The 72,089-nt window shown below is 37.7% G+C and overlaps 2 protein-coding genes across 7 annotated transcripts; one reads left to right on the top strand and one right to left on the bottom strand.

The window, feature by feature from the left end:
- Nucleotides 1-41,204: 41,204 nt before the first annotated feature.
- On the bottom strand, nucleotides 41,205-55,851 carry LOC121328155 (CD276 antigen homolog). 6 transcript variants are annotated; one of them, XM_041272676.1, is made up of 11 exons: nucleotides 55,677-55,851; nucleotides 55,429-55,472; nucleotides 53,493-53,594; nucleotides 53,177-53,357; nucleotides 52,661-52,737; nucleotides 45,498-45,857; nucleotides 43,941-44,240; nucleotides 42,648-42,758; nucleotides 42,258-42,305; nucleotides 42,023-42,061; nucleotides 41,205-41,349 (listed from the first exon to the last, which is right to left on the bottom strand). In XM_041272676.1, exons 4-11 carry the CDS (start codon nucleotides 53,182-53,184, stop codon nucleotides 41,210-41,212), a joined length of 1,083 nt encoding a protein of 360 aa, XP_041128610.1. In that variant the 5' UTR covers nucleotides 53,185-53,357; nucleotides 53,493-53,594; nucleotides 55,429-55,472; nucleotides 55,677-55,851; the 3' UTR covers nucleotides 41,205-41,209. The 6 variants fall into 6 exon arrangements, with proteins under 6 accessions (XP_041128610.1, XP_041128612.1, XP_041128613.1 ...); XM_041272678.1 differs by lacking the exon at nucleotides 53,493-53,594; XM_041272679.1 differs by lacking the exon at nucleotides 53,493-53,594 and having other exon boundaries at nucleotides 53,177-53,252.
- Nucleotides 55,852-59,943: 4,092 nt separating this feature from the next.
- LOC121328032 (uncharacterized protein C21orf62-like) lies at nucleotides 59,944-65,885 on the top strand. Its single transcript, XM_041272485.1, has 2 exons — nucleotides 59,944-60,109; nucleotides 65,023-65,885. The coding sequence occupies exon 2, from the start codon at nucleotides 65,089-65,091 to the stop codon at nucleotides 65,764-65,766; it is 678 nt and encodes a 225-aa protein (XP_041128419.1). The 5' UTR covers nucleotides 59,944-60,109; nucleotides 65,023-65,088; the 3' UTR covers nucleotides 65,767-65,885.
- Nucleotides 65,886-72,089: the final 6,204 nt, after the last annotated feature.

Genomic DNA, 72,089 nt, shown 5'->3' with positions numbered 1-72,089 from the left:
ATCTGAATCAACAACATTGTGTGTGTGTGTGTGTGTGTGTGTGTGTGTGTGTGTGTGTGTGTGTGTGTGTGTGTGTGTGTGTGACCATGTGTGCATCACAATTGCCTTTCTGCATTTAGAATCTTGCCTTATTAAGGTGTATAATACCATGGTAAAATATATGAGGGTGTAGCAAAGCCAAAAAAAAAAAAAAAATCATAGTGATAGTAAAGTGCAAGCCTGCAAGGTAAAGAGCAATGGTCAAGCTTGGTAAAAGCATAGCTTAAGAATAAGAGAAGCAAGGTAAGCACATTTACTTTACTTTTAACCTGTTTAATATTTCCATTTACCATGTAAATTACAAGAGATTGCATCTGATATAATAATTGAAGTATGAATCAAAACTGATTTCAGTCTTAGCACCTTGGTTATGATTTTCTTTTTAAATGTATTATTATTATTATTATTATTATTATTATTATTATTATTATTATTATTATTATTATTAATTTAATCAGCTGTGAGTTAGGAATCATTGCTTTTTTGGCGTTGAATGTTTATTTATTTATTTATTTGTTTGGATACCCCATGGCACAGCTGAAGATAAAACAAAAAACACAAAAAACAATGATCATCAACAACCATATTCAACAATAAATAAATAAAGGTGCTTATTGAGATGCTAGGATTCAAATTGATTTTGACTCATACTGTAGCTTGTTCACACCTGATTATTCCTTCTGTGCCTGGTATTGTTGATTAATTAACTCGGGGTTACTGTAACAGAGTGAAGTGTTATGTGTGTGAGATGTCACTAAATAATAATGAGGCAGACACAGAGCATTGGGTGTTGACACCTCGCACAGATTTAATAAACACAAGTGCTGACAGAAGCGTACCAGCAATGGTAGCCTAGTGTCAGATTTAATAAAGAAAACAAAGCAAAGCTAAAAATAAAAGTTTGCCACACGAGGCAAGTGCTAGCCTCATTAAAACAGACATCCCAGGAACCTATTACACTACGAAACCCTCCCTATACTGGCTGGAATTCACATCCCCTAAACTAACCTACTATTGTTCCTCCCAAAGTCTCGGCCTTTCACAGGCACCATCTTGCAATTGAGGGGTTCCGTAGTAGTTATCCTGCAGAGTGGACGCTCTCCTCCTGGATGTAAACAAAGCGCCCCTCTGTTTAGCAAGGCAGTGCAGTCACCTCGAGCTGTGGTGCAGATGCTTTTTGAGCTCCGTGCAGCTTCCCTGGGCATTCCCCCCCAGCCAACCAGACCTACCAATTAGCTCGGCACCGGACGAGCCTAAATGCTCAACTGGTTGCCTAGCAATGCAGCTCCTGTTCCCCCTCCCAGCTGCACACGTTTGCACAGGAACCAGCGACAGGGCTCTACCTGTCACAGTTACCAATACTTGTTTTTTAATTCTGGTATTTTTGAGGGGTAGTAGGTTTCCCTGTAGCCTTGTTGTGGAGCTGAGTCAAATTCTAACCCCTATCCTATATCTTTCATTGGGCATACAATCCCCCAGGGCAACTGGACTTTAGAGTGGCCTAATTGAGGCAAGACAATGTTATGATCATCAGTAGATAGTAATCATATTCAACAGTCTCTAAGCTGATCTCTGCTCACTAGTTCTAATCTTGCTCTTCTATCTCCATCCTATAGACAACAGTAACGGTTGGATCAGAAGCTTGTTAGCACTGGTTAACATTTCAAACACTCCGTTTCATTAATCATTGCTTTTATTTTTAACTGCAGATCCAACTACAAGTTGAATGCAAGCAACTGAGGGGGCAACTGAGGAGTTATTGTTCTGAACATGTGCCATGCGGGGCCGGCAGATGTAAAGGATGCATAGGGCCCCTGCTGTTCTGCACAATCCCCCAGTCTGAGCACAAACAGTTTCCATATTTTCCCATCCTGGAAGCTGCCAACACAAAGCTGCTCCTGGATGACTGCATATTAATGCTCTTTAAGGGAAAGACAAAAGAACTGGTTCCATTGCTACTAACCCAGTATATAAGTACTCCTGTCTCTTTTTTGTAAGACCGTGGTTAGAGCATGCATTTCCACAGGAGGTTGGAAGAGGTTGCTGGAACCATGTTTAAAGCCTTGTCTGAGCCTTTGCTGTCAATATCGCTGCAATACTTTTTTTCAACATAATCCCTATTGTTTAGATGTTTTTATTCACACATCATCAGAAACCCGTTTGGGAATAAAACCTATAAGATTTGTCAACTTTGCAAGAGCACATTCTGCAGGAGAAAGAGATTGTGAACATGGGCATTACAGTGTTTCCAGATCATGGTCACAACAATGGTGATGTTCTGATGGAAATACAGGAACATTGTGGGAACAGACAGCTAGCAATGCTGCAGAATAGACAAATAGTTTATATTGCTCATAACCTCTTTCTCCTGAGAAAGCTCCCAAACAAAGCTGCTGTGCTGTGCTGCATAATAGTATTGTACATTAGTGGTAGTGTGTGTTACAATGAATAATACAATGATGGTAGAATTGTATTTAATTTGAGCAAGAGATGGTGTCTTCCTGGTTTATAGTGTTGATCTTAGATCAAACCATATATCTGAATGGTGGTTCTCACTGCAGGACGCTCAGTAATTCCTTGGTAATGCATTTACAGAACTCTCATTTCTGAAGGCAAAGAACAAAATGGAACAGATCAGAATTAAGATGCAGTAGCATGGCTTAGCTCTCTGAATGCTGGATCCATGCTCTAGGTTCATTATCTTAAGCCACCTACACAGATAACAATACATTATCTAAAGCTGGTTTCTAAGAGAAATGTGCACAGCAGTACTGTTACTCAGTGCACTGTAGCCTTAGCATTTCACATTTCTGTGACCAAGTGGCACAACTTCTGAATTGTCCATGGCATTTACACATGCAAAGTGTATCAGTTAGCTATTCTAAAAATGAGCCAATGGGAAAATCAGGAAGTGTTTCACAGCAGTTGAAAAAACACATATCAACAATAGAAATCTAGACGTGGTTCTGGAGGGAAGGAATGCAAGATATCAGATCAACTAGAAAAGTAGCATACCATAAAACAACATTTATTATGTATGTACACTTGCATGAACTTGTAAATTGCATTATTCAAGAAAAAGGTTCTCTGTATCAATTCTCTTTAAAGCTTAAGTGGATAATTTTATTCTGATACAATTTATTATGTTTTTATGTGGTTGTATTGTAAATTGTTTTGGTTTCGTGTTCCATGTTATATGTGTTTATATGTGTGTGTTCTTGTCTGTGTGTGTCCCTGTGTATGTTTCTGGGGGGATTGGTACACTGTTACTACCAGCGTTCACTATTCAGCACTGGATGTCGCTTCACATATGGTTGATCCGCTTCCAATGTGTTCATGTACCCAGAAAATTCTGTCATTCAGCTTTGTATTCTCCATGGGTTTGAAAAGATTAAAATGTAAGCCCTACTGAATACTGGGCGGTTGAGGGGGTGGGGTTAGGGTTGGGGATGTAGGAGGTGGGGAGGAGAGTGGGGGGGGGGGGGGGGGGGATGGAGGTGGGAGCAGATGTGATTGGCGAGTCTTAAATCACAGATCTACGATGATGTAAGATTTCTCCTGTTATTTGAATACAATACATACTAAACCCTATTATTTCAGAAATATATGAAATGTCTTTGTATACTGTAAACAGTATAATAGTAGCCCTAATGTTTAATTATTATTATTATTTAACCTAATATGGACAAAAAAATAAAAAATAAAGATACAACTTGATTTTCTGGTATCAGGTGACTTATTAGTGTATCAGACAGGGAAGTTTCATAGGACCTAACCCAAAAACCATGAAAGCATTTCTTTCAGACCTTACAATTCAATGTATAAAACATCTTTCACCTTTGATTTGTATTCAAATTATTACACTGTCAGCTTATCAATTTGCAATGTCACATGCTCGATGAGGCATTTATATTTGTGTAAAAGCTGCTCTTGAAGGTTGTGCTTGGGAATTACACACGGTTCCTGTTGTATCAACTCTGATTACCCTCTACAGCATGACTTAAATCTGTCGAATTCCACAGTGATTCCTGTAACTCCAATGGGCCACATTTTCAACATTCTTTAACACAGTTTTAAAGAGAAAAACCCATGAGGTGTTACAAAACAAAGGAACAAACAGGCATTGAATTATATTGCTTAGCTGTGTGTTCTAGTTTTCAAAAGTTTAGTTTGGTTACAAAACTATACATTATTTAAAGACTGGAGAAAACACTTTAAAAATATGCACCTGTTGCATATGCTTGGTTGAAAAATACTATTTTTTTTTTGGAAACAAATTATACATTTATTAAAGCTTAGTAATGTGTGATTTGTTTTGTTCTCAGCCCAAAACTGTCTCAATATTTATTTGTCTTAGCTTTAAAATGTGAAATGCAAGTATTTCCTATCTATAACCAAACACATACATTGAATTAATTGTGCAAGCTGGCATATTCTCCCTTATACCACTTGCAAAAAACCTTCCATTTCTTTCTCCTAGAGCACTTCTAGTCGAACTGCCTAAGAAGGCAGAACAATAGCTTTTAGCATGTGTAAACAGCTTGGGCAACATTTCTCCCATGCAATGTGCAGGTGATATCACGACCCCTTCTGAAATGAGAGACTTTAATGTATTATAAAAAATACAGCAAGAGTATACACTGGTTGTGGGAAATGTCAACTAATCTGATTTAAAAAATGACTTTAAAGCGACAGGCAGTAAGAAGCAAAGTGGCTGAGTAAATCAAAGGAATAAAATCAGCCTTTCAAGTTAAAAAATGAGAAATAAACTGTACAGATGTAAACGCTTCGGAAATCAGCCCCACTGTGTCAGCTGAACAGTCTCCATTGCCCCTGATTATAATGGGATGTTCACTACTACTTCACCACTAAAGTTCAGTGCATTGCATTCCTCCAGCATTAGAGGAGTAAGTAAGTAGGCTGCAGACCCTGCAGTCTACAGTGTATATTGTTAATTAGTGCAGTACATCGTTTCTAGAAACCTTCCAAAAAATAATTAAATTAAAAAGAACAAATAAGATTAAAAGTGACGTTTTAATTAACCAGTTATCAAAAGAGTGGAAATGTGTGATTAAGGTGTTTCTGCCATGGGCAATATTGTAAAGAAAAATATCTTCTCTGTGTTTACAGACTTGTTAGAGAATAAGTGACCTCTTCAACAGTTTATGTATATATATATATATATATATATAAGATATATATATATATATATATATAGATATATATATATATATATATATATTTTCAAAACAACAAGTTCATTTTAATAAACCGTTTTGAAAACTGATTTTCAGTAGTCAATAGTTATCATATCAATAGAATTTCAATAGTTTTTTTTTTTTTTTTTCAATATTTCTACATATCTTGCATATACATTTTTTATATATGTGGAAAAAAGAATACAATTAATTTAACATTTGACAAGAAAATCTTCTCAAGAGTATTGTTCAATGTGAGGAACTATTTAAGTATTTACCAAGTGTAGGAACTACTGCCCAATGTACAAAACTGCGGTTATTGTCACAAGTTGGTAAGTGGCTTTATGTTGAGTCGGGATCAACCATTTTTTGTGAAAATAGTACATGTCTGCTTGGTTCAAGTGCATGGTGTATCATGATTCATGTATGGTCTACCTGGTAGCAGACAGCTTGGCATTCAGACTAAAGCAAATTATTCTGGTACTTTTGTCATTACAGTAAATGTTTCCACAATAACATAGCCACATTTAGTCAGCAAGAGGTTCCCTATGAGTGATGTTATTTTGACAAAAGTCCTTATCTCAATATAAATTAATGCCAAAACTTAAAAAAGGAAATATATATATTTACGTGCATTAAAACGGAAACATAATGCTATACAGAATCTATAGTAAATAATATTTTACCATTTATTTTTTAAAGTTAGCAAATAGGCACATGGGCTCTGTTAGAATAAATGTATACTTGACTGTGAACGTTCACTTTAAGTTTCTAAATGACAAGCATTCAATTTGAATCTTTTTCCCAATAGTTTTCTTCAATTGGTGTGCTCCAATGCTGATGGGCATACACAAGCTTTTCTTGATCTCCATAAGCTAGACTTCACTAAACTTTTAATTGATGAGACTTTTATTCTTTCGTTACTCAACTCAATTAAAAGCCTCATATGAAGAACTGTCTAGTGAACCTGTGACTGATGTCTATCCCCATTGCGTTATTAGCTTCCTTGACTCAAGTGAATACCTATTTGTAGGTCAAATGGATCTGTAAGCTTCTAAGCAAAAAAAAAATAAAATGCATCTCCCAATTCTACCATGTGAATTCATTTGGAACACATTTGTTCAAACAAGCTTCAGATGCCCATATAATCATTCCCTTGTCTCTGGTCAGCTGTCACATGCTGTTGTATAAGCAGGGTACTCAGCACTGATCTTATAAAAGTGTCTTTCCTCACACAATGTAGGGCAGGACCGTGGAGAATCACAAAACAAATGGACATTTGGAGGTGGGCACTCTTCTGTTAAGGGAGGAGGAAGCAGCCTTTCAGCTATTCTTGTAAACTTACTTCCGCTCCTATGCTTCCTCCAGAGAGACCCGCGTGGGGGCATGAACCCCTGGCCGACTACAGGCCTCTTATAACCTGCCCAGGAGATAGAACACTCACCCCTGAACCTCAAGGTCACGAGTTTAAACCATTTGACGGAAAACCTCACTGCTGTCCATCTGCCCTGTTCTAGTTGATCTGGGCAAGGTGTACCATTGTACAGAGGAGACTCGCCAATTCTAAACACTTTATTATACAAGCTTTATTATAAATACTTTCTGCATGTCAAAGGTATATTTACCTTCCATTTCCCAGCAAGAAAGATTTTTTGCTAAACCAATTGGTGATTTTAATTAAATATTTCATGATGGCTCCTTGGGTTGAATGTAACTTGCATTCAGGGTATTTTGTTATGGCCTTAAAGTTAGGGATCTGATTTGTATTCAGAGCTGACTCAATTTTTATTAGATTCTGTAATTCAGTAAAGTTAAAGTGGGATACAAAAATAGATATTATAAAATGTAATAGTAATATATTATTATTTATTATTATTATTATTATTATTATTATTATTATTATTATTATTATTATTATTATTATTATTAGTAGTAGTAGTAGTAGTAGTAGTAGTATAGTATTAGTATTATTATTGTCAATAGGGCTCAACATTTCCTAAAGTTTGCTAGTTTTGATTGGCTAAACTGTATGATAATGCATCAGATAAATAACCCAAATAAATCAGCTAAATGTAGAATAATGACCGAGATTACATTTCCTTTAATAAGTAGCTTCCAAGAACAATCAAAGTCCAATGTTTCTGATCCGAGATGAATGCATGATGCTATTTTTAGCGATGTGAAACAATTCCTGCCTGTTGCGGGTCATCTTGCCAGGACACTCTTGTAAGTGAGGCTTTTTTTAAGAATAAACAAATATATAAGTCCAATTAAAATGTCTGACACAGGAAAATGAAGCAGTGTTTGCAACAAAATATTGTCTTGCTTTTATTATTTTGTTTTTATAATTTACTATGTATGATATATCTACGTATCTCTGTGTTGTGCCGATATCATGTACGTTTGGTTGTGTTTAATATTTCTACAACATAATAATAATAATAATAATAATAATAATAATAATAATATAATAATAATAATAATAATAATAACTGGAACTGCCAGGCAGTTTTATAGTTTCCAAGCTCAATACCAGCTGGAAATTGTTGGCAAGCTGTAGCATTGCAGCACAAGTGTCAGCAACAGATCAGTTTTATGGAGCAGTTTCTATTCAAAATACTGCGTTCTAAGCTAATTTTATATTTAACCTTAAGCAGAGGTCAAAGGTCACGATCAAGGTAATTTTTTAATAGAACATATATGGGTTCCTAAATGTATTGAATAGTAACCATAACCCTATGTGCACTCTGTAAGGAATTATAAGCTAGTTTTGGGAAGGGCCAATGGCAATAATAATAATAAAATAATAATAAAAAACATCTTTACAATAACAAGCCAGCTTGGAAGCCTAACGATATATTTTTGTATTATAGGCGGACTTGCTGCCCACAGACTGCTACGCATCTAGAAAAACTGAAATTTACCAAACCTCTGCTGCAACTTCTCCAGCAGCACCTTTGCATATATCACCCCCCCCCCCCCCCCCCCCCCATCCCAAACTCCTTCCCTGGGATATTACAGCAGTCCCCTCATTTCAGCAATTAGATGGCTGATAGGAGTTGGACTACAAGACTGCCAACTCCTTAATGATCTCAGATTAATCCAGCAGAAGCATGGAGGTGGCTTGGGGGCAATGTATTTTCTGGAATGAACGAGGTCTACAATGGAACTCTATGGAATTCAAGAGTATGTTGGATTGAAATATCAGTGGCACCATACTGGAACTAGCTACTTGTTCTACTAAAGAACTGGACTGTTCACAATATACATACAGTAAGTGTTGGCACTTACATTATAACGAAATCAAAGACATAAGTGTTTTTCCTTTAAACATTTTAAGTCAGTGTTCCGTGCAAGGAGGAATAAGCAACTATTCAACTATTCATATATATATATAAAACTTTAAAACTTTAAAAATGTTATCAACATAATCTATATGTGTTGGTAATGATAATGTGAAATATGTAACGTTATTTAAAGATATCTGTAAAGCATTGTCTGCTTTTGAAAGCCCTCTTCCTGGTTGTCATGTCATTCTGTAAAAACTTTACTGATACACTTCATGTGCAGCAGCATTTTTAATTTATAAAGTTGGCTGGTACTGCTGTACATAAATGTTGGTGCATTTAAAAGTAATTTTAAATATATTAAACACATTATGTTGGGAAGGCTTTTGTCGTCCAGGGTGTCCTCGGTTCACTGGTCACCAGCCACCCCTGTAGGCTGGCCAGGCACCTGCAGGCTTGCCTGTAAGCAGCAGAGCTTTGTTGTCCTCGATGCTGTAGCTCTGGGCTGGCTGTATGGCAGGCCTGCAGAGTGAAAAGAAGCTGTCGGCTGATGGCACACGTTTCAGAGGGCAGCGTGTGTTTGTCTTCACCTCTCCCGAGTCAGCACAGGGGTGGTAGCGATGAGCTGAGCCTAAAAAAAATACAACTGGATATTTTGAATTGGGAGAAAAATGGGGTAAAATAAATTGGTGACTACTAAATTTTAAAAAAAAGGCTTAATAGTATTCAAGTCAAGCTCCAGGCAATTACTGTGAAACCATTTGCTGCTTTGGAGTTGGTTGATTAGAATTCCAATTAAATTACTTAAATCTAATACAGTATGTGTGTTTAAAAATACAATATACTATAGAGTTATATTTATTCATTTATTTAGATAGTTGCCATGCACATGTATAATATTAAAACAAAGTATACTGTAAAGTACAAGGTTATTTACTTCTGAATATTGTGTAAAGAGAAATAGCACACATATCATAATGCCTCATCTTGCTGCTGTGTAATTTATAGACAAAGAAGGAGGTTGTGACCTTTTTTATGGCAGGCCAGCCTATGTGTTTGGCAATGCAGGAGTCTGTAGCCTTTTCATCTCGGTGCCACTGAGATACAGCCAATTATATATCACTGTACATGCTCGTGGCATTTACAATACTGGAACAACAGTACAAATTATGTTAGCTATAACACTGATCATTTGTTGAGGAAAAAGAAAAGTTGAAAAGAGATGTACTTTCGCTTACATGACACTACATCTATGCAGTGGAGTTTCTTAAAGCGATAATGATCATCATCATTACCATTGAATAAAAGGTCAACCTTCACTGAACAATATCAGAGTCAGTTCAGCGAAGGAGTTTGTTAGGAGGCTAGTAAAACACATGACTTTAATAGAAAGGGGTCATTCACAATTTCATACACAGTGTGTTTGACTTTTTCTTGGATAAATGCTCAACTTATCTTCTATGTGGAAATATAAAGTGTTGCTGTGTTTAATTTGTGTGTGTGCTCTAAGTTATTGATTTGATCAGATTGAGCGGTAGGTAAAGATAGAATAGAGGTACCCACTACAAGGCTACCAATTGGGTAAAAGAATGTCCATGTGTTACAACAACAGCTTTTTAATATTTTAAGCCATTTTTACAGTATATCACACAATATTCCAGATTCTAATACAAACTGTTAGGAGAGTATACACACACACACACACACACACACACAACGCATGTATAGACACTTGTATTAATATTCAATAGCTGTGTTGAAATTAACCAGGTACATACTTGCACATGCAAACAACTACTAAATTGTTAGAATGTCTTATCTGTTGCGCAGGTAGCAACACTCCCCAGCCCCCAGCTTGCACTCCTTAATTTCACTGACCATTATTTCATTAAATACTACAAAATAACAACTGACAGTAAGAGCTGCATAACCGCTTTCCTCCAGAGAGGAGAAGGAGAGACGGGGAAGGAAGAAGAATCAAGTTTAAGTTTTTTGTTCCTCCTGACTGACTAATGTAAAGCAACAGGCTCTCTTATTAGCAATGTCGGTCAGCCCTGTCATTTTATATATTGGTGTTTTTATGTGTGCGCCCTGCCCCCCCCCCCCCCCCCCCCCTCCATTTGTTGGCTTTGACATCACATTGTTACAGAGCCTCGCTGTTCAGGCCCTGCCTGGCTCCTTCGTTAGCTCTTGTTTAATGAGCAGCTTAATTGAGCTGTCTGCTTGGCCACCTGTCACCCCCGGCCTTATTACCATACTAATGGGCTGACATTGTACTCAACTGACAGGCAACAGGGAGGGGGCTGGCTGCATGTCTGGAATCAAGGATTTTAGCATTTGGGGAACTGAAGGAAAGGTAGCAGTATTGGTGGTGGTGTGTGCGTGTGTGTGTGTGCGTGTGTGTGTGTTTGTGTGTGTTTGTGTGTGTTTGTGTGTGTGTGTGTGCGTGTGTGTGTGTGTGTGTGTGTGTGTGTGTGCGTGGGGGGGGGGGGGGGGGGGGGTGCAGGTATTACTATGTATGTGTGGACAAAATTTGAGAAAATGTCTCCACAAAGATAGTAACTCCTGAAAAACCAACTTTGTGGGTAAATACCCACTTTGTAAACACGTTTTTTAGAACTAATTTTTTTAACTTTTTTTAGAATAATCACACTGTGTGGAGTTTAGTCTGACTGGAGTTAGAAATAGTAAATAAAAATATAGTGAGGGTCAATGAGAAGTCTCCACAAATATAGAAATGCAAACATGTGTGTGTGTGAGAGAGAGAGAGAGAGAGAGAGAGTGTGTGTGTGTGTGTGTGTGTGTGTGTGTGTGTGTGTGTGTGTGTGTGTGTAGGGGTAGGGAAAGAAGGTGAAGGTCTACAACATTAACCCTTCATAGAAATACATGTTTACTCTCAAGGTTCAGCCATGTAAATGTATGCAGTATAGGCATGATGCAACCAAGGGTCTGAACTTGAAATGACAATCCTTTGGTCAGTACAATAGTGCTCTACTGGATCCTCCGTAAATATAAAACACTTATTTTGGGTATTAGTAATAATATTTTTTTTTAAAGTAGAACATTCAGTGACAAACGCTTCCTCTACAAGTGGTTTTCAGTGTCTGCAATGAATCTTACTGAAGGTTCAATAACGTCTCTCAATGCATCAAGAAGGGCTTCTAGTAACTTTTTTATTCCTGCTCTACAGGGTCAGCAAAAGAAGGTTCCTTTAACTAAGTTGGTGTCTCATTCAGTCTCATTCTTCCTCTGTAGAAAGACACTTGTGTTGTAGAGTTACAGCAAGGAAACAAAACAATGTAGGAATTGCTAGTTAGCTTACAGACTATCACTATACCAGATAATAAAAAGGTCTTGTATTATTATGCCATTAATCAAATAATTGATGCCGACATCTATTTTCTTGTTGACTTTTTCTTGATTAAAATTGAAAACAAAAAAATGCATAATACAACTTGGTCTTGTACTACTGTATTGTGGTTATAACTGAAAGGATGCTGTTACTTAAATCCCATTGAAATTCAGGACACAGTGCTACAATAGGAAAGAAATCAAGGGTCAGTGCCTATATGTTGTAATACATAAAGTTCATCATAGCAGCTGCGGTGTGCAATATTACTATAGGGGACTTATGTATAAAAGGGCTGGTATAGCATGTTGACAGTTACACAACTGAAGGGGTCACGCTCAGATCAAGATAATGGTGAACTTTGAAACAACTGAAAATGACATCTTTGGTTGGATCAGATTGACACATTCATCAAAGAAATGGGTTATTTTACCATGGACTTGTTTGTTTATTAATTGTTAAGAACTTTTTTTGTTAATGGTTTGTTCATACATATCACTTTATGAAAACAAGTCACAATGTTACATATAAACTGTTTTTCAGATAATGAAACATGCGTGAAGATGATCAAGCTGGTTATAGCCAAGAATAAACAAAAGCAATGTAACACAGATGATGAATTACTATTTAATAAATCCATACTTTTAACTGAACTTCAATTTTCAGTCGTTACATGCTTGGCTGCTTTAAAAAGAAAATTAAATGGTGGTTTGTTCTTCTAAATGCTTAATGTTTTTAAGTTATATAATTTAAACTGATGTAAATGAATTAAAATATTGAACCATCTAGTACAGTAGGAAAGAAAGTACTATTAAGATTATTAATAATTTCTAAATTTTATGAAAATGTGGGTACCAAATCTTGCACAGGACCCTTAATAAAGGAATCTGCAATAAAAGTTGTATTTATATATGCTGAATGCACTCTACACAGGTGGTATATAGTCAGATGGTCCATCTGTACAGGGGGTTATTAATATGGGTTTGTAATATAGTTTATACAGTACATACACACACACACACACACACACACACGTTTGCATGGATTCATGAATAGAGAGAAAATTAGTTTTGAAAAGAGCGCTTCTCGTTTTAAGAATCTTATCAATCTGAAAGAGCCACATCAACCTGGTTGGAGTTTGTGTAAATACCTGTCCATCAGAACTATATTCAGGGTGCAATGCACAAAACGCCTGGGTCTGAAGGACACACAGAAGTTAATCCCTGCTTTTATAATTTATCATTTTGTGTTTTGTGTAAAAGTCTTTTTTTTTTGTTTTGTTTTGTTTTGTTTTTTTGTGTTGGCCTCAACCAGTGTTGACTGAAAGCTATATGAACCAGCTTCTGCTACAATAGAAAATAGCTAATTCCCTCTAATGAGTGAGAATGCAGTGAACATGAGGAAGCCTTGCATGAGGCACTTTTGTTGACAAAATACAACAGATGGCACTCAAGCAAAAGCCTTTAGAAGTCAAAACCTAAAGTTTCTTTATTTAAAATCTTTGAGGTTTTCTGTTCGACACAAGGTTACTTATTTGCAACAACGAGTGTTGAAAGGGATTAGCTAACCAAAGTACAGAATCTATGTCAAGTTAAACTAAACTTCTGGCAGGTTAAACTTAAGTATTCCTGCCCAGGATGTAGCGAGTAGCCCCTTCACCACTGACAGCAACTCAAATAAATAAAACAGTTTAAAGTGCAGAGATAGTCCAGCAAATTGGGACAAAAATATGAAAACATAGTTAGACTCCAGTGTGTTGTCAGCATGTGTCCATATAGGAATAAGTAAGCAATAACACATGGCAGGGTGTGCGGTAAGACATATCTTACCCACCCCTGGGTGCGTTGTGAGGCATGAGCCCATAGGCTAGGTGACTTCAATCACTCAGCAGTGGGTAAGATATGTCTTACCACACACACTGGAGTGAGTTATTGCGCTTATAAAATGGCTATTTTATAAAACAAAACGACAATTTTTTAATAAATAATTATAAGAAAGACAAATATCAGTGTTTTAAAATCGCAAAGAAAAATATACCAAGTGTTAAATATTGTTCCACACTAAAATATATTCCCACCAGAAAACTGATATAATTTATTTATTATACATTTTAGGATTCCAAGCCAAAATACGACCGCATCGCAATCAGGTCAAACCCATGGGGTTAATAGACATTTTTAGAAATCTGGAATCTTCTAGCATTCAGTTTAGAATTATCTCGCAATTAAATTGACTTTACCCGAAGCTGGTCTGAAAAAGGAAATCTGATAGAAGAAGAAACCATTTGATCATCCCTTCCTATCAAAGCAAGACTGCTTTGCATTATCATGCATGAGAATGTGTTCTGCCAATCTGAATTAAATTATTTTCTTTAATTTCAGTGTTTTGTTTTGTTTTAATTGATATCAAGACATTAAAGGCATTCATTCTGCTTTACCACCTAAGAAAATAAACACAGTCTAAAGGTTGAATATATATATGACAGACCAGGGGGAGGAAGGGGAAAAGATGTAGTTGAGGAGGGGCCAAAAGACTACATCCCCCAGAATGCCATGGGAGAGAGCCAGGATGGAGTACCTCAAATCAAATAATAAATGAATGCCACCTGCCTGTGATTACCAGGATTACCAAAATGTTTGTTCTGGGTAGTCTGCAGTGAGTGTGAAGGCTAGAGGCTGTTACTAATGAAAAGGTACTATGTAAACCTTTTGTGTATTGTTGTTATGTGTAAACATGTAAAGCAGTTCTGAAACTGGTAAACAGCTTAGCTGTCCAAGTTGTTAGTTAGGTTCCTGAACAGTTTAGTTAGAGCGCCAAAAAGGAGCTTGGTTTTGTTTTGTTTTTGTTCATTTGTCTTTGATTTTTGTAATTAATAAAACGGCATGAAAGTACCATTCAAAACTTCTTCAAATTCTTGTGTCTGGGTCTGATCTTAAGGGGCTACGAACTTAAAAATAAGTGAAATCTCATATATATGTGTGTGTGTGTGTATATATATATATATATATATATATATATATATATATATATATATATATATATATATATATATATATATATATATATTGTGATGAGTCAAAGGGGTTTCGGTCTGTGATTCAGCCTCCCGACAGTAGATGGCATCAAACCAACTCGGGACTTCCCTTACCAAGATCTCGTGACCATGGCAAAAGTCATCTTTTGAGGGGCGGCACCTTGGTGAGGGGCGGAAGTACGAGTATGTAAATTCCAGCCACTGGAGTCAAGTGAAGGATAAGGACACGTGTCGGTTGGGGATTGGTGTTCCACTGACTACAGAGGCGGGACATTACATACTAAAGGGAACGTACTACTGTGTTCGGGGTTGGTCCGAAAGTAAAATAGGAGGAGTAACGGGTGGAGGGAGAGACTGGTTTTGTGCAGCGGGATTTTTGAAATACTAACATTTCTTTTGTCTTTTTTTTGTTTATGGTCACCACGAAGACAAATTAAAGACGAGTCATCACAGTTTGTTTTGGATTTCACCCCTGCACTCCTTCCCTCACACCATTTTGTTTTTTTGTTTGTTATTTAATCCTTTTGTTGTGTATAGAAAATAAAAATAAATTATTTTATTTCTGTACACATAAATTACTGTCTGGACATTCCATTTAATACACTCTCGCCTCACACGTGGTGTCAGAAGTGAAAATGGATCCAGCTACAGTTTTGACAATGTTTAGGGAGCAGGAGGAGAAGCGAGAGGAGAGAGAGACACGGCACCTGGAACAGCTCGCCCAGTTCTTGGGACAGCTGGTAGAAAAACTATCAATATCAACATCAGAGAGAGCGGTTGCCCGGATGTTTGCAGCTCAGCCTAATCTTCAGAAGATGACCTCGGAAGATGATCCCGAGGCTTTCTTGATTACGTTTGAGAGAGTGGCAGAGGCTGCAGAGTGGCCTAGGGAACACTGGGCCATGAAATTGGCACCCTGCCTGACAGGGGAAGCTCAGGCAGCATATCGAGCCCTGACGGCCACGAATGCAGGGGACTATGTCAAAGTTAAAGAAGCCATTCTCTCACGCCTCGGGATCACGGAGGAAACATACCGGCGCCGTTTTCGGGAATACCAGCTGTCCAAGGGGATGCGGCCCCGGGTTGCGGGACAATATCTTTTAGATCAGTGCACCCGGTGGCTGCGGCCAGAAGAACATACACCCCAAGAACTGGTGCAGAAAATAGTTATAGAACAGTTTGCGTCTATACTACCGCCAGGGAATCGAGAGTGGATTAAGAGGAATAGACCTACCACTCTCGAGGATGCCCTCCTCCTGGCGGAGGCCTACGAAGACGCAAACGAAGGTGCCGGGTCAGACCCCACTCCTGCCCCTAAACTAACTCGGACCAACCAACCAATGAAGCCCAGAGGGGGTAACCGGACCTTCAGACCATGGAGGTCGAGGTTAGCCCCATCCTGGGCGAGAGAGAATCCCCCTAACCTGCCGGTCGCGGACTCGCAGGACAGATTAACTCCGTTGATGCCTCCTAACCAAGTGTGCTACCAATGTAATGAGCCTGGACACATTGCCAGGAATTGTCCAGTAATAAAGGTGGACCTGGCGACAAGATCCTGGTCAGCAGTAACAGGTAGGAACACTGGGGAATGTCGGGAGGGCCCTTATCAGTTAAGAGTACAGGTCGGGGGAAAGAGTACTTACGCATTTGCGGACTCTGGGTGTGCACAAACATTGATTCGGCAAGCTCTCTTGGATGGGGTAGCCTGGGAGCCACAGGGTAAAGTGGCTATCTCCTGTATTCATGGAGAAACTCGGGTTTATCCCACCACTAAAGTTAGACTTATTGTAGGTGATTATTCAGCTTGCGTTAAAGTGGCTGTAGCGCAATGTTTACCATACCCTGTTCTCCTGGGAAGAGACTGGCCGTTTTTTGATCGTATTTTAGGTCGGGAAATGGTCTTAGTTTCTACCAGGGGACAATTAAAGCAACAGGAGAAAACAATTGGCGAGATTTTTCCGTTGCAATCCGACCTGTTTAACCCTAAAATCCGCCCAAGAAAAACAAAAAGAGAGCGTCGGGTGGAAAAATATGAGGGAACTCTGAGACGACAAGGGGAGGGGTCTGACACAAAAGTAAACCAATCGCTGAAACGGCAAGGAAAGGGAGTAGGTATTCAGTGTAACCGGGGCTGCGAGGTTACTGAGGTGGAAGGTCATGTAATAAAAGACACTCCTCTCTGTGTACCTAACCATTGGGACCGAGATATTGACTTGGGATATGAACAACAAAATGATCCCACGTTACAGTATGCTTGGAAACGGGTTAGATATATCGAGGGGAAGGATATGCAGGAAGGACAACCGGTGGTATTTCCGCATTTTTCTGTATCTGGGCACTTATTATATAGAATAACCCGGGCTCCCGGGACGGGACAGCTCGTAAAACAGTTATTGGTTCCTAGGCCTTTTCAGTCAGAAATCATGAGATTGGCGCATGACATTCCATTTTCAGGTCATTTGGGAACTGAAAAGACTCAGGAACGAATTCTGGCCCGGTTTTTTTGGCCTGGGGTTTATGGTCTGGTGCGGAAGTATGTATCGGAGTGTCCTGAATGTCAATTAGCTGCCCCTAAGTCAGTTCGCCCCGCACCTCTGGTTCCACTTCCAATTATTGGGGTACCGTTTGAAAGGATTGGTGTAGATTTAGTAGGCCCTCTGGAGGGAACAGAGTCAGGATATCGGTATATTTTAGTAGTAGTGGACTACGCAACGAGATATCCAGAAGCTGTTCCCTTACGCTCTATGAATGCAATAGCTGTAGCGAATGAATTGGTAAAAATATTCTCTAGGGTGGGAATCCCGAAAGAAATTCTCACTGATCAGGGCACTAATTTTATGTCAGACTGTATTCAGCAACTATATAAATTATTGAAAATTCGTTCAATTAGAACCTCAGTTTTTCATCCACAAACGGATGGGCTTGTTGAACGATTTAATCAGACTTTGAAAAATATGTTGCGCCGCTTTGTAGATCAAGAAAAACGCAATTGGGCTAAACTGCTTCCCTACTTGCTCTTTGCAGTTCGCGAGGTACCACAATCCTCAACGGGGTTTTCCCCGTTTGAGCTCTTGTACGGTCGGCAGCCGCGGGGTATCTTGGATCTCATAAGAGAAGGCTGGGAAGAACAGTCAAAGGAGTCTAAAAATGTAGTAAAATACGTGTTGCAGTTACGCGATCGCTTAGAATTAGTCGGTCGATTGGCACATGACAATCTCAAAGCGGCACAGCAGAAGCAGCAACAAAGCTACAATAAAAATGCAAGAATTCGGAACTTTCGACCTGGAGATAAAGTGTTGTTATTGTTGCCCTCATCGGAATCTAAGTTGTTTGCTAAATGGCAGGGTCCCTTTCAGGTTATTCGAGCAATTGGTAAAGTCAATTATGAGATCCGACAGCCTGGGCGTCGGAAAGAAAGTCAAATTTATCATGTTAATCTCCTGAAACCGTGGAAAGAACGGGAAGTCCATTTTATATCTCCTGTACAGGAGGGAGAGGATTTTGGACCCTCAATTGAGTCAGAGTCAGCAATTGAGGTCCCGATGGGGGAACAATTAACTCCTGATCAGCGTGAAGAGGTAAGCAATCTAATTAAAATGTTCAGTGATGTGTTTTCTAACGTGCCTGGAAGAACGCATTTGATCGAACATGCTATTATCACTCCGCCAGGTCTAAGAGTTAGACAGAGACCGTATCGCATTCCAAAGAGTCGGAGAGATTCTGTTCGAAGGGAGGTGGAGTGTATGTTGAAACTTGGGGTAATTGAACCTTCCCGAAGTGAGTGGTGTAGCCCAATAGTACCAATAGACAAGCCAGATGGGTCACTACGATTATGTATCGATTTTAGGAGGGTGAATGCTATCTCCAAGTTTGATGCATATCCCATGCCTCGAGTAGATGAACTCTTAGACAAACTGGGGCAAGCTCGGTTTATTTCAACTCTGGATCTGACGAAAGGATATTGGCAAATTTCATGGAGCGCCTGCTACTTTTCAGAGACTAATGGACAGGGTTTTACAACCTCATCGAGAGTATGCAGCTGCGTATATCGATGATGTAGTCATTTATAGTTCTTCCTGGAGAGAACATTTGACTAGATTAGAAGCCGTCTTACAGTCTCTGAGGAGGGCGGGGCTCACAGCGAACATGGCAAAGTGCGCTATTGGAAAAGAAGAAACTAAATATTTAGGTTTCATAATGGGTAAGGGTAGAGTGAAACCGTTGGTTTCAAAAGTCCAGGCTTTGTTGGATTCACCGGTACCTACCACGAAAACCCAGGTGAGATCACTGTTAGGGTTGGCTGGTTATTACCGCCGCTTTATTCCACACTTTTCCACTATAGCCGCCCCTCTCACTGATCTCACTAAAAAGAACGCTCCAAATAAAATTAAGTGGAGTGCAGAGTGTCAGACAGCCTTTGAATCTATTAAAACTAATTTGAGTCAGGCCCCAGCATTAGTAAGCCCGGATTTCAGCCGAGAGTTCGTCCTGCAGACAGATGCATCGCAGACTGGTCTGGGGGCGGTTCTGTCCCAGGAGAGAGATGGTATAGAACACCCGATACTATACATCAGTCGGAAGTTACTGCCCAGAGAACAGAGGTATTCGGTAGTGGAGAAAGAATGCCTGGCAGTGAAATGGGCAGTGGAATCTTTAAAATACTATCTTCTGGGACGACCCTTTGTACTCATCACAGATCACGCTTCTTTAAAGTGGTTAGACACGATGAAGGATTCAAACGCTAGGATTACGCGGTGGTACCTGGCGCTCCAACCCTTCGCCTTTCAAATAAGGTATCGTGCGGGTAAGTTACATCAAAATGCTGATTTTTTTTCCCGGGAGGGAGGTAAAAGGGAAGGGTTAGAGGTTTCCGAGTGTTCCTTCGGCTCCACTCTGAGGGGTGGGATATGTGATGAGTCAAAGGGGTTTCGGTCTGTGATTCAGCCTCCCGACAGTAGATGGCATCAAACCAACTCGGGACTTCCCTTACCAAGATCTCGTGACCATGGCAAAAGTCATCTTTTGAGGGGCGGCACCTTGGTGAGGGGCGGAAGTACGAGTATGTAAATTCCAGCCACTGGAGTCAAGTGAAGGATAAGGACACGTGTCGGTTGGGGATTGGTGTTCCACTGACTACAGAGGCGGGACATTACATACTAAAGGGAACGTACTACTGTGTTCGGGGTTGGTCCGAAAGTAAAATAGGAGGAGTAACGGGTGGAGGGAGAGACTGGTTTTGTGCAGCGGGATTTTTGAAATACTAACATTTCTTTTGTCTTTTTTTTGTTTATGGTCACCACGAAGACAAATTAAAGACGAGTCATCAGTTTGTTTTGGATTTCACCCCTGCACTCCTTCCCTCACACCATTTTGTTTTTTTGTTTGTTATTTAATCCTTTTGTTGTGTATAGAAAATAAAAATAAATTATTTTATTTCTGTACACATAAATTACTGTCTGGACATTCCATTTAATACACTCTCGCCTCACATATATATATATATATATATATATATATATATATATATATATATATATATATATATACACACACACAGTGGCCTGCAAAAGTATTCAGACCCCTGATCAATTCTCTCATATTACAAATTACAAACGGTACATTGAAATTTCGTTCTGTTTGATATTTTATTTTTAAACACTGAAACTCAGAATCAATTATTGTAAGGTGACACTGGTTTTAAGTTGGGAAATATTTTTAAGAAAAAAAAAAAAACTGAAATATCTTGCTTGCATAAGTATTCAACCCCTGTGCTGTGGAAGCTCCAAGTTTGCACCGATGAAAGAAATTGCCCTAACGAGGACACAATTACCTTACTATTGGCCTCCACCTGTGAACCATTAAAGTTGCTGTCACATTTTCTGAATAAAATCCCCACTGTTGAAGAATCATTGGTAAGGCTGTGAATCTGAAGGAAAATTAAGACCAAAGAGCATTCTACAGAAGTTAGAGATAAAGTAATGCAAATGCATAGTTTAGGGAAAGGGTACAAAATAATATCCAGTGAGCACAGTTGGATCAATAATCAGGAAGTGAAAGCTGCATCACACCACCCAGGCACTGCCAAGAAAAGGCCGTCGATCAAAACTCAGCGCTTAAACAAGAAGGAGACTTGTGAGAGAAGCCACAGAGAGGCCAACAATCACTTTGAAGGATCTACAAAGTTCAGTAGCTGGGAGTGGAGTAATGATGCACCAGTCAACCATATCAAGAGCTTTGCATAACACTGGCCTGTATGGGAGTATGGCAAGAAAAAAGCCATTACTCAAAAAGTACCATCTGAAAGCACATCTGGAGTTTGCCAGAAAGCATGAGATTGACCCAGCTACGATGTGGGAAAAGGTTTTGTGGTCAGATGAGACCAAGGTAGAGCTTTTTGGCCAAAACTCAAAGCGCTATGTGTGGCGCAAACCTAACACTGCTCATGCCTCAAGACACACCATCCCTACAGTGAAGTATTTTAGTGGCAGCATCATGCTGTGGGGATGCTTCTCATCAGCAGGGACTGGGCATCTTGTTACAATTGAAGGAAGAATGGATGGAGCAAAATACAGGAAAATACTGCAAGAGAGTCTGCTTCAGTCTGCTAAAAAACTGAAGCTTGGAAGGAAATTTACCTTTCTGCAGAACAATGATCCCAAGCACAAGGCCAAAGCAACATTGGAGTGGCTGAAGAACAAAAAGGTGAATTTTCCTACAGTGGCCCAGTCAAAGTCCTGATCTCAATCCTATTGAAAACCTGTGGCACTATTTGAAAATTGAGGTCCACAAGCGTCGTCCAACCAACCTGAACAACCTGGAGCAAATCTGCCAAGAAGAATGGGCCAAAATCACTTTGTGCAAAGCTGGTACATACTTACCCCAAAAGACTTAAAGCTGTTATTGCAGCGAAAGGTGACTCTACCAAATATTAATAGTGGGGATTGAATACTTATGCAAGCAAGATATTTCAGTTTTTTTATTTTTCTTAAAAACATTTCCCAACATAAAACCAGTGTCACCTTACAATAATGCTGGACAGGCCTGGTTGCCTATAATTATGGCTAGCATGGCTGCAAGAGGAGACCTCGGTTTCTTTGAAAAAGGGGTGATTGTTGGGGTGCGTTTGGCAGGAGCTCAACTTGGTGATGTTTCATGAGCAACGGTGTCTAAAGTGATGTTGGCATGGAACTCCTAGAGAAAGACATCATCAGCATTAATTTGAAGTGCAAGGCAAAACAGGCGAGCAACTGTAGATTAATTGACTGCAAATTTCAACTTGGGGCGTGACCAGCCAGTTTCATCAAAAATGGTCCACCGAAAACTCCATAGAGTGGGATACCATAGTTGGGTTGCAGTGCACAAACCACGCATCACACCTAGCAATGCATGTTTGCGAGTCCAGTGATGCAAAGAGCACAGGCAATGGACTACTGAGCAGTGGAGAAATGTGATATGGTCAAATGAATCATTCTTCACCATGAAGAGTGCACGTGTGGTGCCAACCAAAGAACTCTACAGCCCTGAGTGCTTGGTTCCAACAGTGAAGGTTTCTGGTGGTTCCGTAATGTTGTGGGGCACATTTTCCTGGCATGGTTAGGGTGCACTCATTCCCATCTTCACCCCATGTTGCAGTATTTCTTTCCTGCCTGGGGGGGGGGGGTGTCTTCCAGGATGACAATGCCCCCATCCACAGAGCATGTTACCCAATGGTTTAATGAGCACGACACTGATGTTATTCAGTCACCAGATCTGAAGCCAATTGAGCATTGTGTGGCCCAACCTCCTATCAATTGACTTTAAATTGGTGTTTCTATTTTTTTGTCCACTACCTATATATATATATATATATATATATATATATATATATATATATATATATATATATATATATATATGTGTGTGTGTGTGTGTGTGTGTGTGTCTATACTTGTACATAATATTTATAATTGAGATTTATAATTGAGTGAAGTTGCGGATGAACATACTGTATGCAAAATATAATACATTCCTCTTAAGTAAGCTAGCTTTCATTTCTTTTCATATAGGGGGGTCTTCAGCTTCATACAATGTTAATTTAGTATTTAAATACATGGGGTATAGTTTACCATTTTTATTCACTGCCAACCAATTGGAGGGCTCAGTTTGTCCAAGCCATTTTATAAAAAAAAGAACATGTTACAGAACAATTTCATTGAATAAATATTGACATTTCATTTTTACTTTTATCATTCAGTTAAACTGAACTGGTATTTGTCTTAATATAATTTAAAGAAATGTATGCTTAAAAAAGGCAAACCTACAGGATAGCAGAGAAATTGGTCTAACTATGAAACACAGGCAGATGATTGTTTAAAGCTAGAGCTAAAGATAATGCAATCTGGTTCATTTCACACAAATGTAGGATTAAGACTGCTTGTTTTTAAAGTGCTAAGCATCATTTATAATGATTACATAATTAGGTCTGTTTTATGGGCTAGAGAAAGAGAAATACTCTGCTGGGGTAACCCAGGGGGGGCCTAAATTTACATGATACATCCATTCCATCCTGTTGCTACAAACTATCCTTTTATAAACCTGGTGTATATATGGCAAGGACATTAATGACTGAGAAATGTATAGTCTTATTCATTGTATCTACATCAGGCATGTGGTTGGAGTACAGGTCTGAACGAACAACTACAGTAGTATCCACACCAGTGTAGAGTACTCCCATAATCCTTAAACAAACAGTTTCATAATACCTTATTTAATTTTCCAAAGGAAATGTTACAAAAAAATAAAAAAGCACTACAGTATTTAGATGTGTTGTCCCTTTCCTGCCTCACTTCATCTGTACCAGCAGGAGGCGAGATGAAACAATGCTTTAACTCAGTCACATTTAGTTTAGTATCTTTTGTTAAATTTTTCACATGTTCAAATTTTTGAAAGAGGAAATGTGTATTAACATAGAAGTAGTAATACAATTCAGATCTTAATTGAATGGCTCCATCACAAATCATAAATAATTATTTCTCTTCACCAGCAGTGTGTCACTGAAACAACATTCAGACAATATTAGCTGGAAACAAGGGACGTCACATGCAAGCTGAGAAAATGCGAAATCCTCCTTCATTCTATATCTCTCTGTTCCCCTTAAAACAATAGTACTGTCTGTACTACTTTGTCTTTCCTTGCTGTTCTCACAAACTAGACCTCATACCCTTGGCAAATGACCTCTGCTGCCAACTTATGACCCTTTGTCCTGAGCATCTGAAGTGGTGAAGGAGGCAGTGCAGCCTAGTGGTGCTCTAACAGGGCCTGCAGCTGGAAGACCCATGTCTTAAATGAAAGGATCATTCTTTTCCCCTCCAGAAAATGCTGATGAAAGGATTTATTGAATTAAAAATTCAAAAATTCAAAAAAGCTTTATTGTCCATTAAATAGAGCATAAATGGAAAATTTTCCTTCAGCTTACACCATGGCTCAGTACAAAAGAAACATACAACAATTTACACACAGCATCGATAAATAACAATCAATAATCTTTCTTTTTTTTTCTTCAAATTGAATGCAGCATTAAAAATAAATCTAGGGATTTGTGTTATATTTTCTTGAAAATGAATGTGAAGGGAAGCTTGATGAGAAAACATAAACATAAACATAAATTAAACATAAACTAAGTTTAGGAAAACATTTGAAAAATGAATCTTAATTTTTAAGTGTTCATTTTAAAATTATATGTTTACCAAATATAACATACAGTAATATTATAGGTTTTCATTATTATTATTATTATTATTATTATTATTATTTATTATTATATTATTTATTATTATTATTATTATTATTAATAGTAGTAGTAGTCGAAGCAGTAGTATTGGTTACAGACTACTTAGGTAAACCTTTTTCTTTTACTAAGAAAATGTATGCATTTTTGTTTAGAACTTTTCTTTTTAATGTTTTTTCCCTCCACAATTTACTCATCACTCATTATTTATCACAACCTCAAAAGGTAACGGAACGCCCTCTAAGCATGGGTCAGGGATCATGTCTGCACCACATTTGTCGCGACTCCTGGGTCATGAACTTTGGTTTCACCAACTCTGCAACAAAGTGGACACTAGGCTAATCCTAGCTGTCTAACTTCTGCTGACTAATACTATCGTACCCTGACCTTCACTGACCAGCAACCATGGCAGATGGTCAAGGGTCACTGCCTACAGATGGTCTTGAACTTTGTCCTTGAAGGCCAGTTCTCCAAATCCAGGAAGAGTTGAGTTCAGAGGTCTCTGGGTCTTCAGCCATTAACTCCTTGCTATTAATTCCTCCCCATTAACTTTTAATGACCTGGCTTTTCACTTTACAGAACATCTAATAGCCGCATCAGACAAGGTCATTTCTATGGATTCTGTATTCATTCATTATACATGTCTTGATAAAGCCGATGTGCTTATGCTTAATTCCCTCATTGTCATTAATATGTATTTATTTATACAATATATGTCTTGAGAAAGCCAATGGGTTTGTTTTCTTTATTGTCATAGCAGGGTGGGGGTGGGTTGTCCCTGGAGAGGATAAACACTCACATATGCAGGTCACCCAGACTAACAATGTTAATACAATCACAGTGACACGTGGCGAGTCTGATATACCGAGATATCATGTTAATCTATTAAAAATCATTCATACCCAGTGATAAATTATTGATCAATAAATAGTAACTCGCCATGATGATCACAAGCTGATACCAATGAAATGGTTTAGTTATGACAGCACAGGCTGATGCAAAATGAATTATTTGATCTGTAAAGCTGGGCTGTGTCTGCAATTGTCATGGGAAATGGGTTTGTGTCCATTGAAAAACGTGTTTTATTTTTATATGCCATTACACATTCACTGAAGTTTAGTTACAAATGAATAAACAGTTTATAGCTATGCAGTAGGGATTATTTTGTATATCCACCACTAGCCTTCCGATGTTGTGCTCATATCCTACAGTATGAACAATCCATCGCTTAGCATTTTAGCATTGAGACATACGTTTTTTAATTTGAAACTATAAGAACATAATTTAGATCCTTTAATATCATGTAATCAAGGAAAACCCTTTTACTACTTTTAATTACAACATGCCAAAAGATGGTGTGCATAAAAAAAAAAAAAACGCACCAATATTATATTCCCCTAAATAATAATGCTGTTAGGCCTAATCGAAAAGATGAATGTATACAGGTAGCCTATATAGGATATTACATATTATTGCTAATAATGTGAAAAGAACGGTATATAGCATGTCTTACAAACAAACTTGCTTTTGGTCTGGAATACTATTTGTTTAAATATGTAAATATGTAATTTAACTCAGTTCATATGCCCAGCTTTAGTTGAATCAAGGAGATCACAGAGGTGGATTTCATTATAACTAAACTAACAGCAATCAACACAAGGCAGTTGAAGATAAACCTTTAAATAGACCAGCTCAGTACTGTACTGGAAATTTGCATAACTGATACCTTGACATTTAGCTCATAATGATCTGCATAGTACATATATTGTAGCTACATTAATGTAAGTTACTGGCAATGACTCATTGCCAAGCAGACAAGTCTGCACATGTTAAATAACTACACACAGTTATTGACACATATTATAATAATAATAATAATAATAATAATAAACTTTATTTTGTATAGCGCCCTTAAAAGCAGTCATCTCAGAGCACTTCACAATTAATGGTACTACAATAAATAAACAGATTATGCATAAAAGAAACACAAAGAGATAAAACAATCATAACACAAGGAGATAAAAATCATAAAAACGCCTTTCTAAAAAAGTAAGTCTTTAAATTAACTTTAAAAACACTCAAAGAAACTGAGTATCTGATCGCTAGTGGAATAGAGTTCCATAATTTGAGGACATAACAACAGAAGGTCCTGTTGCCCATAGAGCGTAAGTAAGTTGAATGTGATCAGTAACTCAAGTTCAGCTCATTAGGACCTCTATACTGTAGGTTGATGTTGTGTCAATTAGTTGTTTTCATTGATGCCATGGGAATGTTTACAGTAGTTAGAAACACAGGTCAATAACGGCATCCCTAGGCACATAATGACTGAACAGTCAGGAGTGTGCTACATATTTAGTGAGCATATCCCTTAAATTGAGTTGTCACAATGGGAAGCAGTAATGATGTGTGTGCTCCGAATGTAAACAACCCTAACCTTAACCAACACATCTACAAAATCATAAACTTAATTAACAATTTCACTTCATTTGCATTCATGACACCCCTATAAAGGCTAGAAAGCATGTGAATTGTCCTTGATAATTATTTTGACAATCCAACATAACTTAATCCTAACCTTAAAGCCTCTCTCAGACAGCAAATTTGCTATGTAGTCCCCCAGTGGGACAAATTAAATAATATTCTAGTAAAATTCTCAGTAAGACACTTCAACTGCAAACAAAGATGTGTGAAAATGGAACCGAGATGAAAAAACATTTGCTCATCTTAGCAGTCGAGGTGTCTTGCATGTTGTGTAGTCTACTTTGTCATTCAAATGTTTACAAAGATTCAAAACTCTTGAGCATTCAGCATAGGTTTGTTTGGGTGTATTCATTTATTGATGCCTGTCACAAAGACGGCTGTAGTGGGTGACATCAGACCAGAACCAGGAACCAACAAATAAACAACAGAGAGGTGGAGTTGGTGAAGCTGAACGATTGTTTTCGCTCAGCATTTAATAGTTGAACAGACAGAAAATAAAAGGTTGTAAAGACAAACAAAACACAGGACATGGCACTGGCAGCCAAAACAAAGAGACAAACAAAACAAACTATACAGACAAACAGGTGAGCCGCTATTATAATTACTATTACCTCCGTCTCCAATCCCGTTCTCCATTCACTGAACACACAACCCCGAGTGAGTGAAAACATGCTGCTTCTATGCCGCTGTACCGAGACTCGATTGCTAATCAATCATTCAGTTGGAGTCGCTGTACAACTGCACATGAATTAATAAAGTGCAATTCCCCGTGCTCGCATATTATTACATTTTACCTGCACGTGAAGTGCTGTGCAATCCACGTGCCAAAATACAAATATGCATTTTAAACACGTGTGCGAATACCCCATATTACACCCCGTGTACCAATGACTATACACCAACATTAACACACTACATGTAACATACAACATCGAAATACACACAGGGGCGGGGCAACATTGCCACAGGGCCTTTATTTGAAGGTGTTCTCAGGCCTGTAAACTCTTGTAACTGGATGGTTAGACTCTGATCTGTCAGATGGCACTCCTGGAAGAGTATTAAGTTTTACACATCTTACTCTTTAGTTTTTCACCCCATTAGTCTCTCACACTTCCTGACAAGCAAGAGCAAGAGCAAGAGTTGGTGTAAATAACAAGTTACAATTCAGTGATTGGGTTGGATGGCCCCATACCGAGTCCATGGTACTGTTCTTTTTTTAAGTTCAGCCTTGTTTGATGTTCTCGTGGTAAGTAAGAACATAAGAACATAAGAACATAAGAAAGTTTACAAACGAGAGGAGGCCATTCGGCCCATCTTGCTCGTTTGGTTGTTAGTAGCTTATTGATCCCAAAATCTCATCAAGCAGCTTCTTGAAGGATCCCAGGGTGTCAGCTTCAACAACATTACTGGGGAGTTGATTCCAGACCCTCACAATTCTCTGTGTAAAAAAGTGTCTCCTATTTTCTGTTCTGAATGCCCCTTTTTCTAAACTCCATTTGTGACCCCTGGTCCTTGTTTCTTTTTTCAGGCTGAAAAAGTCCCTTGCGTCGACACTGTCAATACCTTTTAGAATTTTGAATGCTTGAATTAGGTCGCCACGTAGTCTTCTTTGTTCAAGACTGAACAGATTCAATTCTTTTAGCCTGTCTGCATATGACATGCCTTTTAAGCCCGGAATAATTCTGGTCGCTCTTCTTTGCACTCTTTCTAGAGCAGCAATATCTTTTTTATAGCGAGGTGACCAGAACTGCACACAATATTCAAGATGAGGTCTTACAAGTGCATTGTACAGTTTTAACATTACTTCCCTTGATTTAAATTCAACACTTTTCACAATGTATCCGAGTATCTTGTTAGCCTTTTTTATAGCTTCCCCACATTGCCTAGATGAAGACATTTCTGAGTCAACAAAAACTCCTAGGTCTTTTTCATAGATTCCTTCTCCAATTTCAATATCTCCCATATGATATTTATAATGTACATTTTTATTTCCTGCGTGCAGTACCTTACACTTTTCTCTATTAAATGTCATTTGCCATGTATCTGCCCAGTTCTGAATCTTGTCTAGATCATTTTGAATGACCTTTGCTGCTGCAACAGTGTTTGCCACTCCTCCTACTTTTGTGTCGTCTGCAAATTTAACAAGTTTGCTTACTATACCAGAATCTAAATCATTAATGTAGATTAGGAATAGCAGAGGACCTAATACTGATCCCTGTGGTACACCGCTGGTTACCACACTCCATTCTGAGGTTTTTCCTCTAATCAGTACTTTCTGTTTTCTACATGTTAACCACTCCCTAATCCATGTACATGTGTTTCCTTGAATCCCAACTGCGTTCAGTTTGAGAATTAATCTTTTGTGCGGGACTTTGTCAAAAGCTTTCTGGAAATCTAAATAAACCATGTCATATGCTTTGCAATTATCCATTATCGATGTTGCATCCTCAAAAAAATCAAGCAAGTTAGTTAGGCACGATCTCCCTTTCCTAAAACCATGTTGACTGTCTCCCAGTACCCTGTTACCATATAGGTAATTTTCCATTTTGGATCTTATTATAGTTTCCATAAGTTTGCATATAATAGAAGTCAGGCTTACTGGTCTGTAGTTACCTGGTTCAGTTTTGTTTCCCTTTTTGTGGATCGGTATTACGTTTGCAATTTTCCAGTCTGTCGGTACCACCCCTGTGTCAAGAGACTGCTGCATGATCTTGGTTAGCGGTTTGTAAATTACTTCTTTCATTTCTTTGAGTACTACTGGGAGGATCTCATCCGGCCCAGGGGATTTGTTTATTTTAAGAGCTCCTAGTCCCTTTAACACTTCTGCCTCAGTTATGCTAAAGTTATTTAAAACTGGATAGGAACTGGATGACATGTGGGGCATGTTGTCAGTATCTTCCTTTGTAAAAACTTGTGAAAAGTAATCATTTAACATATTTGCTATTTTTTTTTCTTCCTCTACGATTTTGCCATTTGTATCTCTTAAACATTTAATCTCCTCTTTGAATGTTCTCTTGCTGTTGTAATATTGGAAAAACATTTTGGAATTGGTTTTAGCTCCCTTAGCAATGTTCATTTCTATTTCTCTCTTGGTCTTTCTAACTTCCTTTTTGACTTGCGTTTGCAGTTCTGTGTACTCTTTCTGTGTACTTTCTTTTTGGTCCTTTTTTAATGCTCTGTAAAGTGCCTTTTTTCGCTGAATATTTTTTTAATTGATCTATTAAACCATTTTGGCAATTTAGTTTTACATTTAGATTTGTCTACTTTAGGGATATAATTGTTTTGCGCCTCTAGTACTACATTTTTGAAGAACAACCATCCTTCTTCTGTGGGTGTTTTCTCTATTTTACTCCAATCTACTTCTGTTAGTCTCTGTTTCATACCTTCATAGTTTGCTTTTCTAAAATTGTAAACCTTAGCTTTAGTCTTTACTTTTGAGGATTTAAAAAACACTTCAAATGAGACCATGTTGTGGTCTGAGTTTGCCAGTGGTTCTCTGACCTCTGTTTTAGTTATTCTATCTTCGTTATTTGAAAAGACTAAATCAAGGCATGCCTCCCCTCTAGTGGGTGCCTTCACAAATTGTGTTAGGAAGCAGTCATTTGTCATTTCCACCATTTCTATTTCATCCTTCGCGCTACCCACCGGGTTTTCCCATTTTATTTGGGGGAAGTTGAAATCCCCCATTAGTATGGCTTCTCCTTTGCTACACACATTTCTAATGTCATTGTATAACAGATTATTTTGCTCACCGTCTGAATCTGGCGGTCTATAGCATGCTCCTATTATTATGCCTTTTGAATTTTTGTCTGTTATTCTGACCCATATTGATTCGGTTTTATTTTCTTTGTCCAGGTTTAACACCTGGGCTTCAAGACTGTTTCTTATGTATAGCGCTACCCCTCCTCCTCTTCTGTCCTGCCTGTCTTTCCTATACAGTGTATACCCACAAATATTATATTCGTCCCCATCACTCTCAGATAACCACGTTTCTGTAACACCTATCACATCATAGTTACCTGTTAGTGCAGTAGCTTCAAGTTCTAGAATTTTGTTTCTGATACTTCTAGCATTTAGATAAATACATTTAATGGTTGTCTTACCTGAGTTGTTGTTCTTGTTTTGATGCGGTCTCCCTTCTGTTTTTTTGTTGATTTCTCCCCCCTTCCTTTCTAGTTTAAATGCTTCCGAACCTGCTCGAGGATCTTTTCTCCAAGTAGACTAGTTCCCTTGTTATTTAAATGCAGTCCATCCCGTCTATACAGATAGTCCTCGTTGTAGAAAGTGGTCCAATGATCAAGATAGGTGAAGCCTTCCCGTGTGCACCACGTCTTCAACCATTGGTTTTGATTTATTATTTCCAGCTGTCCATATGGTCCTTTGCAAGGTGCCCGTAGTATACCAGAAAATACCACAGTTTTGGTTTTCTCTTTTAATTTCCTTCCTAGCTCTCTGAATTTGTTTTGCAGGGATTTTGGTCTGTCTCTTCCAATGTTGTTTGTACCGATGTGGACGACTACTACCGGGTCGTCTCCTGTTCGTTCTAGGAGCCTGTCCACGTTTTCAGTGATGTGCTTGACCGAGGCTCCCGGAAGGCAGCACACTGTTGTAGTAAGGGGGTCCAAACTGCGAACTGAACTTGCTGTGTTTCTCAATATGGAGTCCCCAACAATCATGACCTCCCTTCTTTTTACTGTCTTGTCACCACTGTCAATAGGGTCCTGGATGTTGTTCCTTTCATTCTCTTGTTGTTGGTTCTGCTCATCAAAATTCTGAAGTGACTCAAATCTGTTGGTTGTTTTGATTTCTGGTGGTGTGTTTGACGAAGTTTCTTTTTTTTCCCTGCTTCTGCCTACCTGAACCCAGCTGTTCTGACCTTCTATCTCCCTGGTGGCTTTCAGTCTGTTAGGGGTGATGCAGACTTCCATGAATTGTGGGTGTGCCAGTTCCTCAAGATCCTGTTGCTGTCTCACTTCTTCCAGCTCCATTTCTAGCATGCTTACTAGTTTATGCAAATCCTGGATCGCGCGGCACTTTACGCACACTTGGTTTAGCTCCGCTGGGTTTTCTCGGATTTCCCACATCAAGCAGGTGTCACAGATTACTGGCTTGAAGACCATGTTGAGGGTTTTTTTTTTTTTGAAGTTTAGTTTCTTCTGCAACTGTCAACCTGCTTTCAAACTGCTTCGAAACTGCTCTGTACTTTTCCACGCTGTACTTCTCCCACTCGCTGTCGCTGGGAAGACTGCCTAGTTTAACTGCGTTGTTCTGCTGTGCTGTCGGCTCCTCCCCTCGCCCGTGTCTCAAAACGGCGCTGAATTTGAATCAGCTGCTCCGAGTTTCAGCTTGTTTGTTATCAGAAAAACACACGCGGCTGTGTTTCCCCAATGTCCTCTGTTTTCTGATTAAAGCAATTCAAGATGCAATTTCTCCTTTCTGCTTCGAAACTGCTCTGTACTTTTCCACGCTGTACTTCTCCCACTCGCTGTCGCTTCCACTCGCTGTCGCTGGGAAGACTGTAGTGGGAGTACACTTATCATAAGCATGTCATTTTTGTAACCCTACTGTAACTGTGCTGTATCTGCCATGTTATGACTGAAGACTTGTCGTACATACCTGTTGTTATTAGTTATCCCTCATAACATGTCAAGTGAAAGACTATTTATCTTTTATTTCCTCGTGCTTCATGTCATGTCTGTGTTCTGGTTACGTGCCTTTGCTGCTATGTCAATTAAAACTCAAGTCAGCTTTACCTAGATATGGCACACAAGAAACTGAAGAAAGTCCTAGTTCCCTGCTTTTTCCAAATTTGATTGCAGGTAAAAGATGGACCTTTACATCCAAAAAACTTTCACAGGGACAGCACTAGGGTTTCTAGGGCCCTGGTGCACCCATTGATGCTGGCAGTATTATATATTAAGATTACACTGAAACATGCTGCAACTTATAATGGGATTCTTATTAGAATGTGAAAGAATGTGAAAGAATCCAAAGAACAGATAAAACTACCATAAAGGTGTGACTCATTAGGAAGGAAGGAGAAAGCCTTTCAGTGATTTTCTTAGCTAATAGGTAGAGGGAGTGGGTTGCGGGGCATGATGTGGGCAATGCATTCATCTGCAAAAGAATAACGGATCCATGCAACCATATGTTAATTGCTGCTTCCATTTAAAAAGCAAATGCAGAACACCCATGCTCCCTTTTATTCTCTTCTGGGCTAATTGCCGCTTTAGACGACTCCATTGTAAATTAGGCCCTTCATTGTTTCCTTTTTTTGCAAATTGCTTTCAGCCACCCTGCACACATATTGGTCTCAATTTTGAGTCACTTGTCGAGCGTATGCATCGGGTCTCAGTGTTATCTAACCCCCCCCTGTCCCCCAGCCTATCTGGGACAAAGACTTCTCACAGCCCCCCCTCCAGCTGTGGTTATGGAAGCCTTGGACCCCTGCTGGGACTAACAAGGCATCCCGCTAAGGGGAAGCAGGCAAGGTCAATGCTGGCAGACCTAGGCATCTGTAGACATGACACGCTCCCTTCCCTTATTTTTCCACTCTTGTGGCCATTGTTAGGCCCCCACTGACCAGCTGCCTCCGATCACTGGGCCAAAACAGAGAGCAAGAAAAAAAGGGGGGAGCACACAGATGCCATTCAAGCCAGATTAAATGTCTAAAATGAGCCATGCCTAAGGACAATGGTTTCGTAAAAGGGAACCAGCGATCAATGCTGTGGGCTCCCATTCAGATTGCTTTTTAAGAAAGGTGTCACTTGTGGTAAAACTACCCAGCTCAGCACCCAGCACTACCATCCCAGCCTGTCCTTTCGGTATCAACAGACAGACTGTTCTTAGCCATTTTTTTTCCACAAGAGATGGCTTTGGTCTGGGATTTAGGCATTGAGGAATCAACCAAAAAGCATAGGCCCAAGCCAAGGTACCTGAGCTATAGAGATGTAGTTGTTTTGTTTGATAGGCCTTGTCTTTGGTGTAAACTCGATACTTCCCTCCTTTCCAGACTACAACCATAGGGAATTATATTTTCTTATCTAAAATGTTCATCATGTTGTTTATTCTACTACTCAAGTCTATATTTCAAACCATATTCATCCAATGCAAACAGAAATAGTTTACAAGTAGCTGGGATGACAATTATCAAAACATTTTGATGACTATCATGTCACCCAAACCATAGGACTTGATTCTCCATGCTGACTAAAGATCTTGGTATCCCCAGCTTCAAATACATGCTACCTTTAGCACAGGTACCAAATACATCCAATACTAGACATACAAAATGACCTGGTGTGACATTTGTTCTTCATTTTACCCTTCAAAATAGTTTTCTGCCATTCACATCACCCTGGTCGACTTTGTTTAAACAGATCTTTTTCCAATATCCTCCTGTTTTACTACTTGTATACCTACAATGTTACATGTTTTAGTTTCTTTATCCTTTGGTGTGCCATATTGCATATGTAATTCAGTTTCAGACACAGAAACAGTTCATAATTATGTCAAGGTAATTATATAATTTAGAAGAAAAAGAAAACAGATGGTGACTCATCCTGCAATTTGAAGTATTTTCTCCAAACCCTACAAGTGGTTGGGAAAATAAGAAAATGTGCTGTCAACTTCTGGATTTTTTATCGCCCCTCCACAGTCTTTTCTTTATAAACTGACACTTGACCTGATGTTGTGGACGGCCTAATCTGCTGATCAGCATGCCAGGGAGACGCACGCTACTCCCGGCCTAGTGGTAGGGGAGATTGTCTGAAGCACTTGCATGTAATACACTCAGGCCTGGGCCTATTGTCAGGCTACCCCTAAACTCAATTTAACCAAGAAAAAATCAAAGGACAGAAAAGTGAGATGTGGAGCTGGATTTTGTGTATTATGCAGCTAATGAAACACTCTATTATGCAATTGTGTGAAGTGAGAGAAAGAGAGAGAAAATCCTACAACATCCATCCTCCCAGGCCTGGACACAGGTTAAAGCTTTACACATGAAGTCAAACAAAGGGATGAATGGCCTGACTTGGAATGGGAAGGCTTTTCGAAACAGCTTGGCACACAAACAGTTAGCCCTTGTGTTTGGACCTGGATTGAAGGCTCCAGGTCCCTCAAATCCACAGATTTGTCGTGACAAATTGGTTGGCCTTGAAAATGTTTGCTGAGGCCTTTGGAGAAAAAGATCCTGTTCCATCAGGATTTACACAGCCAAGCAGGCAGAGGGGTTCAGGGGCATGCTACTCATATCGGAAAATATTCTATTACACAGAGATCTCTTTGAATGTAAAGACTGTTTAGTAAGTAAGCTTCTCTATATTACAAACTTAACAATTTGGCTGAAAATATAGGAATTGTGTATGTTGTGCTAGGATTTAGACATCCTTAAATGCCCAACTGCTTTGTCATTGCAGGTAGAAGAGGACACCGATGACTGAGCAGAGATCTAGCAGTTTAGGTTCTCTAGACCTGAACTCTTACCACCAGGTCACACATAATATTATTAAAGGACATACAAAAACAAAACATAATTTAAAAATGTTTTGGAGATTAGCTATGACACCATCTGTTGCACCTACTGTTAGCCCTGACCCATGTGTGGCATTCTCCAGTGCATGGTTGTGTCCAGGGCAAGAGGTATGCCTGCATGGGGGTGAGCTGAGGTACTAACATGTCCTGGGTGGAAGTGGGAATCCTTTTGTTATTAGCTGGCAGGAAATGGACAACGTGCTGATGTTTACTCTAATTAAACTCTTTGACCATTGGTAGCGTTGCGTAGCACCATATGAACTGCGATTCCTGTCTGGCATCCTTTATAAACTAAACTATGACTAATCCCATTTATTATAATTTGCCCCCTGGGGCTAGGGTCTTTGAGACAGAGCTTGTGACAGACCTGGAGATCCTGAGGGTGGGAGGTCCAGGAAACCTCTTAAGGACAAGAGTTAATTTGCAGCTAGTTTGTCCCTGCAGGAGGTAGCCAACTGATGCACCAAACTTCTGGCAGCTACTGCACTGTTACCCAGTTAACCAGCCTATTCATTAATGTTTAATTAAAGCTAGAAAACAGGAATGCAAAATTTAGAGACCATAAAATGTATACTCTTCCTCTCTCAGATATGCCTTCCCACTCTTATTATTGCTGCAGCTGAAAAATCTGCTATGTTAATATGAGTTGTTTTTGCAAATAAGGCAGCCCTCACTCAGTTCTGAGCCAGTACTGTAGTTTGAAGTAGACACAGTAAGTAGATTCTGGAGATAACCTGGAACTTTTACTTTTAATTATTTTCTTTAAAAAAGCATGCACCTGTGATTAAGGTCTGGTACTCAGAAAAAGCACAATTCATCAGTCCCAATAAGCCACAAGGATGACTTCAATTTTATTGATATAAACAATGATGAGTCCTGTAAGGCTCTCCAGTAGTTAACTTGCAGCTTGCACAACTAGTTACAGAATGGTATGAAGTGTCCGATTCAAGCAGTATGCAGCGAACTCAGATAAAAAACTTATTTAGTGATAGAAAGTATGTGGTCAAAGATATTTGCAAGGCTGCATCAAGTGCAGTAGGAGGGGGGTGTTATTATCTATAAATCCCCTGCGTGTCTCATCAGGAGTGTGGATGTTTCCAACTATTTCTCGGACTTCTGAAGACAAAAAGTAATCAGCCTGTCAGTCATGACCTGAAAGGGAGGAGGTTGGTATTGAGAGGCAGGATGTAACCCCCCTTGCTATATGCTTTTCTTTTCGTTTTCTTTTTCTGAAGGAAAGATGGCACCTCTGAAGTGCCACTACTGGATTCCCTTCTCCATTACCTGTGGCTTTAATTAACATCTGAAGTCTCTTTGTGCTCAGGCTGATGATGCCAGCATTTCTCATTGAATTCTGAACAACCTCCCTCCTCCTGGCTTCTAATCAAGTTCCCTTTCAATGAGGGCTACACAGCCTGGAGTTTGTCTGCTCCCTAATCCCTGTGTTTTACAGCACAAGGTGGAACACAGCCTCTCTGATCTTGATACCGTTTGACACGTCTAGCCCCTCTTTCAGGGTTAGCCCATCAAGTAGGAGCTACTTTGGCATATTTCACATCAGATTGCTCTCCACAAGTGTCCTTCAGGTAGCTCAGCGCACAGTGCTGGAGAAAAAAAGAGTAAAGGACAGAGACTGGAGAAGTATTGGAGAGAAAAATGGAAACAGGTGGAGGGAGAGAGACTTTCAAATGCATTGTGTACACCTTAAAAAATAAATTGATTTTACTAATTAAAGGGTCAATTAACTAGTTTACACCCATGCAGTGCTAGAGGGTTTCATTGTTTGAAGAAAAAAAAGAAGGGACAGATTTTCAGTTTTTTAATCAGAATAGGACAATATCTAATAGATCAAATAACTTCTGTAAAAGACGATCTGCACATTTTCAAAGTAAACCTCAATTAGGCTACTTGCAACTGACATATATCAGTGTAACTGTGAATGATGTGAATAGATGTCACCTGGTACCAACAGTGCTCATTGAACGTTATTTAGTGTTGTTAATTGTTAATATTGTTTACAGAGTACTAGAGTACTGGTTAATTGCTTGTTTTGGCATCTATTTTAAGGAGTACTAACCAAGGTTTTAAATCAATGTCCTTTATTTCTTAATATTGCTAGCTATATGAGCTCTGCCCTAATTTTTTTATTTTTTTTTTGTAGAAGATTTTGTATTCATTGCTTGTATTTTATACTTAAATTTGGAAAATGCTGCTGTTTTTTAGTTCCTAGATTCTTCAAGTATTGCAGTTCAAACTCTAATCATGGTCTGGATGCAATCAGAACATGTGACCTAGAGCAACTGTAACAGACTGCAGCTTACCTAAAGCACTGTATTTGAAATATTTGCATAAAAAGTGATTCATGGAACAATAAAAGGGACACTGCCTGTTACATTAGTGTACAAAGATCTTAATGTACAAATCTGAGCTCAAAATAAAAAGAGTTTTTTAACAGTTAATATAAAGCTTGCTTGACGGCCATTCGTGAGCTGACGCAATAACAAACAGCCACGTCTGCGTGAAGGTTTCACTTCCGCAAGGAACATTTCTGTTTATTGTTTATCCACAATTTTTTTGCTTGAGACAGGATAAGCCAGATTGCAGCAGGGATGTAGAAAAATTTGCTCTAATCAACATTTGGACCGATGGTTCAGCTTATGCAAGTGTCAGTAACAAGCTGCTTCCTGGGAATTGATACTCGTATTATGTACTTGTGTCTTTCACCCAGGTCTATCCTGCTTTATCAAAAGCTATGTGAAATTGCGTACCCAACCTGCATGACACAGGTAAGTTCCGATCCAGGTAGAGCATGCCAGTGTGAAAGGGGCTTTAGACTAATTTTTGGTGATCTCATATAATCAATCAATTGGCTGGGATGATTTTTGAGACAGTTTTCTGCTGACATCTGCTGATATTGTTAGGAAATGCAGCAGATTACTTTCGTTCCAAACCAGAAAAGAGCTAGTGATAAACCATGATTTATATATATATATATATATATATATATATATATATATATATATATATATATATATATATATATAGATATACATATATATATAAACACGTAACCATCTTTGTGTCGTTGGACTGTACTTTTATGTAATGTCATCAGTACATTAAAAACCATGGTCACGTTGTTGGGGACCCCTTTTTTTGACCTACTTTACTCGAAAGGGTTCTTTCCAAGATCCCTAGATCCTGGTCACAGTTAAACGTTTAAAATTTGTTGAATAGTTATCAAAGTTACCTGTTGGTTTATACACAATTAGATATTATATATATATATATATATATATATATATATATATATATATATATATATATATATATACACACACATACACACACACACATTTATATATATATATATATATATATATATATATATATATATATATATATATATATATATATATATATATATATACACACATGTATCTACTCATTTCACCTTCTCACAGGTTCATACATAATTGCCCCTCCTCAATTGAGCACAGCACACCCTCTATTCCCCAAACCATCTGAAACAAATCCAGCTGGTACACCAGTCTATAATAGGTGAACTCAAGTCTGATTCGAAAAAACACCAGCACCCCATCCCCTATCAGCACCCCTCTCTCCTGGTTCTTCTGGCTCTTTAGTATTGCCAATTTGGCATGACCCAAGAGAAAATTAGCCAGCTGCACTCTATGGCTTTTTCCCTTGCAGTACATAACTCCAAACATAAAAACAGTCGAGAGAAAAAGTTAACTGCAGACCAGTAAACAGGTCCTTTAAAAAACATAAAAGAGCCTGTAACCTTGAACAGTGCAAATGACAATGGAATATAGTTTCTCTGCTATTGCAGAAAATACACTTATCTGAATCCCCTTGTTGAATAATTGTAAGGAATGCGTTAGTGGCCATAACAGTGTGCAACACTCTCCATTGTAAGTTTCCTACTCTCCTCTGAATTGGTGACTTATACATGCACTTCCTGAGTGTTTATTACAATCACTGTGATATCATCTGCATAAGCCACTTTTACAGGTTCCATAGATACACATGGAATAGACAAACCAGTTAATAACGTGTGCAATTTATTCACAAAGGGTTCAGTAAAGAGCAATGTATAACATTCCAGACAGGGGGAAGCCCTGACAGATACCCCTCTGCACTAGAAAAGGAGAGCTAAGCACACCATTGAGTTTTTATACACTAAAAACTTTACTATAGAGCAACTAAATGTGTCCATGAAAACTGGGAGCAAAGTCAAATGCCTTAACTACTCTAAATAAATATTTATGGTCTAGTCTATCAAATGTTTTTTCCTGATCTATGGAAATAAGCCCTGCATTAAAAGCAAAGAGCCTGGAAGCTTCTAAAAGATCTCTAACTAAAAAAAAAATATTATCAAAAATTGACCTGTTTGACACACAGTACATTTGCACAGGCTGTACAATAGAATTAATTACCGAACACAACCGGACTGACAATTCCTTAGACAGAATCTTATACTCTGAACAAAGGAGACTGATAGGCCGCCAGTTCTTAATGTTGCACAAGTCTCCTTTTTTTGGCAGTAATGTCAACACTGCTCGACGGCAACTCGGAGGCTGTTCATTTTCCTTTATGTTTCCGTGAACACGTCAAACAGATCTCCTCCAATCTGTGGCCCAACAGTTTTGTAAAATTCAACGGTCAAGCCATTGATCCCTGGTGCCCTTCCAGTATTCAGCCCGGCCAGAGCTTCAGACAGTTCCTGCAATGTCAGCTCTCCCTTGAGCTTCTCTTTTTCATCTTCTTGAACCTGAGGCAGCCCCTCGAGGAACTGCTGTGCCTCCTCCGACTCATCCACCTCCTCCACTGTAAACAATTCCGAAAATAAATCCACAGCGCACCTCCGGATCTCCTCAGGCTCATATAACAGTTGACCCGTTGCTGTCTGCAGACAGTACATCAGTTTTCCTTGTGCAGTTTTCTTTTCAAGTGCAAAAAATAATTTTGTTGATGCATCCATCTGGGCAAGATTCTGAAATCTTGACCTTACCAGTGCCCCCTGAACCTGAGTGTCCAACAGATCAGATAATCTTTTTTTCTTTGTTTTCAGGTCCTCAAACAGCCTATTGATGTAGCTAGACTCCAGAGCTCTATGTAAATCAGTGATATCTGCTTCCAGCTTCTGTGTGATGTTTTTAGCGTACTGCTGAACTCTGAACTTTGGCCACATCCCACCACTTTCTCACTGAAGAAAAAGCCATTTTTTGTCCTTTCCACCTTTTCCAAAATAATCTAAAACACTTTAAAAAGTGAGCATCCTGCAGAAACTTGTTATGAAAGTGGAAGGACAACGGCACAATGATTCCAGTCCACCTCAGTTCTGACCTGAGCACACCCTGCCATTCATTCCTGGGCCTTTCTCAAGCAGGAAGCAGACACAATTGTGCTTAATTGTCTGGTGGTTTTGTGATGTCCATGGGGTTAGGTTGAGATCATGAGTCAATTCCCCATACCACCTAGCCAGCATAAGATTGGTCCTTTTTATGAAGGAAACATGTAAACTTGTGTACTTAATGTCACTGATTCCACTTGGTTATTCTCTGTTTTATTCAGTGGAAGTCCTTCTTCGTTCCCTTTCTCTCCCAGTTCTTGTATTACAACACGATGACTTGACTGCTGATCTAAAACAGCAACATTTAACAAAACATTTAAAAACATGAGGGTATTAGCGTTAAAGCACACATCAAAACACTGCAACAGTAAATACTGGGTTTATTATGAAACATACAGAGTAGATTTAAACAGGAATGTACGTTTAGCAATAAGCAAAAGTTGTCAATTAAAGGTTTCTTAATAACCATAAGTTAACCAGAAAATGTCAATTATTCAAATGAATAACCACCAAATAAATGCTAAATTAGTCAATACATTATGAACTGTTTGTGAATCGCATAAATTTGTTATTAGTTGTCTATGGTTGAAGAATTCTGATAATACTGAGATAGGATTTAAAAAAAAAAAAAAAAAGATTATTTTATTGCATAATACAATGTATATTTATAAAAGCGGCTCATGTAATAAGCCTTGGCAGGCATTGAGGATGTAAAGGTTATTGTTGATAAAATCCCTTTAAAGTGTATAAAATAACCAAGGCAGTATATATACATAAACTTTACAGTTAGATCCTTTCTCAAAGGTATGAACTGGTGATTAGGCAAACATTTGTGTGTGTTTTTATGAAACAAACCAAAAACATTTTAGAAAATGTTTCATGAATAACAGATTATTACCTACGATTATTCAAAACATTCTTGGTTAAAGCTCTGTGAATAGGGCCCACAATTAAAAACTCACCTTCTGAAACTGCATTTAACTGATTTGTATCTCGGTTTCCTAGATAAAAGAAACAGAAACAGCTTCAGAATTTAAATGCATTTATTACGCAAAACATACTTCTTAATCATTCACTATAAACCAGTAGCCCTCATATTACAGTCTGTGGACCACATGTGGTGCCTCAGAATTGATGTGCTGATGGGTTACTCTCTATTAAATGTAATTTATAATATTGTAAATGAAACACCCCTACCTGTCACTTCATTTAAGGCTGTGTTTTGCTGTTCATTTCTTTGGTTTCCTATTGGGAAAAAAAGCAAAACAGAGTTGTTCTTTTGTTTTTTTTTTGTCAAACCCACCTACAATTTTGTGTCTGTTCAATTAACAATGACCTGCTTTCTCTTTTATCAGTAAAACATATTATATGTTCCCTCATGTCATGTATAAATGATCTAAACCACAATTGTTTGCATATAGTAAATGTATATACTGTATGCTACTACTGTTGGTCCGGGAAATATAGCTGCATTAATTTGATTTTACCCAGATCTGCCTAACTAGTTAGTATATTTATAAAAAATTATGCTTCCACTAGGTGGCGCTTGTGAATAATTATTTCAGTAAATAATAGCACAGAACGTACTTTTGATAGAAACCACGATCCAGACGAAAAAACCAGTCATCACCAAAACAATTATGCATGCTGCACCAACCAAAATGCCTACTGGGGAGCCAGGAGGGACTGCTGTTAGACCTGAAATAGGACCAGAGCGTCAGATAAAGTTTTAAATATACTACACGTTTCAGTTTTAATATTATTTAAATATTCTTTGTATTCCATTTGTATTCTATCAACTTGAAAAGTTTTGGTACTTTCATTTTGAAAATTGGGTTGAAAAACTAGTAAAATCAATTTTTTTTGGCTGGAGAGGAAATGAGCAGGAACAGTGCTTGTGACGATGGAAGGAAAAGTCAGGGTCAACTTGCTTGGGAGCGTGGGAAAGCAGAAAGAAAAAAGTTACCCTTATCCCCCTCCCCCCCTCCACATTCAGGTGACTGCTCTTGGAGAGGGGATTGGCGTGGCCAGGTCACACCAGTTCAGAACAACAGCGTGGATCACCTAGGGGGAAAGACTGGGACATGGGAAATGGGAATAGGAAGGAAAGATGGCCAGAGGTCTCCCCCTGGAGAGTGGAACTGCAGTGAAGGTAGAGACTGGGGCTGTGTGGCCTCCGAGGCTGGGAAATGAGCTTTGCTTCGTCGAAGGGGGAGACTGACAAGGAAGGATAAAAGAGGGAGACTTGAGTGAACACAGGAAAGGGGTATAGGGATACAAAGGTGTGGCGAGGGGTTCCTCTGCAAGGCAACACAGGTCGCCCTCCAAGGTCCAGAAGTGAGCTTCACAGCCCTGGAGTGAGAACAGTTGCAGAGGTGGCGTAGCATAGTGGAGGAGGACGGGAGGAAGAAGGATTTGGCAAGGAAATGTAGGTTGACAGAAAGTACATTGACAGGAATGATGGAGACTGAGAGGGAGCAGAACCCTGAAACTCACTCTGAGGTTACAGTTCTACTGAGTCCATGTACAAATTCCAGCTACAAAGATGCATGTGAAGCTTGTGTGGAAAAGTTGAATTGAAAAGGAATACAGTGTGTGTTGTTTTAACATGTAAATACAGTCTAAATGCTGATTCTCACATTCCAAATGGGATTTAAAGAACCAGGTGACTATTCATATTATTGAGATTTTGTCTCTTTGCAGGTAGCACCCATGAGTCAACCGAGTTGCAAAGTCAACAAAAAGCTCATCTGGAGTTGAAAAAAAAATGATACTGTTCAAAATACTTTAAGTTCTTGTTTCTCAATCTATGCCTTTGTTTCACTGCTGGGAAAGTCCTTTTTAATACAAATATGAATTATGTTTGAAAGTGGAACTCACAGCCTCGTAAAGATGATGTTTTGTTCTCTCCTGTTTTCTGGTTCTCAATGGAGCAGCTGATGGTAAGCCCTTCAGTAAAGTTGACAGTCACCTGACTGTCAACAATGTACAGTCCACTGTCAGGATCCTGTGTAAAGTTCGTCTCTCCCTGTGGATGAACAAGGGTTTCTCCGTTCTGTATGCTCCAATGTACTTGAGGCTTTGGATATCCTCCATTTGAAATGCAACTTACATTTCTTTCTACTTGCTCCCCAGTTTTCCAGCAAGGTCCTAGGTTTATTGATGGATCTGTAAAACTTGCTAAAGGAAAAAAAAAAGAGAAAACAATAATGGGAGTTTTTGTGAGCAAAATCAGGCATTCCTGGTACCAAATCATATCAGACCAAATGATTAATAAACATGAAATAAAATGGAAATGTGAAAAAGAACGATTCACTGTAGTATCCAAAGGTTAAAGCAATACGACAGTGAAACGGTTTTATTGGAGGAAAATCAAAGATACAGACACAAAACAATAACTTAAAAATGTACTGTCTCTATGTATCTGTAACTCAATACCACAGCCATATTAGGTTTGAGGTCAATTTCTCGGTCAGCATACATTTAAGCATGAACAGTTTACCAAACCCTGCAAATATAAAGAACCGGCCTACAATAGTTTCTGATACAGTACTTTGACCTGTAGCATAAACACTTTTACAAAGAAACTATCAGGAACGGATCAGAAATGTACGACATCCCTCGACCGAACCTGACCGAGAGAATCACAGAATACACCTGTGGACCTAGTATGAAGGCATTATCTAAATGTGTTCGGTCTTTATCATCCGCAAACCCAAAACTCACATTGTGAAAGTGAAGGGTCCCATTAGATTTTGCCTGCAGAGTTCCATAAAACTTAAAATTTGAAGTTACCAGTAAACCATAAATGATTTGTTATGAGATACACATAATCTGTATTTGAATTGAAAAGAGCCCAGCAGACAATTTGCAACTTTTAAAATTTCTTACTTAAGCAATTATTCTCATTGTACACCAAATCATTATTAGTGCTTTTTTTCACAAAAGGGAACAACAGTTGAAATTTTTACAACCTCGTCTAGCACCAACAATGGAACTTTTATTTCTATGAATTAAGATAGATTTAGAAAATGTAGGGAGTAGGCCAGTTCCAATTTGGCTTGATTAACATCAAACTTTGCTTTGCAATGCATCAAATAATAGGGACAAATTGAAGAATCACCATCTTACTGAGGTCAGTATGTATTCTCCAAATCTAGATCTATTATCACATTCTTTAGCTTGCTTACATAATCTAGGGGTATTTGTAGGTACCGTGTGTCTGTATGTCTCTCCTTCCACATATCACACCAATATTTTATATATATATCTTGAGAAGTACTTATTTATGACAAAAATTGATCTTGAAATTTCGTGAATTTAAATTGAAATGTACAGCCGTAGCAAAGATGACATCCTTGTTCATATAAAAAACCAAATCTTAATAGAATTCACCATGACTAGGTTTTATTATCATAACCAGACATCAGATCTTACCTGTGACTTCCAGTTTAACGGTGCATGGGTTTAACATGGAGCTTCTGGCGTCATTAAAGTAGCAGATGTAAACATTGGCATCTGTGTGTCTAACTGGAGCTATTTGTACAGAGAAATTTCCTTTTTCCAACTGATCTGTAAAAATTATTGTCCTGTTCTTATATGCTTCTCCCAGATATTGCAAGCCTTCTTTTCCTTTACTGAACTCATGGACCACGTCATCATCTTCAGTCTGCCAGTATATCATCACATTTCCCTGCCTTTCTTTCGGAACTGCCTTATGGATGCAAGGAAGCATGACTGTTTTTCCGATTTCCCCACGGATTACAATGTCCCAGGAGTTTTTTTGGCATACTGTAACTAAGAAGAAAGAAAATAATAGGATCATATTCATTTGTTTACGTGTTTGTTTGTTTTTCCCCCCTCAAAATTCAATTTCCAGTCAGGGTACGTTTAGATGTGTCAGTCAGGCACTTTTTATCTCTGTGGTTGGCAAAACCTGGGATCTGTTTTATTGATCTTACTAATGTCACTCTATAACTCTACACAAATTATACCCAAAGGTGTTTTAATGGCCACATTATTGACATTTCTACATACAATAAAAAATGTGATTAAAACAGATCCTCACAAAACAGGTTTATATGTTTGATGGCTCCATTATTAGGATCCGTTACTGTTTTGATCATCATTTGAAAAAAAAAAAAAAAAAAAAGTTTAAAAAATTGCACTAGCATACTTCAGTCAGGTTCCTCATGCTGTCTCCCCATAGCACACCCATTACTTTTTGTTGAAATTGAAACAACAAACATTAAAGAGGTTCACAACAAACCATGCTTGTCAAATTCTATGATGAAAAAACTAATTATAGCTATATGGCAGTTAACTAGAAATCTTACAGTGATGTACACTCTTACACCTTACAAAGGTTGTTGTGATGTCTATTTGAGATGTCTACTACAAGTGACTAAGAACTCATTTGTGACTTCTGTAAAATTGTAACTTTAGCTGGGAGAATTCTGCTGTCTTTAAGCCAGTTTGTCAACAGCATTAATACTTTGTTGTCTGCATTAAAATGGCTGGTTCTGGGCATTGCACTGTTCTGTTCTTTGTAAGGTCATGAGTCACCAGCAATCATTATATTATAAAACACAGCTAGTAAAAAACAGAACAGAAAATCTTGTGGTCAGGAATTTCCGAATTTCCGAATATCTTCCATGTCAATGTTTCGTAACGTTTCGTTTGAAGCTTGTCTGTTCACATCACACCATTATTTATTTTTTTAACCCCTCCCAGTAGGGCCTGTGGATTCTGTATTTGAGGGCCAAATGTACAAACAGGCTTTTAATTTTTCATTGATATGAATTCTTCCTTTCTATAAACTGGTTTAAGGTGTAACTTTTTTCATATGAGGTCATTTAAAGTTTACAGTGTGTTTATGAGGGTGATAACATTGAAAACTGTAGCACTACTAAAACTTTGACTTCCTGTTTTGAAATTAATGTTTAATTATTTTTTATTGGTTTTAGTCTACAACACTTCTGTGGACAAATCATGCGATACCGACCTTCAATAATCTCATTGATATTCAATGCAGACAACAAAGAATGACCACAACATTGTAGACATTCCCTCAATGTATATTTTCAGCCAGCCCTAAACCATAAAACAATAGAACATGTCATAGCCAACTAATAATAATAATAATTGGTACTGCACTAAAACACCAGAATACACCTCAGCAAACAGTGCACTCTGCTTTCAATGGGATTTCGCAGTCTAATGCAAAAACTGTCTAATTGTGGCAACTGAAAAAAATATATTTGTAAATGTTTGGTAACACAGCCACCAATAAACATTTTTACATCATCCCATTGTTTATCAAAATGTTCATACAAATCAAAAGTGGGCAGGCCTGAAAAGAAAACTGTGCTATTAGTTATAAACACATTTTCCAAGTTTTGGCCCCGTCACTGTGATGCCACATCGGTTGACGAATGAGACAATAGTCATTTGACTGACAAATGTTCTGGTAATCAGGGTGCCTAATACGCTTGCTGTTTACGAATTTAATCTAGTTTAAAAGTGAGTTCTCTGCATGAACCACCTCTTTGCTGAATTTTCACAGACCCTGACTACCCTTAATCTTGGATATTGTACCTAATATTAACTTACATTGCCTTCACTACAATTTAGAGAAGATTAGCATTCGTCCACCTTTTTTTGTACATTCCTAAAAATAACGGGCAACTGGGTCTTAAGTAAACATGGCAAAATGCAGCTTATACAACTTCCTGTTTGACTCCCTAGCCCAAGCAAAATAAGAACAACTTTTCTGTACTGACCATGTTGTACCAGTATGTAGTGTTGTCTGTGTAGTCTGTCACTTTGCATTTATTTACTGATGGGAAGTTATTAATAGTGATGCTCTGCATCACCAAACTAGTATACAGCAGTCAGGTGTAGAAACTGAAACTGGGACCGACTCATACAACATAATTCCCCAGAGGAATTCCCAAAATAATGTGTAATTTCCTAAAAGTTCACTGTTCTCAAAAATAACAGGAACACAGCTGTACAACTTAAACAAAATTGGTAGTTTTTACACGATAGTAATGTTATCTATTTTATAGGATAAAAAAAAAAAAGGTTTGATAAGGAGAAAAAGGTATAGCTATATATTTTTTTTTCTGTTGTAAAAGCAGCCGCTGAACTTTTATGCCAGTACAAGCTCGGTCTCTTGTAGTTTGGGATAATTTTGTATTACAAAATGCATCAAGTAGCCTATTACGTCTGACGTTGATATATCAACACATGCTAAACCAGTTTTCTGTTCCAGGCCTTCTGTTTTAAACTCAAACATGTTGTTGTACTTTGTTGTACTTAAAATGAATGTCATCCTGCAAAGCTGTCATTTAATTGCAATGTATGAAAATTAGTCGGGGGGGGGGGGCAGTGATACCACCCACCTCGACTTTGGCCCCCCCACTTTTAGAAAGGCTCAGGTGCCGTTGCTGAGGTCCTTGGACCACATGTGACCCAACCCCATAGGTCTGCAGCCCCTACATATAAGCTCACCTGGATGAATAAATAGGTGATGCAAAAGGTTGTAAAATGTATAGATTAAAAGAAGGTAAATACAAATGCATTAAGATAATTACACACGTAGAGCTAGGTTCTCAAAGCTATTTCCTGCAAATCGACATTAGCACATTTGTTATAGAAAGAATAAACGAAAAGTTCCAGTTAACATGCTTACAGCACAATTATGTAACTAATTTGATACACATGCCAGATCGAATGCTAACTTAAATATGTACATGTTTATTTAAAAATAGAGCCCAACAATCACAAAGGTACAAAATCTAAAGAGACTTATATCTAATTACTTGCATGGATACAGCTAGTGATGAACCTAATGATCCTTGTGAACAAACCAGAGAAAAGAACCTCAATGGGTACAAGCCTGGAGTTAAATGGCCAAAAGCTTGTGAGAAAAATGCATAGGAACAGTAAACAGGGATCTCTGTTTTGCGTTGGAAAGGTTAAGTGGAACAGTTGAAAAGATTTGAAAAGATAAATTTGGGGACATATGGAAGCGAAAGGTTTGGAGTTGAAAAAAGGAAGGAAAAAGTTTGGTCAACTGCCGAGGCTGCTGTAGCCACTGACTGCGTACGAGGTTTCTTTGACAACTGTAGAGAAACTGGAAGTTTTAATCAGTTCATGAGTTAGAAAATGATTGGGAGTTCCACACTGCCTCAGCAGTGAAGTAAAGGAATACTGCAGCTACCAGTCTCCTCTCTAGCCGAGGAGTTTAAGTGCACTAAGGTCTGACTGGAAATGACATTAGTAGAGTCACGCGACAAATGCATAAGGGAGGCAGCACCTGTGTTGAAAACTGGAAGAAAGTGGGTGGCAAAGAAAGCCGTGGAAAATGCAAAGGCTGCCCTTCGAATCAGTGATATCATGGGGCAAGTTCAGCATGGTAGAGGGGGTCTTGGTCTCAGTTCAGCTCCTCCCACATGGCACAAGGCAGCCCCAGCTCAATGGAGGAAGCTGGTAGTCAATGAGGTGCAAAAGCAGGAGGAGAGGATGAAGTGTGTAAAGGCCGTTTCCCAGGCCAAGCAGGGAGAATGGATGAGATTAAAGAGTGGAAAAACGCAAGATCGGCTTGCAAGACCTATGGACAATAGAACAGAGCAGGGTCAGTTTCCTCATCAGATCAACATATGACGTTCTTCCATCAACACAGAACCTAAACCTCTGGGTAGGAGAGGATGTCCTTTGTGTTCATCACCTGCAACATTAAGGCACATTTTGACAGGATATAAAGTGGATCTTAGCCAAGGACGGTTTACTTGGCGCCATGACCAGGTGCTGCAATGTTTGGCCTTAGCATTGGAAGAAAAGCGTAACATGACCAATAACTTGCCACCAGTTCCATCAAAACATTTCACACAAAATACAACATTCTTCCGCCAAGGAGAGCAAATGCCAATAAAAGCTGTTAAAAGCATGCCTTGCCCAGGACAACTGGAAGCTGCTGGAGACTAGAAAATGCTGGCAGATGTTGGTCAATAGCTTATTGTTCCACCTAAGATTGCCACCACTAACCTTCGACCAGATATTGTCTTGTGGTCTGGATCAGCACGCCTTGTTCACAATTTAAACAACTGGAAGAGCGAGAGGAGAGAAATTTAATTTAAACGAAACAAAAGAATATGAACAGTGACAGCAATCTGCCCAGCCTGACCTGTTGTATTTTGTGTTCATGATTTGTTTTTGTTCACATTTTTATTTTCTCTGCTCTGTGAGTGTTTATTCTTGTTAAAATCTTTTATTTATTTTTGTTTAAATAAACAGTGCAGAGAACATCTTTTTGCACCCTATCTGCAGTACCTGTTTTGTTTAAATGCAAAAATAAATACAATATTTAAACAAAAACACTGCTCCCCAAGCGAAAATAAAGGTTTTAAATAAAACTAATCTCGAAAACAAACAACCCTTAAGGTCCAGCTGGGCAGTAGCCTTCACGGATCCTACAAGTGTTTACTTTTAAATGTCTCTCTCCTCGCTCTCCCGTTCTCCACTTCTGAACACCCACCTCGAGCAGGGAAAACTGCAGGGTTTTTATACAGGTGGCCCGATTAGCAACAAATTAATCACTTAATTAATTCGGGAGATGGCCACCTTCTGCATGGGTTCTTAATGTGTATGGGGCTTCCCATTCATGCCGCAAAACAATACAAAACATACGGCTCTTCGCCGTCACATCTAATAAAACAATAACAAAACAACATGGCTACGCCATCATATAGACAAATAAACAATAACACGGCTACGCCATCAATACATTTTTAAATACATAATAAATGCATGGCTTTCATTTAAATATATATATAATAAATCATAATAATAACAACAATAATAATAATAATAATAATAAATAATAATAATAATAATAATAATAATAATAATACGAAACAAATATACTTTATAGGAGCAGGGCCCCATTCTCCTGCACAAGGCTCCCAGCCCTGTTACACTCCTGCATAGGTATTATTACTAACAGTAAGTAATAATAACATAGATATTATTACTTATTTTCAAACTAATGACTGTTATATGGCTGTTTACACAACCTTAATAAGTACTTTTACTGTAACTGATATGCAAATCTAAAATATGTAAAATTATCTTCCTTACTGTAATAAATCCTTAAAGCAAGCAGTTGATCATTGGCATTTATATAATAATAAGATCATGCCTTCATTTTTTCTTTCAACTGACATGTAGTATATTGAATATTTCAGTTAAAGTCCATGTAACTGTTCATAATGTATTCTAAACATGACCTTTACCATATAGTGCATTGGCTTTTAATATGACTTTAGGAAATACTTATTTTATTAAATAAATACAGTACTAACTTACTTACAAAAATATGTAAAATTATCTTCCTTACTGTAATAAATCCTTAAAGCAAGCAGTTGATCATTGGCATTTACATAATAATAAGATCATGCCTTCATTTTTTCTTTCAACTGACATGTAGTATATTGAATATTTCAGTTAAAGTCCATGTAACTGTTCATAATGTATTCTAAACATGACCTTTACCATATAGTGCATTGGCTTTTAATATGACTTTAGAAAATACTTATTTTATTAAATAAATACAGTACTAACTTACTTACTTACTCTCTTGGTAAATATAATTTTTTGTCAGTTACTTCTACACAAGTACAAAACCATACATCAACTATGACTTCAAACACTAAACTATAAATTATGAGGTAAAACTATAATAAACTAAATTAGTCAAAGACAGACCTTCTGCAGTGTGAATGGTTGTACAGCTATTGCACTGTAGAAGCACTGTATAACTGCCCCTATTTTAATAAGGAGACCATACAGAACAAAAGAAAGTTTACAAACGAGAGGAGGCCATTCGGCCCATCTTACTCGTTTGGTTGTTAGTAGCTTATTGATCCCAGAATCTCATCAAGCAGCTTCTTGAAGGATCCCACGGTGTCAGCTTCAACAACATTACTGGGGAGTTGGTTCCAAACCCTCACGATTCTCTGTGTAAAAAAGTGCCTCCTATGTTTCTGTTCTGAATGCCCCTTTGTCTAATCTTCATTTGTGACCCCTGTCCTTGTTTCTTTTTTCAGGTCGAAAAAGTCCCTTGGGTCGACATTGTCAATACCAATACAAAGGAGGAGTATATAATAAAGTTGTAATGAGTAAGATCATGTTAACCTTGTTGTCACACTATCAGTCTCCAAAATGTATTAGATTCCCACTGATAGCTTAAATAACTTTCTTAAACTTTCTTTTGTCTTCTTTTCATTTTAACAACTTAACTTTCCTGCCTGTGAGATGTTTGCTCCTCTTCCACAGCCACTACATAAACAATCAATTTCCCTTACTCAGTTCCCCACTATCTGAGTAAAGGTTTTGTACTGTACAGAAACATAGTAAAAAACAACATTATAAGCAGCACACTGCGTGTTCTTCAGTTTCTATACAACATTACTGACATATGCATTACTCAGCACCATTGGGACAATAACAAAAAGTTTTGTGTGAATTCAACAACAAGATGTTTCAGTCTCAGTCTTTGCTACTGCTGAGTAGCATTGATGAGGTTCAATCCTTACCTGCCGACAAGAACATCAAAACCAAGCATTTCAGGCAGCCCTTCTCCTTCGAAGCAAATGCATCTGCCATTGATAGTCTAAAATGAAACACAGACTGTGATCAGACTTTCTGAATAACGCATGGAGGAGTGTTGCAGACTGCATTCCTTCAAGCAAGTTACACCAGTGAAACTTACCTTTAGTCATATTCACCAAAATGTATCATGCACTTTACAGTTTGCAGTGTTAGTTTAGGGCATTCTGTAAATTCCCTATGTCCTAAATGTGTTTACATATTTTCACATAACTTTGTATAACTTATTGTTATCTAGACACATGATGGCAACAGTTTAATTTAATGTATGTTGTTTTCATTTTAAACAGAATGCACATTTTCTTGTTATATTTTATCCTTGTAATTATGTATCTATTTTGGTTTCTTTATATATATATATATATATATATATATATATATATATATATATATATATATATATATATATATATATCCAGAGGTTTTTTGACCAAAAAACTCACCCATACATGATTTTCAAAGTTTACTGGAAAGCAGCAGTCCTCTTTGGTTGGTGGTGCTTGTCCTGCAATCCTTACACTGAAGCAATGAGAAAGGTTTCACTGAGATTTCTATAGAGAAAACCACTTTTCCTTCTCCTGTTTTGTGTAGTTTCCATCTGAAACCACAGTTTATACACGCAAGCTAAAGACGTAAGAGAAAAAAAAATCAGAAAAAAGGGAAGCATCGTTATTTTTTTCTTTAAATTGTTGCCGTCATTTACTGGAAACAAATATAGTTCTTTCATGCACATTATGTACTGCATGTCTTTTTTCTAACCTCATGTCCAGTCCGTGATTGAACAGGGTGGGAGGGTAGATCATTGGGACTAATTCATACTTATACTGTATCAGCTGGGCTTAATGCCTTATTATATTGGCTCTGCAAAAGATACAATAAATAATTAGTTGCAAAAATCTTGCCATTGAATGGAATTGAAGGGTAAAGGTTACCTAGCCCTGGTCAATTAAAAAAGTATGCTACTATTCTGTTGAACTTCAGCACTTATTTTCAGCATAACAAATTTTAGATCATTAATACCAAATATTAAATGTTAGACTCTTCATTGCCTTCTTGTCCTATTAGCTACACACTGTTGATATACATCACAGTCGTCAACTTTATCATCATCCTGACAGCTCTAACTTTGAATTTCAAAAATACTTGTTTACATATCAAATGCCACAGATGTAACTACAAACAAAAAGTGCAGATGTATATACAGAGTAATGAGCTGGCACTTTAAAAACCTGTTTTTTCCACTGGAGCGGGCAATCTGCCTGCAATTTTGCCTATTGTGGAAAATATAGATTGAGATCTTTACCAAGTTTCATTGTATTTACATAAAAGATTTTCTAGTCGCATGCAACATTTAAACAACACTACATTTTTTTTTTTACAAAAACAAAGCTCATGACACTTGGAGTACTATCCAGTCATATAGGTAACGGGGTTGTGCGTGTCTGTCAAAGTAATTGACATTTAATAGGAGAGTAGATTGAATCTCTTTAGGGGGGTGTGTTTGACATGTTTCTTTTATTTTTAATAAGTACCAGGTTGCTCTAAAGTAGCAACACATAGTGGCAAAGATTTAAAAAAAAACAACAAAAAAAAACAATTAATTAATAGAATCAAAATAGACCAGTTCAAAATCTTAGGGGTTCACACTGAATCCTACAGTACATTTTATGCTGCCTAAAGCCCAGTTCCAATACTTCACAATGAACACAAGAGGGCATCAGACTTTTTGCAGTGCAGTTTTAATTTTTTTTTTTATTTCCCCTGATAAAATGTACTATATGTAATGGTTTCATTGGAAGCTTTTATTTGATTAGATTATGTAAAGATGTGTTCTTGTACTATATAATGTCAGTTCAAATAATGAAACCTACCTATTCTAAACAGAATAGGAAATTCTATAACAATAAATGACAACAGCATTTAGTTCTGACTTCACAATATGCTTGTGTGATTTCTGATTCCCCTTCCAGAAACAATATTTTAAGTTGGTGTTATTCAATATCTTCTGTGGGAAAATATTTATGTTTATTGGCATGTTCATTCTTTCTATGTTAAATTAAAAAACAAAATTCTTTGTGTTAGAGGTAAGAAGCTTTTTATGGGGAAAAAAATCCTATCTAGCAGCACAAGATATAGACTGAGATTTAAAAAACAATCTTGCTTAACTTATTTATTTATTTATTTATATATTTACTTTTTACACATGAATAGATACATGCTTGCCTTAATCAATCATTTCAATATACACATGTCCTGCTCTAAAGGCTTGATTGTCAAAGCCTGGTAACTGACTGACTGCAAGCTTCACCAACCTCTATGGAAGATAATAACTATAAACTAGATCATATGTAAATAAATTCTGTTCGCCTGTGGTTTGTTAATTTTAACACAAAATTGTGTTGGCCCTGTATGAACTCAGAACTGTGTTATTTTTAAAAGTGTACCCACACGACAGATGGCTACCCTGTCACAAGCATTAATACCCTATATCTTTCTAAGCAAGGGAATTAGGGGAGCTCCCTAATAAAATATCGAAACAATAATTGCCTTAATATAGTAAATGTTACAACTGTCTATAATGGTATTTAAAACAAAAGTTAATGTATTCGACTTTTTACATATCCGCCGTTAGTCTGGTCCCACCAGAAATGTGGTTTATCACAACTTAATAAATAAAAAACAAATTATTACTTACTTGTTGTATTTTGACTTATGCGAAGTCTCCCGAGTCTTGTCTTTCTGAAAAAGTTTATTTATTTATTTATTTATTTATTTATTTATTTTATTTTTATCATTATTATTCATCAAAAAGACGAAACTGTAACAACCGGCTCTAGCACGCACTGTACGGTAAGCTCTCTTCAACCAGAAGTGAGGTACTATGAATATGAATTTTGCCAAATGCTTTAAACGTGATTCTGTGACATATAAAAAGCGCCGTACCTCTTGTCTATTCATTTCACGACCTTTTCACTGCAACGTTCTGCTTTCCAGTAATAGCAGAATTCCCCGTGCAAACTGAAACAAAAAAAAAAAACTTTTGATGTAACAAACATGTAGAGATATGTATTTGGATTGAATTGCGTCACAAATTATAAATGGCAAAATAATAGATACTAATTCAAATGTATTAACAAAACGTGAATATAAATAGCACACATTTTCCTAGTATTCTTAACCTATTGTGTGTGTGTGTGTTGTGTATGATTCTCTAGTTATTAATTTTAACCAGTTTATAATAATAAAAATACCCCAGAAAGACTCATCGACTTATTGTGACAAAGGGAGCTGGGGAAGCATAGTGTTTGTTGCACTGTGCAGTAAAGCTCAAACTATAGGTGAATTCAGTGGTGTAGTGGTTGAAAACAAAGTGGGTGAACTCTCGGTTGCTGCTCTAGGTCAGGAAGCGGCAGGGTAGGAACTTAGGTCGACCATTGTTTCCTTTATTTAACTGGGTTTGGAGGACATCGGGGGCAAAAATGAAAGCCGTTAAAATGCATTTCTGGCACGAAGTTCCACAAGGGACAGTGACAACACTGTTTCAAATAATATTCTGTTTTTGTAAATAGTACAGACTGTTTACCAAGTTCACAAAGGTAGCCATTTACCACACACAGCATCTGACCAATCACACATCACCTACTTGCATATTAGAAGCCCTGGAAAACATAAACAACCAATCACAGAACACTCACACACAAACAGACCACGCAGCCAGTGCCACGCCCCCGCCACAGTTCTGACTAAGACAGAGCTCTAAGCTATCAGTCATTCATTCGCAGTAACAAAACATAGACGGGTACAGTTAAAATGTTTTGTTTTTAAACTAGGATTTGCATAGGAGAGTAGAAGCGAGTAAACTCTGTATCCCTTATATGAGAAGTGGTAAACGCTATATTGCCCAAAATAAAAGTGGGTAAACGCAGTTTACCTGCGTATATCCTCGACTACACCACTGAGTGAAGTCATTAACGATTCTGAACTGAAATTAGCTTCTTCGCCAGCTTCTATTTCAGCCATCTTATTATTCTCATCCCACACGTGTAACACAAATTGAAATATGTAAGTATTTCAGGGGTTAAATCGCTCTCAGCCACTCATTTCAAAGTTGATTCTAACAGAGGGGGAACCGCTCTACGTCCCCCAAAACGAATTTTGATAAACGAGCAGTGGGCAAACATGGCACAGATAACTTATTCCAGCTTATTCGCACAGTGCGAATGTAACACAAATTGAATAAGTAACGGGTATTTCAGGGGTTAAATGGCTTTGGGCCACATATTTCAAAGTTGATGCGCACAGAGCGGGAACCCCTCTACGACCTCCGTGTGTTCTTATCCCAGTCTAAAGCGGTTCAATACCTGGTAACATGGCATAGATGGCCATCTGGCATGGGGTTTGTCGCAGTATTTTGAAAGCGATATCCAGTGGAAGACCTGTATGTGATTCATATGTATTCTTCCCTGTCTAACGATTTGTTTTTCTTTCTTTTTTTTTTTTTTTTATCTTGTCCGATAATTAATTTTTAAGAAATGCAACCTATTTTAGTCAATTGAGTTCAGTGCTTTTTTCCATTTAAGTACATTGCTGTGCACAAGTCTTAGACATGTTCTACACCGATGCATTATGAGCATCAATGATTTACTCAAAGCCTCCACTAGTGTTTTCTACTTTTATAACAACCTTGACTTGCATAAAGAAGGAAAAAACATTAAGTGAAAAAGTTTGCATCACTTGATTTTCAGGGTGTGATATCCGAAGCATAATCAATAAGTACAGAGAAACATCTGTAACTGACAAACCCAGGATGAAGATAATATAGGAGGCTGTGGTCCAGTGGTTAAAGAAATGGGCTTGTGTGCCTCTGGTTCAAATCCCAGCGCAAGCACTGACTCATGTGTGACCCTAAGCAAGTCACTTAACCTCCTTGCGCTTCGTCTTTTGGGTGAGACGTCATAAGTGACTCTACAACTGATACATAGTTCACGCACCCTAGTCCCGTATCTTGTAAAGTGCTTTGTGATGATGGTCCACTAGGAAAGGTACTATATAAAAAAAATTATTATTATTATTATTATTATTATTATTATTATTATTATTATTATTATTATTATTATTATTATAATATCCTTAAGGAATAGAAAGAAGACAAGCGTTGAATTGACAACAGAACGTTAGGTTACCTACCATAACCCTGGTTCCCTGAAAGTGAAGACGACTATGGGATGTCCCACCCCATTGGGTAGGTATTACTGAGCTCTTTATACCAGAGCTGATGATAGGCCCCTTCCTGGGGTGACACACTCGGTCCTGTCAACCGAGGGATTAAAACCGTCATCCTGAGGAAGCCATTTCTCTTTTTCCTTGAGGGCAACCAATGCGACTTCATGGTTGGTGGTGGTCTTCTCTTTCAGGGAACCAGTGTTACGGTAGGTAACCTAATTTTCCCTTTCAATTTGAAGACGACCACCAATATGAATATGGGATAGTATACCAGAGCCGTTGCGAGGGACAAGGAACGGCAGCATATGAGGAATGCATCAGCACCACATAACCAAGAGGTTGCACCCTCAAGGACCCTTGTGCCTAATGAAGGCAGGGCAGGGTCAACCACATTAAGGCGGTAGAATCTAGATGAAAGTATGTGGCATAGCCCACACAGTACAAGAGTACAGATAACCTTGTATGTCCAAACGTTAAGCTATCAGAAACATTCCTGTGCTACTGAGGTGGGGAAGCATTCACATTTTTTAGAAGGTGATCATTGCAACTATTGTTGACTTTAGTGACTCATTTAATGGTGAAACTGTTAGGTATATATTTTATTCATTGGGAATTGCCCAAAATAATGTAAAAAAAAAAAAAAAAAAAAAAAAAAAAAAAAAAAAAAACAGTGTAAGAAAATCCATATCTTTGTAAATGACAAAGCTGTTTCAGTAATGTTATTTAATGTAAAATGTACCCAAATGTTCCTTTTTTGTGATGGTTTAATTTCCTGAAAGGTTTGATTTAAAGGTTAATGGAATTGTTACAATTTGTTAATGGGACTCAAAAGTGTATAAAGAGAGAGATCATTATTTAAACAAGTGAGTTTTATTATTATCGAGAAACATGCCAAAGTAATGTCATTATTACTATTATTAATAACCATTGTAGTCCTCCAGGTATCCCTGGGAAGCATTTCATCAGAAGTGGTTTATGCAGTAAACAGTGTTGTTTAGTGTCATCTTTTTCATATTGATTAGCCTAATAGCAGAAAGGCTGGCCATAAAAAATACTGGGAGAGCAGTGTAGGGTTATTGTATACTACAGTCTAGATGAGCCCACAATGGTGTCAAAACCCTGTCTATCTAACATGCTATATGGGTGAATAATCTTTTGAGGCATATCTTAAGACAGCTTCAGAGCAGCAGATACTCCTAGTGGCGGAGAACAAATGCTTAAACCAACATGATCAAGATCTGAAGCTAACCAAATACACATTACTTCTACGAGATTGACAGTGGACATCTGTGCACAAGGACATACACTTATGCATTCTGATTTGTGGCTATTGAGATGCAATGCACGACTATGTCAAGTATTCTACATTGATTCACTAAATTTTAAATACAAATCTAACTGGTTAAGAATAATTTATTTATGGGGAAATAATTCTTCAACCCCATTTGTTCATAAAAACAATTACCAGTATATATTTTGAAAGTACCAGGCCACTGACAGATATCTGCTCAAGGGCACCACATAAGAGAGGGAGAAATCAAGAAAAAGGTTGGTGTTTATGACCTTTTTAGACTTTTGTTGACACTCTGGAAATGATCCAAGAATATCCACAAGAACAAGTAACTGTTGAATTAAAGCTATTGAAATAAGGGCCAATGTTTCAATTCAATAAATCACAATAGCCACAAATGAAAGATGGGAGAATAAAAGTTATCAGCTTTAGCATGTTTGTTTAAGACGTTTTGCGTCCTCTGTTATGTGCTTTTAAAATTAGCTTATGTTTGCCATGTGTAAACTATGGAACAAGTTGTTTAAAGTTCTGAACAACTGTGACAATCTCAATTAATGGTCTGGGGGAGTTTCTACACAAAGAAGGGCTTTGCTTGTCCTGCTGATTTAATAATTAAATCAGTAGGCCACAGACTCCACTTCTGGTTGCTATGGAAACGGGGGGGGGGGGGCAGCAGGGGTTGTTGCAGAAAAGCAAAGGAGCAGAGCAAGTGCAGAGGCTGCATTCCATCTAGAGATTCTTAAGATTAGGAGGACTGGTATCTAAAGTGTGTCATCAAGAAAAAGTAAATGTGAGAAAACGCCTGCAAATCTTTTTTCAGTTTTCTTATAAAGGTGGCAAAATGTTACAAAAGAAAAAAAAGGTAAGTACTTTTTAATTTATAATTCACAATTAATACAGATGCTCCAGCTCCTTTGCTTATATTTAATATGTACCCCCATGCTTTCAATGTAGCGCCTTATATTGTGTGAAAGTTAGGAGCTTGTAAAATCAGCTAATTCAGTTGTGGCTGGTGACATACTATTCACTGTTTGGATTTATTCAGAGGACTAAGAATGCATTTTAACAGAAGAATCTGCAGATTCATTCCTGTCCATCTGATGTCCTCATTGTTTTTCATTCACTGAGAAATTTATCAGACTTGGCCTACAACTGTAGTACACTGTACAGGCAAGTGTAATGAGCATGGTAAACATTGTAATACGTTGTAAAAATTAATGAGTCAGGAAAACTATCTGTGATATCTAAATGCCTCACAACTTGAATTCTCAAATCCTAAATATTTTCAGCAACTATTCTTTGTGACAAGTAGAAGTTCAGCTATTATTATTATTATTATTATTATTATTATTATTATTATTATTATTATTATTATTATTATAATAATAATAATAATAATAATTAGTAATTTAGCAAACGCTTTTATTCAAAGCAACTTACAGAGACTAGGGGGTGGACTGTGCATTAACAACTGTTGCTGCAGAGTCCCCTACAACAAGGAGGTTGTGTGACTTGTTCAGTGTCACACACAGTGAGTCAGTGCCTGATCCACGATTTGAACCGGGAATCTTGGTAATAATCATTAGATTTTTTTTTTTTATTTATTTTTTAACCTTTCAGGTTGTTTTTCCTGTCTGAAATAGTAAATGGCCAGCTACTCATTCGGTTATTTCAAAAATATAAAGCAGATGTTTCAAGTTATGCCAGTTATGTCATGTCTTACGATTGGCAAATGTAAAGCTGCAGGGTTCTGAAATCATATTCATGCATGCTACTTTGTGTATCTCTTAAAAAATGTGTTTTCTGGTCAAATTTTATGCGAAACACTGATATGGATATCCCAAAACTATATATATATACACTCCCACTGGGCTGTGATTAATGCTTTTGGTTACATACATACATTAACCCACACATTGCAAATATGTTTTGAAGGGAAGAAAAGTGTAAATTGGTTATAATAAAACACATGTTTGTTTTTTCATATATTTGAAAGGAAGATAAAGGCCAATCATTTCAATGGAACTATCAACAACCACAACGGGAAGTGATTTACTGGTTCTTCTTTTGTGTGTGGGATATTAACATATAAGATTGGGTTTAACAACATATTAAAGATGGAGATTTTATAGAGGTCAGAGTCCATTTCAATATGTATTTTCAAAATGTTTACTACAACATTCATCCCTACATCATGCTCCTAATACTGTTGTCATCAGTCTCTCAGAGGGTCTCTGTTAATGTGTGCTTTAGATGAACTTCTAGTAGCTTCTCAGAGTTTGGCTAACTATAATTTAGGAACTCTTGACAGAAGCATAAGGAATAAAATAAAAAATCCAAAAATCAAAGGCAGTTAGGTTGACAGGAGTCTGATTTGATGTGAGCTTTACAACATGGGAAAGCACCCAGGGTCTGTCTACAGTGAACAATTATGAAGTGCATTCATCTACAGAAGCCCACAGAAGGAAGAACTCATGGACCACCCACAAAAGGGCTCCGTGCAGCATTAAGCAAGTCTGACAAACATTTGGAAGGACAGGGCACTGGAACGGCAGTGTATTATTATTATTATTATTATTATTATTATTATTATTATTATTATTATTATTATTATTATTATTATTATTATTATTATTATTATTATTATTATTATTATTATACCTCATATTTTTAGTTTCCCAGTATTAATGCTTCATATCAATACATTATTAATACATTATTGCCTAGTTAATATAATAAGTGTAAAGTCAGATGATCACTTTGTGTTGCTATTGTAAAAATCTAGTATGTAATTCAAGTGTTAAACGGGTTACAGCTATTGAAATCATTCCAGAAATCTAACCCTAGCAGTTTTGAACAAAACACTCATTCTGCCTGGTTTCATATTCAGTTAAAGAAAGCTGTGTTTGCATATATCTGGTGTGGTGAAAGGACCTAGGAAATGAAAATGACTACTTGAATGTAAAGCAAACTAGAATCTTTATTTTACTGTACCTTTGCAATGAATACTTGCTTCTTTCAAAACTGCATACTTGAGACCTACAAAGTGCACGGGAATGCAAGAGAGATTTCTGGAATTATTTCACCAGCTATAATGTGTAGCCATGTGAACATTTGCATTCGGATATTTTTGTGATGGACCCTTGTCACAAAGATGGCTGCAGTGGGTGACGTCAGACCAGAAACAGGAAACAAAACAGAACACGGAAGCGGTGAAGGCGCTGATGCGCTGTTTAATAATTAAACAGACAGAGAATAAAAAGGTGTGTAACAAAAACACTGACACCAAAACAGGACACAGCACTTTAGACAAAATAAATATACAAACAAAACGTACTAACACTAAAAAAGCAGAACACAAGTACCGCGCTGGCACTTCCAGCACGCAATAGCAATTGTAATCCGAATAAATCTCCTCTCTCTCATCTATTCTCCACACACCGAACACTCAACCCCAAGTGAGTAAAAACATGGAGTCTCGGTACAACTGCACCTGAATTAATAAGTGCAATTCCCCGTGCTCACATATTACTACATTTTCCCTGCATGTGCCTTAATATAAATATACATTTTAAACCACTCGTGTTACACAGACCCATTTATATCCCGTGTACCAATGACTATACACCAACATTAACACACTACACGTAACATACAACACAAATAAATAGCCCAGGGGCAGGGAACTTTGCCACAACCCCCTGATGAGCACATACTAGTAGTGTAGGGTGCTAATCTTACCATGGAAACTGATTTTACAAGTGTCAGCAACACAAAAAGTCCCTTGACCAATATTTCTGACCAGATAGTGACCAGTTCAAATCTTTCTTGGTTTTAAACTTGAACATTATTTTCCAGCATCTATAATTTTGCTCTTGAGGCACCTTTGAAAAGAAGTAAAAGCAATGCCCCATCTGCTCTGCATGTTAATGAAGGAAAGCAAGGACACAGACGTTGCCCTGGCCAAAGTCTCAAGACATTCCCTGAATATCAAAAGAACAGTAATGCTTGTAGGGCACACACCAGGTATCAAATGATTATTTCTTAATTTTAAACATAATAACCGAGTGCTATTTTTCATTCAATGCTTGTTTCATTAATGTTGTCGACGAGCATTGAGCCATTCAATAAGTCCAGCAGTAACACAAAGCATCATATACTCTTAGTTGACAGCACGCCCAGTATGGTCACAGTTGATATGACATCTTCTTTCCATAAATAAAAATGCATACAGGAAGATTAAGAACAGACAAAACATCTAGACAATATATATTCTCAAAAAATAATTAAAAAAAACCTACCAAAATCAGAGCCACTACCAGTGCTTTCAGTCTTGTTGAAAAAAAAAAAAAAAGAATCAGTTTTAAAGATATAATTGTGTCACTTTCTCTAAGTGAGCACTGGTATGTAAGTAAGATTTTGTTATCATGAAGTTTGCGTGGATGTTTTATTTTGTTGGTTGAACAGTGATGTCAGAGAGGTGGTTTCTGTTCACTTTCAGTGGTCTTTAAATGCCATTTACTTTTGCTTATTAAACAGATGTTGTCAGCACTGCATTTCCACGAACATGTCATTAAGAAAGGTCAAGATTTTGAAAGTTCAAATAGCTTTTTTAATAAACAAACAAAAAAAATAACCTTTAAAGGTAGCATAAGTAGCGCTTCCCCAGTTAGAATAAATTGAGATAAAATGGAAACCTTTAAACCTTTTTATACATCATTTAAAAAAAAAAAAGCTACTACAATATATTGCCTTCCTCTGTAATCAAACACTTCAATGTATGTGATAAATTTATAAATACTAAAATAATTTTTTGACAAATGGTATGTTTTGTTTCAATGTCTCCAATTTGAAATGTTACGTTTCTTTTATTATTCCTGTAGACATCTCCTTCACGTAACACTTTCTCGCTGTTTTGGCGTACTGTTTTGTATTTTTTCCACTATTTGAACACTTCTTTATTAAAAGATTCCATTGAAGTACATTTTCATGGTACTGACACATGATTGGCTGAACTATTGAAGATTACAGCTTGGGAACCACTCACATTTCATTACACTTTGAAAGGACATTTCTCACAAGTTTTTTTACATTATGCACCATCACAACCTTTCCACCTTTCATAGGATAGGATATGTTCAGGGCCATAACCAGAGAGGACATTCTCCCGAGGTCAAATTTAGGTTTCAAGCTATAGGTGGCAGTATTTATATGACTGCTTGGTATTTACCATTCAACCTCCAAACCTATGTTATACAGCAACTCAACAAAGAAAATTAAGGAGTCTTTTGAACTTTACATGAGTATCAGCATTTATGATGCAAAAAAACAACCGAGGTGTCCTCATTGCTAGCTACGGCCATGGATATGTTACAATACTTTACAGCTTTTTGATTCCTGTAGTGTATCAAATGGAACTAGTGTAAACTGGAATAGAAACATTCCATTACTACAGCAACTATTGAGACCTGCAGAAGAGTGTTAAGTAAAAAGCAAAAACAAATAGATTGAAGTATCTGAGAACAAAAAGAAAAGAGAATAAAACATTTAAGGTATTTTTATTATAAAGTAATGGTGTATAATAGCGATGATTTGTTTTTAAATGCTATGAACTCAAAGGTAAACGTTCCAAATCCTGAACGTAAATGTATTAGAATTCAACATGTTCCACTCCTCCTATACCACACTTAAAAATGAATCATAGCTCTGTAAAACTGTTCAGATGTACAGTCTGATGTACGGTATTTACATTATTTATATACTTATTATTTTCAGATTGCAGCCCACGAGTAACTAGAGATGCAAGCGACCATGCAGGAATGCTGAGACAACTCTCTCAAAATGGTTTCCCCGACACCCCAGTTTCCTTTCTTGATAAGCACTCTGAGTCTCTGTACAGTCCTTGTACCCCTCGCTGCAGCTAAACCCCACAACAGCACCCTCATCTACCACAACAACAACAACAGCATCCGCAACTGCAGCTGCGCCTCCAGGGTCGAGGACTGCAACAAAGCCCAGGCCAACATGCTGTGCAGCTGCAGGACGGTCCCTCTGTCCAGCATCACAGGCAGCACAGGGTTTACCTATCAGGGGGGGCTGACTGTTTGGCTGAAAGACCCATGGGTACTCAGGCTGCTGGTTAACTACAGTTCTGTGCCTGATCTCAGGCTTGCCGCATGTGGGTTCAATCCCCTCCCCGCCGAGTACCTGACCGTGTTCGGATTAAAGAGGTTGAGGATATACAACAGCGCCGAGGGGGTGGAGTTCCCAGAGCAAGGTCTCAGCATAGAAGGCTTGGAGAAAGCTAGAGGCAAACAAAGACCATTGCCTCAAGAGACCCCACACATGTCCTTCATGGTTTCCTTTCTGGACCTGGCCCTACTTAACGGTGCCTCTTCTCTTAAAGCCTACAGTGTGAAACATCTCCCCAGCATTGGGGAATATTTCCCAAACCTCCTCTTCCCCAGCCCCTTTGAGCCAGCTGACGGCCAACACTGCCTTGTCACCTTCATCTACTAACATTAAACTAATAATTTAAAAAAAAAAAATGTTTTATGAATCACCAGCGTTAGAAAGGCAATTGAGAACCATGTGATATGTCTCCATTGAACATAAATGATGTGAATTTTCTGTAAAGCAGTGTAACAAAGTGCCCGCCCCTGTGTATTATCTGTTATGTGTTGCGTGTGGTGTGTTTAAATGTTGGTGTATAGACATTGGTACACGGGATATAAACGGGTCTGTGTAACACGAGTGTTTAAAAATGTATATGTGTATTTAGGCACGAGGATTGCACAGCACTTCACGTGCAAGTAAAATGTAGTAATATGTGAGCACGGGGAATTGCACTTTATTAATTCACGTGCTGGGATTCAAGTGAATAATTAATTGGTAATTGAATCCCAGCACAATAGTATATATAGATGCACGTTGGCACATACTGGGGTTGGGTGTTCGGTGAGCGGAGAACGGGATTGGAGACGGAGGAAATAAGCAGTAGTAGTAGTATAATAAGAGGAGAAAGTATCCGCTCACCGTGTTTGTCAGTGTCTGTCCGTGCACCGTTTCGTTAAGTTTAGTCTGTTTTCGTTTGTCTATTTATTTTGGCGTAGAGTGCCGTGTCCTGTGTTTTTCGTGTTTGTGTAAACCTTTTATTTGGTATTAAACCGGCGCCAACAGGCGTCTTCATCACTTCATTTCATCCGTCCTGTGTTTTGTGTATTTCATTCCTTTTCCTGGTTCTGACGCCGCCCACTTCGGCCGTCTCTGTGACAAGCAGGTATAAAGAATACACTGTAATTTGCCTTAAGACTAAATGATGGTTCAAATTAATATTCAGTGTTTAGACAGGGGAATTGCTGCTATTGATTTGTTAAAAATCACTGTTGATGTACTTGCATAACATAAACATATAAAAGTACTGTTAAACCAACCTAAATGTATACTGCCGTACTTACTACAGTACAACTATAGTAATAACGTAATGGAGCTAATGGAATTAATACAGCTGTTGTAGAGCTGAGCAGTGGCATTCACAAGCACTAGGATTCACATCATCCGATCTCAAAAAAAAAAACCATAAAGATTGTTATGGCAATACAATTTAGTGCTTAACCCTCAGTGATATTAACAGTTGTAAGTAGACGGTAACAACGGACCTCATGCCTGGAACAGCTATCAGTGAAGGTTCAGGTAGACACAATGATCTTACTTTTCTCAGAATAGCTTTCACTTGCCGATATGTGTTCTGCTGTAATACAACAAAAATAAAACAAGTGTTCTGTACAGAAAAAGAACTGTGTCTGAATTAAAACTGCTTGACGTGTGTGTCATTTCAGTGTTGTTTTATTGTAACTGTACCAAAATACTGCATTATACTTTGGTTCAAATAGCTACAGCGCTACAATACTGCACTGTGTAAGAGGGAACACGGGTGGTATGAATATGAACAGAAATCAATCAATACAGCTAAAATGTCTTCATTTTTAATTTTTTTTTTTTTTATTTTGACACCCGATTACAGGTATCATTAAACATACATTATGGGAGAAGAATATTGCTTGCACATGTTTTTTTTATGCTGTAGCATGTCATTCCAAATCAAAACTTGCTTCATTTGACATATCAGTGCCCTACTCCTTCCCTGTGGGAATGTCGCCTTTATTTTTTACCACCAGTGGGTGACCGGTTCCATACGCCTACGGAGAAATCACGTGATTTGTTGGAAGCACAGTACTTCAAGGGGCATTCCAGAGATAGTTGACAAACGAACTTACAAGCTCACAGTACAGAATGAGTCACACGGTGGTTTCAGTTTTTGATCTTGCTTCAATGAGAAGTAATAGCACGCATTTGCGAACGTGAAATAGAAAAAAGGTAAACATTAACATAAAACATTTCTCTTTAATCACATTTTTCTTAGTAATAATGTGGAAAGGTATATCCTCATTTGTTATACTGTAGCTTTTACACACACACACACACACATACATATTGGTCCACCCTGAAGTAAGTTGCACTACAAGAACATCTGTATTTTTCCCTTGGCATAAGTGCAGAATACATACAGCTCACCAAACAGGGGCTGACCACCGGTAGAATCTGAGAATGTTGCTAAACCAAATAAAAGTTTTGTATTGATAAGCTTTGGATCCACACTTTTTTTTTTTTTTTTTTTTTTTTTTTAATGAAAGCAATACAAAAATATATGATTTTGGAGCTTGGTAATAGCTGAATTCAGGAGGAGACTAACAAAGATATACATTGGTTTAGTCAGTTGAAGAGTCCTCACAGAGTGATGGCTTACATGTGCTTACCATAACTACATAACTAAGGCTACGTACACACACACTGCAGTTGACTCGACAACTGTATTTACAGTCTGCACTCGCTGTGGTTGTTTGTTGTACACACATACCTTTCATTACTGAAGTGAATGTACTTCCTGTTTAAACAAACCATTGAACTCGGGCTATCATTACATGCTAATCGTGAGGTTTTGCGTGACAACAAAAAGGCTGTTTTTGTTTATGCTTTTGGAAGAAAGTACCTGTACGTAGTCGATTGAGAGCTCGTCAAGCATAGCTATGTTCTTTTCTGCAAAAGCAGGGGAGGCGCTGTTTTGCTTTTTATGCAGTGTCATGACGGTAGATCGAAATATTTGGGCGATGTTGACCATAAGGCTGGTGGGAACGACTTGAGTGGTTTCCAAATGACTGGATTAAAAATGTACGCATGTCTAAGGAGTCGTATCTGCATCTTTGTCATTTACTGAGTCATGTCCTTGAGTGCCAAAACACACAGATGAGACGTTCGGTATCGGTGGAAAAACGGGTTGCGCTGAGCACCAAGTTCGGTTGTAATACAAACACACACAGTTAATGCGCATTAACTAACCAAATTGAATTAATAACTACACTCGATACTTGCTTTGAAAATGATTAACTAGTGCGGTTGTCGCTGCCCTTAGTAACCGAACTGTGTGTGTATACAAACGGTATTAAGAGCAAAAGGTGAACTCACAACCGCATTAGCCTGTGTGTGTATGTAGCCTTGTTCATAGCGAGGAGATTAAAAACGCCAAAAATGTCTTGCGACTGAAGCTCTCTCCAATTTCCCTGCCATCATCAGTGATTTGCGTGATAGTAAGCAGGGACATCCATCACACTGATACTAGGTACGCGTTTTATTATTATTATTATTATTATTATTATTATTATTATTATTATTATTATTATTATTATTATTAGTAGTAGTAGTAGTAGTAGTAGTAGTATTTTTTTTTTTTATTATTTACATCAGTACTGTACGTTAACCAAGAATTTACCCTTGTAAAAAAAAATATGATAATCATAGTAAATCTACCATGGTGTTTTCGACACTTTACTATGATTATCATGCTAATTTATTATGATAATTATGGTTATTTTATCATGTTACTTTTTGACAATTTACCATGGTTATCATGATCATCATATGATAAAAAAAATAAAAATAAAATAAAAATAAACATGGTACTTTTTACCAATGTGTTTTCCACTTTTTATACCATGGTTAAACATGACAAAATAATGCTATGGTGCATCATGAAAAACCATATCAACAAATCTTGAATCATGTTAACTGCTATTAAACTGCTATTAAACTCTGGCAGATTTGAAAATATATATTTATTGGATACTTTTTTAAATCAGTTTTTCTTCTTGTTCTAAACTATGCTGCCGAATTTGATAATTTCTCCCTCATGTACAGGTTAACTTGAGTTGGAGTGACATCTGGAAAATTCTTGTTTGCAGTTTCTGTCAAAGAAAATGAAAAAATCAGAGAATTATTATTATTTAGAAATTTAGCAGACACCTTTATCCAAGGCGACTTGCAGGGTTTGTCAAACAATAAAATACAATTTACTATAAAAACACTCACAGCATAACAACCTCAACATTGCTATAACAAACTCAGCCACACACAACAGTGAACACTAAGGTACAGCAAATAAGTAAACAAATATAATAGAAAAAAGAAAAACATACAAGCAGACTAAATAAGACAGTTCAGGAATATGGTTGAAAAAAAAGGCAGAAGAGAAATCTAATTTCTAATTAATTAATTTAATAAATAAAGTTGATGTTACACTTGATATTAACACATGTTGTCCATTTCAGCCCAGAAGTGGCGGAAGTGACGGGATCTACCCAAGGGTGGACAAAGCTCAAGCCTTGGCTCTGGTTATGGCATTTGCACTGCTCCATCATATCAGCGGTGTTTGTCTGTCAGACTTACTAACCTTGTTAAATACTGTAGTGCCTGGTTGTGTTCCCACAACTAGATATTATATAGACAACTTTTCTTTTCACTCTCTCATATGTTCTCAATTTTTGCTGTAAGGGCTGCACTTCACACTTTGGAGACCATCCTGGTGATATCTGTCCTGATTGTGGAACTCTTTTTAACAGGGATCAGTATCTTAAAGATCAGAACTATTTCCTGACTATGCCACTAGCCCCCCAGTTGAGAGATATTTTTGAGAATAATGATGTAGCTAAGTATTTTGGGCCTGAGAAGACTGCATTGTTTGACTTCCTTGGCTGGTTTAAGATGTTATCTTTTGTTGTTGTTTTTTAAGTAAATACTTCTAAAACAGTTTTGGCATAAAAATGTATTTTTTGTTTTGTTTTGTTTTGTAAATATGTAAATAAAAAATATATAAATAATAAATATAAACAATGTGTTTGCTTACAGTAAAATACCAGAGACTATACTGATATCAGTTTAGTTTGAATTAGTTTCAGTGTATATAATTATTGCAAGACATACACTACAAAGAAGAATAAGATATCTTCAGTGTGAAAGCCATATCTCAGTTCAGCATACAATACGTTTCTTTCTTTGGCTGCAACGGCTATACAACTGAAACTGAAGCATTAGAGAAACTATTTTCAATACATAAACAATTATGGTAATAATCATGGTAATCATGGTAATGCTGATTTCATGATATTCGCATGGTAAATCATGATATAAACAAATAATAAACAATAAATAATGTATTTTTTTTTTTATTAGAAACCATGATTTACATGGTGAAATAGTTGTTTTCCATGATAAACCATGGATTATCATGGTAAACCATGGTATTTTTTATGGAGGTGGATTTAAATTTGGTAATTACAATAAAATGATGTTGATATTTCCAACAACTAGAAACCAACAACTAGTATTATATTTCCATTATAATACTGTAACTTTTATAATTACACTGTCCTTACAAAGGTACCACCAAATGTTCCTGTCAGGACACTGCACTCTGATTGGTTACACCGTGTAACAAATTTTTTATTTTTTTTTTGGTTCCTGGGTAGTAAGTGTTATTTCCTAATTGCTTATGCCTCAAAAGTATAGAAAATGGCTATTATTCCCCACAAACTTTGCTTTTGTGACCAGATTCAGTGCTGAGTAAACTTGGAGTAACTTCTAGAACTTTCTAGAACTTTCCAGTAATATAAATAGTAGTATAAATACAGGGGCCTTAAGCCCACCAGTTCAGTTTAGTTCCAGCTGCCTAAGTGGATACATATCTGCATTTTTCTGAGATGGCATCAAGAGGCTGCAAGCATCCGGCAGACGCATTTTGCTATGTCTGTGGCCAATTTATCAAGACAAGAGTGAAAAAGTACTCTGTGGAAGCATCTGCTAAGATGTGTGAGGCCTACAAGGCATATTTCAGCATGCCTGTCGGGGATCAAGACAAACCCTGGGCACCTCATTTCACCTGCGAGCACAGCAAAAAAATCTCTGGAAGGTAAGAATTTGGTAAAGGTAAAAAATTGTAAAAGTTTTTAATTTTAATATGTTTTACAATTTTCAATGTTATTGAAAAAATATATCATATATGAAAAATATTGCGAGAATCTCTTACACATTAGTCATGGGTGAAATAAATGTATTTTTGTAGGATGGTACAGAGGGGAAAAGAGAGCCATGAAGTTCGCTATCCCAAGAATTTGGCGGGAACCCACTGACCACTCAAGCAACTGCTACTTCTGCATGGTGGACCCTTCCAAACGTCGGACTGGCAAGAATGCACCTGCTATCACTTATCCGGACCTTCCTTCATCCATCGCCCCGGTGCCACACTGCCATGAGCTCCCCGTACCCACTCCTCCGGAGAGAGAGCAGCCGTCTTTAGACGAGAGCAGCAAGTCAGAGAGCGAGGAAGACGTTGTAGATCCAGATGACAATTTCAGAGGTGGAGCTGAGGAGAGAAACCCATACTACCCCAACCAAAAAGACCTCAACGACTTGATTAGAGATCTTGGTCTCACCAAGTCCAATGCCAAGCTTTT

This window comes from Polyodon spathula, chromosome 15 (assembly GCF_017654505.1).
Source record: "Polyodon spathula isolate WHYD16114869_AA chromosome 15, ASM1765450v1, whole genome shotgun sequence".
In the NCBI taxonomy this organism is placed as follows: Eukaryota; Metazoa; Chordata; class Actinopteri; order Acipenseriformes; family Polyodontidae; genus Polyodon; species Polyodon spathula.
This window is presented reverse-complemented; position numbering and strand designations above follow the sequence as displayed.

What these genes read in the sequence shown, in the direction of transcription:
- LOC121328155 (XM_041272676.1), bottom strand. An exon ending in AACATCATCTTTACGAGGCT is followed by an intron (nt 42,759 to 43,940) that starts GTGAGTTCCACT and finishes GTCCTATTTCAG; the next exon opens with GTCTAACAGCAGTCCCTCCT. An exon ending in AGCCTTAAATGAAGTGACAG is followed by an intron (nt 42,062 to 42,257) that starts GTAGGGGTGTTT and finishes TCTTTTATCTAG; the next exon opens with GAAACCGAGATACAAATCAG.
- LOC121328032 (XM_041272485.1), top strand. Translation starts at nt 65,089, where the DNA reads ATGGTTTCCCCGACACCCCAGTTTCCTTTCTTGATAAGCACTCTGAGT.